Below are 72,089 nucleotides of genomic sequence, written 5' to 3'. Positions count from 1 at the left end.
TTAATTTCTGCTATACAGCTAAGGAACCATTTATACATATATCTATTTTTTTCAGATTTTATTCCCATATAAATCATTACAGAGTATTGAGTAGAGTTCTCTGTTCTAGTGATGGTTTTTCTAGTAGTTGTGTATGAATGTACGAGTTGGACCACAAAGAAAGCTGAGCACTGAAAAATTGATGCCTTAGAACTGTGGTGCTGGAGAAGACTCTTGAGAATCCCTTGAACAGCAAGGAGATCAAACCAGTCAATCCTAAAGGAAATTAATCCTGACTATTCATTGGATGGACTGATGCTAAAGCTGAAGCTCTAATACTTTGGCCATCTGATACAAAGAGCTGACTCTTGGAAAAGATCCTGATGCTGGGAAAGATTGAGGGCAAGAGGAGAAGGGGGTGACAGAGGATGAGTTGGTTGGGTGGCATCACGGACTCAATGGACATGAGTCTGAGCCAACTCCGGGAGATAGTGAAGGACAGGGAAGCCTGGAGTGCTGCAGTTCATGCATGGGGTCACCAAGAATCAGACACAGTTTAGCAACTGAACAATAATGACAACTCTTTTTTAGATTCTTTTCCCATATAGTCCACTATAGAGTATAGAGTTCCATGTGCTATACAATGGGTTCTTATTAGTTTCCTATTTTATATATAGTAGTACAGATATGTTAATTTCAGTCAATCTAAATTTATCCCTTCCCCATTTTCCTCCTTGATAACCACTGTTTTCTACATCTGTGATTCAATTTCTATTTTGCAAACATGTTCATTTGTACCATTGCTTTTTAGATTCTACATATAAGCAATATCATATGATATTTTTATTTTTCTATCGAACTTACTTCACTAAGTATGACAATCTCTAGGTCCATCCATGTCACTGACAATAGCATAATTTTGCTCTTTTTGTGGCTTTGTATATGTGTACCATATCTTCTTTATCCATTCCTTCATCAGTGGACATTTAGGTTGCTTCCATGTCCTTGAATCAACTATACTCCAATAAAGATCAATTTTAAAAAATAAAGGCTATGTCTAAAGTCATATTTTAAAAAATGAAAAAGAAAAAGAGAGAGGAATTGGCTTATGCAATTATAAAGGATGATAAGTCCATGATTTATTCTCTGTAAGCTGGAAACCCAAGAACCCAATGGTGTAGCAGCTTGGGGTAAGTCCAGGGACCTGAGAACCCAGAAAGCCAATAACATAAGTCCCGGTCTGAGTCCAGAGGCTTGAGAACCAAGAGAGCTGATGATGCAATTCCCAGTCCAGGACAAAAGAAGACCATTGTTCCAATTTACATAGTCAGAGTTAGGGCAAATTCTCCCTTCTTCCAGTTTTTTTTTTATTCTACTCAGGCCCTCAGCAAATTGGATGATGCCCATCCATGTTGAAGAATGCAATCTGTTTTATTCAGTTTACCAACTTAAATGCCAATCTCATCCAGAAACATCCTCACAGATACAACTGGAAATGTTTACTCAAATACTTGGAACCTTCTGACTTATAAAATTAACCATCACACTAGCTACGTAGCTTTGACAAGTTGCTCAGCCTCTCTGAGTTCCAGCTTTCTCATTTGTAAAATCAGGAGATTAAATGAAATTGCATCTTCATGATACTTAGCATATCCTTTTATCAACTTGAATACCCACCTCGAACTAAATTTCTATCTGAATGCTAGCTTGTTCATTGAGATGTATTGTCCATGGTGGTTTTCCTTTCCCTCATGAATAAAAAATACTCATTCAATGTCAAGCATTATTTTTATTATTATAACTCCACATTTAACTTTTAGAATTAACTTCTAGGTTCTTTGACACTTGCAGTAACTCGTCATGACTTATATAGCTTTCTTACAAAACGTTTTTTGTGTCTCGTCATAGTTTTCCATTTCCCATCCCTACCATTTCCACTGGAATTTTATAATTTTATATCAAATTTGTATCCAATTCCCAGCAATGTATTCTTCTTCTAGTCCTTCTCTCCATTTACCAACTTTGCCAGACTAATTTCCCTAAAAGTCCACTAGATTATTGATCCTAAGAGCTGGGGCTTGGGGAAATGGAGAGTGACTGTAATAGGTACAAAGTTTCTATTGAGGATGATGAAAATGGATAGTGGAATTTTAATTTGGATGTTCTGGATTAGATAGTGGTGATAGTTCCAGAATCTCATAAATGTACTAAAAAAGTCACTAAACTGTATACTTTTAAACAGTGAATCTTATTGTATGAATTGTATCTCAAAAATAAAAATAAAAGAGAGGATTAAAATATGTCAGAGAGTACCTAACTTATAGACATTGAGGAATTTGCTAAGCTTCCCTTTGCCCCCATTAAAAATGGTAAAGCTAGCATTAAAATCAAGTCGTTCTGATACAAAGACTATGCTCTTCACCACTTCACCAATATTGCCTCTCACATGACAGCAGGGTTCTGCTAGAAAAGAGAAATAGTGAAACAAGCCCTTCTGATGGTTCTGCCATTTTGACTAAAATGCTGCTTACTTGAGCGTATGATCTGTTAATGGTGACTACAGAACAAAGTTATTCATATCTTTTGCTCAATGAAATAATCTGTTGAGACTGTATTAATAAATCAAGCCAAAGACATGAAAGATTATATAAGATAACTTAGAGGAAGGAGTAAAAAGAATTAGAAAAGTGTGGGGAATACTGATACTGCTTTTGCCTAAACAAACATGGTAAACAGTGTTTTTGCCAAAGAGATTATGGAAGGAGTTTAAAAAATCAAATTAAACTTGAGGGACAATTGGTTTGACAAATAAGTCTTCAGCTAGAGACTGTGTATTAAAGCAAGGATTAAAGAGAAAGAGGAAATACTTCTGGAGTTCCAGCCATGATGTAATGAATCAGATACACATGGCTTCACAACCCTCCTCTGCAGCTTTCTCAGCCAAATAACCTTGGCCAAGTTACTTAATTTCTCCTATCATCTACTTTCTCTTGTGTAAAATATAGACAACAAAAATTCATCATAAGGTTATTATTGTTATATAAAGGGCAGAAAATAGGTACACTAAATGGTAGCTTTGATTAGTTATTATTATATAGGCCAGAAAATGTCCTCAACGTTTGGGTGGGGGTTAATTGACAGTGCTGGAGGGACAGCAAAATTTCCCCATGTCCAACTCAACTCCCTAAATACAGATAGCTCACCCCCTAGATCCTTCATCCATCAGGAATTTTTTACTTATAATTCTAAAGGTTCACAAGGAAGCATCTTTATTTTCCCCTGATGGAAAAAAAAATATAATAATATAAAGATGGGATTTTCTTTCAAAATGGCAGACTAAGCTGACATAACAAATCCCCTCTTCCCACCTCAAATAGTGAGAAATTTTTAAAATTTCTCTTTCATGATGATTTCAGTCACAGACACCTTTAGTAAGGGATTTAACAAAAGTTCAAAGAACATTCAAGCTATAATTTATGCAAAATGTTTCAAAGATTAATAAAAGAAGACAACTATCCAACTGACTTTATGAAACTAAGATTTTTTTTACTAAGGTAAGAAAAGGACAGTATTAGAAAACTGAATTAATGACTGACTTAATTACATACATGAATATAAAGAAAATACTCATTGATTGAATCCAGCAGTATTTTAAATGTTAATAAATCACGACCAAGTATGTATTTTCTCATGAATGAAAGATTATTCCAATATGAGAATATCTAAATAAAAATAAAAATAACCATACTCACAGACTAATGGGGAAAAACAAATGGTCACTTCAACCCATGCAGAAAAACAGTAGACAATATTTTATGTATTTTTCTAATAAGAGTTTTTACCAAAGAATAAAAAAAAACTATAATTCTTATTTTAATAAAAGGTTCAAAAAGCTTTTGGAAACCTGCAGCAAATATAATACTTAATGATCAAACTTTAGAAGCATTCCCATTAAACTCAGGCACAAGACAAAGATTCTCATTATAACATCTATGATTATTTTCCTGAAGGTCTTAGCCAATGGAGTAAGATAGGGGAAAGGAACTGATGCTAGGATTAGAAACTTTTGTTACTTGCTAGTGATTTGTCTACATACAAAATTAAAGAAAAAATTCAAACTGCCAGAACTTAATAGTTCAGCAGGGTTGCTAGATATAAAAATCAAGTATAAAAATTAATAACTATTTCTATATTGTCAATAGTCAATCAATAAATATAAGAGAAAACTGTCACCACTCAAAATAGTGATAAAAATTAAGAACTGGCTCTAATAAAAGAAGTTTAGCACCTTATGGAGAAAATATTTAAATGTTACTAAAGTTCACAAAAATCTCAATAAATGGAGAAATAATCAGTTTTGTGGATGAAAAGACTAAACACCTTAGATATGAGGATATTCTCTGAATTAATCTGTAAAATTAAAGACCATTATAACTAAAACCAAAAAGAATTCCTATAAAAATACAATGACGGGTATAGCATTAATGTATGTATAGGTGAATGGATCAATAAACAGTATAGGAAACCTAGAACACAGACTAAAGCATTGGCAAGTTAGAATTTAAGAAACATAGCATCACAGATATGAAGGAAAAGCAAGATTATGTAAGGAATACTATACCCATCTGGAAAATAAAACCTATCTTTCAGACTGTACACAAAGATTCCAATAGATTTAAGATTTACATGTTAAGAACAAATTTTAGATTTATTTGATGAAGTATAGAAGGAGGTCTTTTTAACACTAAAATTGGAAAGGGTTTGTTTAAACAAGATCAAAAAAGCAAAGTTAAAAAAGAAAACAACTGTTAAGTTTGATCATATTGAAATTTATCAGGGGTGATAAAAGTACCACAAACTATAAAAAGATAAGTAACTGACTAGAAGGAGTTACAACACAGAATAAGGATTAGTGAGAAAAATGCATATGGGTGCCTAATGCCTACAAATGAATAAGGAAAAGAAAATAAAATGGGAAAAGTAACAAAAGATACAAAATGAAAATCAAGACAACAAATAACCATAAGAAAAATGTGCAACCTCACTCACATCACGGAAATTAAGGTTATATGGCACTTTTCCACACATATAAGATTAATAAAAATAAAGAAAAGTATAGTAATACCAAATATTGGTAAGAATGTGGGCAAACAAACAGGATGATGCAGTATTATAATTACTTGAGAAAACAACTTGGTGAAATTCAGTGAAATTTAAAATGGGTATAATCCATATCCAATACAATTAAGCAAGAAGCAAAAGTAACTAGAAAGCTTCATGTTTATCAAATATACTCAGCAATTCTGTCTCTAGATGTGTACCACAGAGAAACGTTTGCCCATATGTACCATACATTACATGCAAGGTCATATTTTGAAGCAAAGTTTGTAATGTTCATAATAGAAAAACTGATAAATTGACTAATAAATTATGGTACCTTCATAGATGGAATACCAAATAAAGTAACCATATCTATACAGATGAATAGATTCCAAAATCATAATGTTAAATGAAAATTTAGCAACTTGCACAACGATATAAACAGTAAGTTAGAGATTGTATAATTTAAAACAGACAATAAATACCACAAAACATTTCTTGGCAATATAAATATATATAGTCAAAAAAGGGATTGGGAGGAATTCCAAGTAGTATTGCCTCTGGAGATAAAAAAGAAATACAGAGAGAATATAACTGAAGAAAGACCCAGAAAAAGAAGAGAGAAACAATAAAGCAGAAGAAATGTTTGGACATATGATGGCTGAGGATTTTCCAAAAATGAAAAAAGACATCAATGCACAGATTTAAGAGACCCGATAAACTTTTTGCTTGGGGGTATAGGGAGCTACAGAAAGCATTTCTTCCTTATTATAACAACACAAAAATCAGAAAAACTGCAAGTTCATGATTTTTCTTACACCTATCAGAAAGCTAGAGACATAGGGTAACAACAAGTCTGAAAACTAAGGAGAGTCAGGTGCTTGCAGGAGAGGATGCAAGCACTTGCTTACCTGGAACAGGCAAAGCTTGACACTGGTAAGAGAAATTCAGCTGGAGCTGTCCATGAATTGGTAAGGCCAAATATGGGCTGGCAATATGTAGAGGCCCTTGGAGCTGCAAATACAGGAGGGGTTTTTATGACCAAGTTGCACTGACAGTTTCTTCTCCACAGACCTTATTATGATGTGAAAGTCACTCAGTCGTGTCTAACACTTTGTGACCCCATGGACTATATAGTCTGTGGAATTCTCCAGGCCAGAATACTGGAGAGGGTAGCTGTTCTGTTCTCCAGGAGATCTTCCCAACCCATGGATGGAACCCAGGTCTCCCACAGTCCAGGCGGATTCTTCACCAACTGAGCCACCAGTGAAGCCCCATAGACCTTATTCCTGCTAAGTCATGTCAGTCGTGTCCGACTCTGTGCGACCCCATAGAGGGCAGCCCAACAGGCTCCTCTGTCCCTGGGATTCTCCAGGCAAGACCATATTATGCACATGCAAAAAAGACCGGTGGGAATCCTGAGAGGGTGTTCATTCTGATACCGATGTGGGGATGGGGAAGAGCAACCACAGCTGGAGGGCACAAAACCTACCCAAATCCTTCTTCCTTTCCGCCCTACAAAACTGGGCAGGGTGACAAACAATGACGTCCCCCCAGTACTCAAGTGAAACCCCACTGAAACTGAGGGAAAGAATAGGAAAACATTTTTCTATGCTGTAGAGAGAGGCAGGAACACAGATGAGCCCAGAACCAGAGCTGCGAAAGGGGCAGGAGCTTTGAGATGATTGCAGCCATGAGACCCACAAACTCAATACACCTGCAAAAGACAGATCTATTCAGGACAAAGGATGCTCATCACCCAACCTTCAACCAACAAGCATCCAGTAACCAGCAATAACGGAAAATTCTGGGAAAGGGAGGCAGAGGATTAAAAGGGGCAAAAGAGTAGAGAGAAACCTACCCTGAGGTAAAATGCAAAAGAAGACCTAAAGTTGATGGCAGAGCCCACCTTAAGGAAAACCATCCAGAAAACTACTTCCCATCCTAAACACAAGGTATGGCTTCAGGAGTATAAAAGCTGGTACACAGAGAGCAACTATAACAACCGCAAGCCCCAGACTCACTCACCTCCCTACTAGATTAGCTCAAAATCCTACAGTAAAGGTAAAGATTGAATTCACAAAGATGATTGAATGAAATCCAAAATTCATGATTAAAAAAACAAACTCAACTTAGGAATAAAATTTGAATTGATTTTGAATTGAATTGCTTTTGAATCAATCCTTTTGAACTGTGGTGTTAGAGAAGACTCTTGAGAGTCCCTTGTACTGCAAGAAGATCCAACCAGCCCATCCTAAAGGAAATCAGTCCTGAATATTCATTGGAAGGACTGATGCTGAAGCTGAAGCTCCAATACTTTGGCCACCTGATGCAAAGAACTGACTCATAGAAAAGACCCTGATGCTGGGAACGGTTGAAGGCAGGAGGAGAAGGTGATGACAGAGGACGAGATGGTTGGATGGCATCAATGACTCACTGGACATGAGTTTGCGCAAGCTCTGGGGGTAGGTGATGGACAGGGAAGCCTGGCGTGAGGCAGTCTCAAAGACTCGGACACAACTGACTGACTGAACTGAACAGAGGAATAAAAAAGTAACCTCCTTTATCTAATAAAGATGTTTTTTTATGAAGTATAATAACAACTGAAAAATGAAATATTGAAATTCTCTCTTTGAGATTAGGAGAAAGGCAAGGGTGTAAGATGTCACCCGTCTTTTCATTATAGTACAGGTTGTCCTAGCAAACACAGTTAGGCAAAAAAGGGATATTAATCATGCAGAGGTTAAAAAGCAGGAAACAGGACTGTCATTATTCATGAGTGCTAGGATTACATATGCAAAATATCTAAATTATCTATGATAAATTAATATACCAGTAGGTTTTGCAATATTCAGTTCAGTTCAGTCACTCAGTTTTGTCCAACTCTTTGCGACCCCCATGAATCGTAGCACACCAGGCCTCCCTGTCCATCACCAACTCCCAGAGTTTACTCAAACTCATTTCCATTGAGTCGGTGATGCCATCCAGCCATCTCACCCTCTGTCATCCCTTTCTCCTGCTGCCACCAATCCCTCCCAGCATCAGGGTCTTTTCCAATGAGTCAACTTTTCGCATGAGGTGGCCAAAGTACTGGAGTTTCAGCTTTAGCATCATTCCTTCCAAAGAACACCCAGGGCTGATCTCCTTCAGAATGGACTGGTTCGATCTCCTTGCAGTCCAAGGGACTCTCAAGAGTCTTCTCCAACACCACAGTTTAAAAGCATCAATTCTTCAGTGCTCAGCTTTCTTCACAGTCCAACTCTCACATCCATACATGACTACTGGAAAAAACCATAGCCTTGACTAGACGGACCTTTGCTATCAAGGTTGGTCATAACTTTCCTTCCAAGGAGTAAGCGTCTTTTAATTTCATGGCTGCAGTCACCATCTGCAGTGATTTTGGAGCCCAGAAAAATAAAGTCTGACACTGTTTCCACTGTTTCCCCATCTACTGCCATGAAGAGATGGGAGCAGATGCCATGATCTTAGTTTTCTGAATGTTGAGCTTTAAGCCAACTTTTTCACTCTCCACTTTCACTTTCATCAAGAGGCTTTTGAGTTCCTCTTCACTTTCTGCCATAAGGGTGGTGTCATCTGCATATCTGAGGTTATTGATATTTCTCCCAGCAATCTTGATTCCAGCTTGTGCTTCTTCTAGCCCCGTGTTTCCATTATGTACTCTGCATATAAGTTAAATAAGCAGGGTGACAGTATATAGCCTTGATGTACTCCTTTTCCTATTTGGAACCAATCTGTTGTTCCATGTCCAGTTCTAACTGTTGCTTCCTGACCTGCATACAGATTTCTCAAGAGGCAGGTCAGGTGGTCTGGTATTCCCATCTCTTGAAGAATTTTCCACATTTATTGTGATCCACACAGTCAAAGGCTTTGGCATAGTCAATAAAGCAGAAATAGATGCTTTTCTGGAACTCTCTTGCTTTTTCCATGATCCTGCAGATGTTGGCAACTTGATCTCTGGTTCCTCTGCTTTTTCTAAAACCAGCTTGAACATCTGAAAGTTCATGGTTCTCGTATTGCTGAAGCCTGGCTTGGAGAATTTTGAGCTTTACTAGCGTGTGAGATGAGTGCAATTGTGTGTTACTTTGAACATTCTTTGGCATTGCCTTTCTTTGGGATTGGAATGAAAACTGCCCTTTTCCAGTCCTGTGGCCACTGCTGCATTTTCCAAATTTGCTGGCATATTGAGTGCAGCACTTTCACAGCATCATCTTCCAGGATTTGAAATAGCTCAACTGGAATTCCATCACCTCCACTAGCTTTGTTCGTAGTGATGCTTTCTAAGGCCCACTTGACTTCACATTCCAAGATGTCTGGTTCTAGGTGAGTGATCACACCATCATGATTGTCTTGGTCCTGAAGATCTTCTTTATACAGTTCTTTTGTGTATTCTTGCCACCTCTTCTTAATATCTTCTGCTTCTGTTAGGTCCATACCATTTCTGTCCTTTATCGAGCCCATCTTTGCTTGAAATGTTCCCTTGGTATCTCTAATTTTCTTGAAGAGATCTCTAGTCTTTCCCATTCTGTTGTTTTCCTCTATTTCTTTGCATTGATTGCTGAGGAAGGCTTTCTTATCTCTCCTTGCTATTCTTTGGAACTCTGCATTCAGATGCTTGTATCTTTCCTTTTCTCCTTTGCCTTCAGCTTCTCTTCTTTTCACAGCTATTTGTAAGGCCTCCTCAGACAGCCATTTTGCTTTTTGCATTTCTTTTTCTTGGGGATGGTCTTGATCCCTGGCTCTTGTACAATGTCATGAACCTCTGTCCTTAATTCATCAGGCACTCTATCAGATCTAGTCCCTTAAATCTATTTCTCACTTCCTCTGTATAATCATAAGGGATTTGATTTAGGTCATACCTGAATGGTCTAGTGGTTTTCCCCACTTTCTTCAATTTAAGTCTGAATTTGGCAATAAGCAGTTTATGATCTGAGCCACAGTCAGCTCCTGGTCTTGTTTTTGCTGACTGTATAGACCTTCTCCATCTTTGGCTGCAAAGAATATAATCAATCTGATTTCGGTGTTGACCATCTTGTGATGTCCATGTGTAGAGTCTTCTCTTGTATTGGTGGAAGAGAGTGTTTGCTATGACCAGTGCATTCTCTTGGCAGAACTCTATTAGCCTTTGCCCTGTTTCATTCTGTACTCCAAGGCCAAATTTGCCTGTTATTCCAGGTGTTTCTTGACTTCCTACTTTTGCATTCCAGTCCCCTATAATGAAAGGAAATTTTTTGGGGGTGTTAGTTCTAAAAGGTCTTGTACGTCTTCATAGAACTGTTCAACTTCAGCTTTTTCAGCGTTACTGTTTGGGGCATAGACTTGGATTACCATGATAGAATGGTTTGCCTTGGAAACAGAGATCATTCTGTCATTTTTGAGATTGCATCCAAGTACTGCATTTTGGACTCTTTTGTTGACCATGATGGCTACTGCAATTCTTCCTAGGTATTCCTGTCCACAGAAGTAGATATAATGGTCATCTGAGTTAAATTCACCCATTCCAGTCCATTTTTGTTCGCTCATTCCTAGAATGTCAATGTTCAGTCTTGCCGTCTCCTATTTGCAATATTCAGTCAGTTCAGTTCAGTCGCTCAGTCGTGTCCAACTCTTTGCAACCCCATGAATCACAGCATGCCAGGCCTCCCTGTCTATCACCAACTCCCAGAATCTACTCAAAATCATGTCCATCAAGTCAGTGATGCCATCCAGCCATCTCATCCTCTGTCGTCCCCTTCTCCTCCTGCCCTCAATCCTTCCCAGCATCAGGGTCTTTTCCAATGAATCAACTCTTCAAATGAGGTGGCCAAAGTATTAGAGTTTCAGCTTTAGCATCAGTCCTTCCAATGAATACCCAGGACTGATCTCCCATTAAAAATCCAAGAATAATAATATGGCCCCCAAATATACTGGGCAAAGATCAATATCATTATGAGGAAAAATAGACCAACTGACAATCTGAGTAGACCTAAATACACCTCTCCTAGTAATCTGACAGAACAAATAAAACATCTGTGAAGATACTGAAAATGTGCACAACACTAGTAATGATTCTTGGCCTAAAGAATATATGCAGAACATCATATTCAATGACTGTAAGATGCATAGTCTTTTCAAGCTGTGGAACATTTATGATCCTGTCCTGACCCTGAAGGTGCTACAAATGTCAATGGACTAAAAAGACAGAGTTTCTGACTCCAGTACAATTAAGTAAAAAATGAAAGTAACTAGAAAACTTCATGCTTTTACATTAAGAAATATACTTTAAAGGACCCACCAATTAAAGACAGTGAAAAAGAAATTAGAAAATATCTTAATGAAATACTAATTAAAATGCTATTTATCAAAATGTGAGATTCAGGCAAATTGTATTTAGAGAGAAAATTATAGCTTACATACATATATTACAAAAAGGAGACTACAAATTAATGTGTTAAGCATCCATTTCAAGAGGTTACATCCAGAAAGAAAAAATAAACCCAAAGGAAATAGAAGAAATTCAGTAAAGTGGATCAACAATGCCAATATTATTCTTTTGAAAAGAGTAATAAAATTGATAAGACTCTAGTGAGATGATTAAGGCAAAACAGGAGAAAGAACAGATATATATAACAGTAGGAATATCACTATGGGTCTGAGAGCAATTTAAAAAGACAGGAGAACTGCTTTAAGACAACAAATTTGAAAATTGTGAAGCAATGGATAAATTCTTAGAAAAATACAAGTTAAGAAAACTGAATCTAAAAGAAATAGGAAATCTGGCTCATTCTACAACTGTCAAACAAATTGAATCCATAATTTAAAACCTACCCACAATGACTTCTACCAAACATTTAAGGAAATACAATACTAATCTTTCACCAACTTCTCCAAAGAACAGAAAAAGAAGGAAAATTTCCAAATTCATTTAACAGTATCTTGATTTAAAAACCCCTGTCTGTGACATAATGAGAAAAAAATTAAGCAAATCTTACTCAAAAATATAAAAATATTTTTAATTGACACATTTAATAATTTATAAAAAGGGTAAAAAATATAACCAATTTGATGTTTATTCCAGTAATACAAGATTGGTTTAATTTTTTAAATATCCCATTTTAATAAATATGCTATAGTTTTATACAATGATACACATTACAAGAAGCTGGTGAAGGTATACAGAATCATTTTGTACCATCTTTTCAACTTTTCTGTAAATCTAAATTATTCTAAAATACAAAGTTAAAAAATCAGTATGTCACCACATTAGCATGAAGGAGAAAAATATGTGAGTGCTTCAAAAACTTAAGGAAAAACTATTGAATGAAATCCAAAATTCATTCATGATTTTAAAAAACTCATCTAGGAATAGAAAAGGAGAAGGCAATGGCACCCCACTCCAGTACTCTTGCCTGGAAAATCCCATGGATGGAGGAGCCTGGTTGGCTGCAGTCCATGGGGTCGTGAACAGTCGGACACGACTGAGCAACTTCACTTTCATGCATTGGAGAAGGAAATGGCACCCCACTCCAGTGTTCTTGCCTGGAGAATCCCAGGGACTGGGGAGCCTGGTGGGCTGTCATCTATGGGGTCGCACAGAGTCGGACACGACTGAAGTAACTTAGCAGCAATAGCAGCAGCAGGAATAGAAATGTAACTTCCTTTATCTAATGAACATTATCTTTATAAAGTCTAATATCTAATAGCAACTGAAAATGAAATATTGAAAAATTCTCTCTGAAACTGGGAGAAAGGCAAGGGTGCCCGATGTCACCTGTCTGTTACATATTGTACAGGTTGTCCTAGCAAATACAGTTAGGCAAGAAAAGGCTATTCATGCAGAGATTGAAAAGGAGGAAACAGAACTGTCATTATTCATGAGTGCTAGAGCTGCATATGTAAAAAATCTAAATTATCTACAATAAATTAATACAATGTACCAGTGGGTTTTTCAATATTATTAAGCATTAAAAATCCATTAATTTTCTATATACTAGGAACAAATTAGAAAATGAAAAAGTAAATACCAAGAAATATATCTAACAAAAGATGTTCAAGACTTCTCTGCAGAGAAGTTAAAGAACATTAAGAGAAATAACAGAAGGATAAACTATGTTTGTGGACATCTGAATGCTGTAACAATGGCATGCCTGCTAAACTGATCTATGGATTTAAGGTAATCTCAATCAAAATGCCAAAAAATTTGTTGGTAGGATTGAAAAAGTGACTCTTAAAATGTATATAGAAATGAAAAGGACTGATATTATTCTTGAAGAACTTGCATCACTTAGTATAAAGATTTAGTATAAAGCTATATAACTTTCAAAAAAGTATGGTATTGGTCCACATAGAGAGATAGACCAATGGATTAGAATAAAGAGCCTCCTGAGAACCACATCAAGATTCTTTCAGTGCCACTTTAAGAAAACTTTAATGTATGACTGCACTGGGTCTTTGTTGCTGTGCACAGGCTTTCTCTAGTTGCGGCAATTAGGGGCTACTCTAGTTGCAGTGTGCACGCTTCTCGTTTCAGTGGCATCTGCTGTTGCAGAGCACGGGCTCCAGGGTGTATGGGCTTGAGTAGTTGCAGCCTGTGAGCTCAGTAGTTGCAGCTTATGGACTCTAGACTGTGGGCTCAGTAGTTGTGGCACATGGGCTTAGTTGCTCTATGGCACATGGGTCTTCCTAGACCAGGTATTGAACCCAAGTCTCCTGCATTGGTAGGCAGATTCTTAACCAATGGACCACCAGGGAAATCTCAGTGCCACATGTAACTCCAGTTTGCTATTGTAATAGCAAATTGATTTTAACTGACATCTCATGTGTTCAGCCTCACTGCATCTTGCTTTGGACTCACACTGCATACCTGTTTCTTCCTGCCCTAGAACTTGCGTAATGCCAAGGCACACAGCACTCACACTCACACAACCTGCAGGCACAGGGGAGTGAACACTCACGAAACCAGTCTTGGTCAATGGAGAACTCAATGGAGAAATCTTTCTTCCTTTTGTTCCCAGGCAGGTGAGTTGCACTTTGTAAGGTTTCTTAAAAGTATTGAGCGGAAATGATCTATAGCAGTGGCCAGTTTGATTACACATCCTTGAAATGGCTTTCTTTGTTTTCTTATTTCGGTTCCCCAGGCTTGTACTTCTGCTACCTGCAGTTCCCAAATAAACCACCTTGAAGCGAACTGCCTCAGGGCTCTGTTTTCCGGAAAACCCAGATGAAGACAGTGTCCCTACTGAATAACAGGGTAAGTCTGGCTTTTACAATATATGGTGCTGGCACCATTGGATATCCATATAGAAGTAATAAAATTTGACCCCTACTTATACCTCATTTGAAAAAATCAATTTTTTGGTGGATTATAGATCTAAGTGTGAAAGGCAAAACAATAAAACCTTGAAAAGTTAGCATGAGATAATATTTTCATAACCTCAGGGTAAGGAGAAGACTTTTAAAGAGAATACATCACTACTATAAAATAAAATTTGATAAATCTGACTACATAAAAATTAAAAAAGAACATCTGTTCATCAAACAATATCATTAAAACAAGGAAAATACAAGGCACAGAGTAAGAAAATATATTTGCAATGCATATAACTAACAGAAGTTTTGTATTCGGAATATAAAATTAAATCCTATAAATGAGTAAGAAAAAGTCTGGTAGAAAAGTCAGAGACTTGAACAGTCACTTTACCAAAGAAGACATCCAAATGACGACCAGACATATGAAAATGAGTTCATTAGTCATCATGGGAATGCAAACTAAAACCACAAGCCACTGTACACATCCACCAGCCTGGCAAAAAAAATTTTTAACCAACAGTTCCAACTGTCACCACGGATATGGAATAAGGGAAACTCTCAAATTCTGCAGATGGGAGTATAAATTGATGCCACCATAGGAAAATTAAGCACTATCTACTTAAACTGAATATATATATTACCTATGACTTAGTAATTCTACGTCTAGAAAAGTATGTCCATCCAGAAATGCATAGTCATGTGCACCAAAATACTTGGACAAGAATGTTCACAACAGAACAACCCCAAAACATAAGAGCAATAAACTGACCAAATCAATGACTATATTCGCACAACGGAGGGCAGCAATGAAAAGGAAAAAACTGTAGCTACACACAACAGGGATGATTGTCACAAACATGATATAAAAATTCAGTCTTCGGTGTCTGTTCAAATCTGGTTATTTAAAATTCCAAAACAGCCAAAACCATTGTGTTTACAGATACATATTCTGGTGTTAAAACGTAAAGAAAAGAAAATGACTTTCAAAAATCAGAATAATAGTTACCTTTAAGGGAAAGGAGGGAGTTGTTGTTGAGACCAGTCATTTGAGGGACTCATTGGTGCTATCAATGCTATTTCTTGAACTGAATTCTAGTTATACAGATAAGTACATTATAGTAATTCTTTAGTGTCTTCCCTGGTGGCTCAGCAGTAAAGAATCTACCTGCTAATGCAGGAGACACAGGTTTGATCTCCAGGGTCAGGAAGATCCCTGGAGAGGGAAATGGTAACCCACTCCATTATTATTGCCTGAGAAATCCCATGGACAGAGGAGTCTGGAAGACTATAGTCCACGGGGTCACAAAAAGTTGGACGTGACTTAGTAACTAAACAACAACAATAATCCATTAAGCTGTATGTTTTCTCTTCAGTAAATGTGAAGTATTTCACAGAAGAAAACTTTAAAACAAAGAGAGTGAGGCAGCTCAGTCCTATCACATACTGGGTTTTCACCAAATTCTAACACATTATTATTACGAAGAGAAAGTCTAATAAGCAACTGAAAGCTGCGGTATAAGACGTGGAGAGGTTTTAGTCATAAAAATTCCTATCACCATTGCCCACATAACAGAATTTTCCCAATTCCTTTACACACTTGATGGCATTTTTGAGGCCTAGTGGCTCAGAATAGTCAAGTGATTTCCCAGGTCAGAAAGCTACTAAATACCTTTTGCAGGACTTGAACCTAAATGTTGAGTCCACTGTTCTTTCTCCTAACTCCAGCAAGAGGACAGTGAGGAGGGAAAAGAAACTACAGGAAGGGTGATTGGGCAAGTAGAAAGTGCTGGTGTTGGGATTTGTGTACCCAGTCCTAAGAATTGGTGATTGTTTAGGTTTTTATTAGTGTACATTTGTGGATTTGCTTTGTTTTTGCAGAGGACAATCTTGCTAAGACCATTAAACACATTATTAACCAGAGACATACTAATATAGAGGCATTACTGCTGCCGCTGCTAAGTCGCTTCAGTCGTGTCCGACTCTGTGCGACCCCATGGACTGCAGCCTACCAGGCTTCTCCGTCCATGGGATTCTCCAGGCAAGAACACTGGAGTGGGTTGCTGTTTCCTTCTCCAATGCAGGAAAGTGAAAAGTGAGAGTAAAGTCGCTCAGTTGTGTCTGACTTTTAGCGACCCCATGGACTGCAGCCAACCAGGCTCCTCCATCCATGGGATTTTCCAGGCAAGAGCACTGGAGTGAGGTGCCATTGCCTTCTCCAGTAGAGTCATTAGTTTCATGTAAAAATCTCCTGGTCAATATGGGAAGAAAGCAAAATGGGAAGAAAGGCTATGGTCACTTGCCACAAGAGAAGTTTTCCCTCTGGGTTCTGGGTGCTTGAACCTGGGTTATTACTAGGGTGAGGTCAGGTTGAAGTCTCAGCTTCTGTTTAACTCTTTTAATGACACCTACTGCTGCAATAATAATCACCCTCTAAAGTTTTGTGTGCTGAAACTCACTCTCTTTGAGACTTCTTAAGAAACTGTTATATCTTACCTATGAATAAATTACCCACCAAGAATGCACTTCAGTCTTGGAATAATGTGATATGCCTCGACCCCATTAAACTACATCAATGTAACTACACAAATGCTAATTGTAATACTCTGTTATTTGCACACAGAATCAAGGGGCAATGTCCTGCCTTAAGAGTTTAATGGCTCTAAAGCAGCAAGAAGCAGACTTTGTTATCCCTCTCTGGCTCTTCAGCAGCTGGTGGCCTCTGTAGGAAAATGCAAATGCAGAGGCATAGTAGTTGAACCTTGGGTATGTTTGCATTTACACCTGCTGATTAAATCAAAGGAAAAAGCTCTGCTTCCCAACTGAAAATCTTCTAACCTGGAAGCCCAGTTCAAGCAGAAGCCAAGAACATATTGTACAGGTCACCTGATGCATTGCTATCCAACAAACATATAAAATGAGCCAAAAATGAAAGCAACATATATAATTTTAAATTTTCTAGTATTTTAAAAAGCTAAATAAGTGAAATTAATTTTAATGATTTATTTAGCCTATTGTAACTAAAAGATTATTATTTCAATATATAATCGATATTTTCAAAGTTGAATATTTTAATTGCTATTTTCATATGAAATCTTCAAATCTGATGTGTTATTTTAGACTTATAACTGTAGGGGAGGAAAAATCCTTTTCCTCTTCCCTCTTAGGTCAAGTTAACTGGGAACTACAAATTAAACTGACAAACTATATGCTAACGGGAGAAAGGCATACAAGTTTTGTTTGGTGCTAACATTTAAATTTTTACACGTGCAGAGGCTTTTGCAGAAAAGACATGAAGACCAAAAGAGGTGGTGAGACTTAGGGTCTTATGACCATTTTAACAAAAGATTGTAAATGTGGTGAAGTGATTAGACTTAAGGAGTATAGGCTTCTAGAGGAAGTAAAGTTGTGGAGAGATAAATACATGGTGGAAACTAACTGAAGATAGGGGTTATTTTAGTAAGGTTTGTTTGCACAGACTCATCTCCATGCCAACTTTCTGTCTTCAGTGATAATGTTTGGTTTCTTCCTCCCAGGTATAGAAGAGAGGAGGAGGAACACCTTCACAAAGGGAAATTTATGCCTTGGCAGGTTACATAAACCCTCTAACCATTAGTCGTCTTATCTGTAAAATGAGGATAGCAACAGTATCTACTGCTCAGGGATTCTAAGCATTAGATGAGATAAGGCATAAAAAATGATCAGCACAGTGGTTTTTTTGAATGCCTTGATCGAGAATGGTTAGCTCTATCTTCATTATAAGTGAATCTGTAACAGTGTACAAAGCATTTCTTTTGCATGATTTTCATGAGATTACACTAAGGAAACCGAGGGTCATTATTTCTACTGTACAGATAAGGAAACCACGCCCAGGAACTGGTCCAGAGTTAACAGGGCAATATGCCGCAAAGCGTGGCTCAGAGTCAAGTCTTTGAAGGCGTGTTCATTGCTACTTTCACTAAAGTGCATTTGCTGTGGCAGGAAATGCGTTTGCCTGGTTTTAATCTTGTCACTTACTGGGAAAGGAATCTTCCCAGTGGCAAAATATTGAGCAGAAGAAGCTGGAGAATCTTACTTTTCATGACAAACAATCAGCATTTACAGAGCACCTGGAAGGTGCAAGGCCTTTTACACCAGGAAGATATGCTTTTCTTTGCTCTCTTAGCGAAACTCAGAACAGGTCTTTGTGAAATTTGTCCTCAGATTAGACACTCAAATGTACAAGCCCTTACAGTGAAGCCATCGGTTCACCCTGGGTGAACTATCATGAGGTGAATTAGAGAGTCTGAACAGTTCTTCAGGCGATGTGGCTCTGGTGCCTAAAGTAGTATAGCGTATGCCAGGTTGGAGGAGACGGTGGAACGCTCTTCTGGAATTTCATTTTCAAGTTGAAGTCTAAATTCTTTGTTTCACTCTCTGAACTTGTCAAAGCACACAGCCTTAGTGTCTTTTGCAGAGTAAGGTCATATTCTGCCTTTCAATAGAGCCAAGAAACATTTCAGGGCAAGTTTAAGTCAGAAAAATCATGCCAGGAAATATTCCCCCAAATATGAGGAAACTATAAAAAACTGTAGGTCCTGTTCAAAAGGACTTAAGAACTGCCATTATCAATGCCACCTTTTCTTATTTTCCTTTCTTAGGAATATTCTGTAATTAAATGGATAATATGGATTATTATCAATCACAATCAGTTCCCAGAAGACACATAACTATAATAATCTAAAAATATGGAATTTATAGCATGTAATTCAAATTTTAATATAGTACTCTTTTAAAACTTGTGTACATATAATACATATACATATATATTACATGTAATATGTAATGACCTAGCAAAAATACAGATTCTGTTGGGGCACATATTTTAAGTAGGTGTACTACTGAGTGGAAAAAAGTTGATTTCAAAATGGCTTTTTCCATGTTACCTAATTTCTGTAAAACAACAACTACATACAAACATCAATTTTATCTCTGTCTATCTATCTGGAAAAGATGACACCAAAATGCTAACAGTATCCCTCTGGGAGGGGATACTGGAGGGGGGGCAGATTTTTTTTCATACAACTTTATATTCTAACTTGAACAATAAACATGTATTATTTGTAGTATATTTTGCAAACTATTGAAAAAGAACAACTCAGAAGCATTTTGGACACTTGGTGACTTATAGGTAGCCAGCTCCCTCAGGGAAAGTAAAGACTCCATGAAAACCCTTGATGAAGCACATCTCTGGGAGAAAAAAAATCTATGCACGTGTGCAGATGTCCATCTTCAGCAAGCCTCTCAGAAGAAACAAATAGGCTAACTGGGGACTGCTGGCAAGCTATTCACTAACCAGGAATTCATTCAGGTAAGCCTCTCTGACGTTGTCCCCATGACCCACATCGAAATTGTGTTTCAGCCTAGTTAAGTCACATGGGAACATTTCCTCACCAGTATAACGATAATAAGATGTAACTGTTCACAGGCTATGTGAAGATGAGATAAGATACCATGAGTGAGATGTCTAGCCCAATACCTGGAAGAGAGCGGAGGTGCTTAATGAATAGGAGCTGTCTGCAGCCGGGCCCAAAGTTGCCGTCTTATCCCCAGGGGAGAGGGCAGGAAAAGCCAATACCCCCAAATTCCCTCTCCCTGTAAACAGACAAAATGACTTTGAAACCTCTACTAGCTTGAAAGTCTCAAATGCAGCCTGTGAGCCTGGAGATTCTGTTAGAATCCCAAAGACTATAAACAAGCAAAAGAAAAATCATTTAGAAAAACTAACTTATTCTTAGCTGTAAAGTTCAAGAGCTAGAAAGCTGAATTTATTCTGTTCACAGGGAGAAAATTAACATTTTGATAACACGTTTAGAAACAAGCACTAAAAACAGATAATACAAATCCACTCAGGAGAAAGTAAGTGTCATAGAAGAAAATTCTACATAATAATAACAATAACTTGGCTTGGAAAAACTAATGTAACCAAATTCACATAAGTAGAAAGTGGCAACACTGGGATTTGAAGTGAGTTTGATTCCATCATCTTCCTTTTCTTATTATAGCCATAAAATCCTGAGATTTGAAATAAATGTTAGAAGCCGAGTCAGTTTCTTCATTCTTAAAATGGTATTAATAATAGCAGACCAAGGAATTGTGTTTCAGTTTGTAACTTATCTGCTAAAATATAATTAAGGTCACTAGATTTAGGAAATAAAAATACCACGTGTCCCATAAATTTGAATTTTGATGAACAAAGAATTTTTTAATATTAGAGTATGGATATACTTGGGCTTCCAAGGTGATGCTAGTGGTAAAGAACCCATCTGCCAATGCAGGAAACTTAAGAGACATGAGACATGCGTTTGACCCCTGGGTCAGGAAGATCTTCTGGAGGAGAACGTGGCAATCCACTCCAGTATTCTTGCCTAGAGAATCCCATGGACAGAGGAGCCTGGTGGGCCACAGTCCATAGGCTCATGAAGAGTTGGACACAACTGAAGCAACTTAGCACACGCACACACACACACACACACACAGATATACTTACACTAAAAATAATTCGCCAGTTTCCTGAAATTTAAATTTAATGTGGTGTCTTGTATTTTATCTGACAACCCTAAATATGATGTCAGCCTAGCATCTACCTATGATCTAACCAAGAGAACAGATTTCCTTGAAATGTTGAAAGGTGTAATTCAAGGCAAAGGAATGACATTTTATAGTTTTAAAATCATAAAGAATCTGTGAAACACTTTACACTTGACTAATAACCTCCTTTGATTCTAGTCCTCCCAAACTGACACTCAAAGAAATTATGCCACTTGCTCAATGTCATACAGCTAGTAAGTTAAAAAAAAAAAAAACCTGACATTTAAATTTGGATAATCTAAAGCTGCTGCTACTTTTGCTAATAATGGTAAGTGCAACTGTAATTTATTAAGTGCTTCCAATATTGCCTATTGGGTGTTGTGGTTAGACTTCATAGATCATGTCTCCCTTTATGTGAGGATAAATTTCTGCACCGAAAAGGTTCTCACTGAAGGCTGTTTAGAATCTTCCTTCCCCCCAAATTCACCCCTAATTCCAAAATGATAATGAGTAACTAAATTGAATAGTAGCACATTCTATATAATCTAATACAAACGACAAATTCTAGGGAAATTACTTGCAAAACCATCATCTATTAATATTTACATATTTGCCTCTTCTCTTAAAAGGCTCTGGGACACTTAGAAACAGGTGGTATGCCTTGGTTTCCACTGGGAAAATGAATTCAGTAAGAGTCAAGAGTGTGAGGTCAGGTCCCAACTCTGCACCCTGCTAGGGACAGAATTCAGTGAAGTCATTTCCTCCCTGAACTCAGTTTCTGCATCTGTAAAATGACTAGAACAACATTTCCCAGGAGAATGGATTCTCAGAATCCATAGGATATTTCCAGGTGGTATGAAGAAGAAAAAAAGTCCATTTATATAGTTAACTAAATTTGGGAAATGCTGGATTAAGAGAAAGCAAAATAGATTTTTTTATTCTTTTATTACAGAATTTTCATTCTTTGAAGTTCAAATACGCTTTCTTTTCTCATCTTTAAAAGGTTTTAATAGTGCCTTCCCCAGATTCAGTTCAGTTCTGTTGCTCATGTGGTTCTGACTCTTTGTGACCCCATGGACCGCAACACACCAGGCCTCCCTGTCCATCACCAACTCCTGGATTCCACCCAAACTCATTTCCACTGAGTCGGTGATGCCATCCAACCATCTCATCCCCTGCCGTCCCCTTCTCCTCTTGCCCTCAATCTTTCCCAGCATCAGGGTCTTGTCAAATGAGTCAGCTCTTCACATCAGGTGGCCAAAGTTTTGGAGTTTCAGCTTCAACATCAGTCCTTCCAATGAACACCCAGGACTGGTCTCCTTTAAGATGGACTTGTTGGATCTCCTTGCTGTCCAAGGGACTCTAAGAGTCTTATCCAACACCACAGTGCAAAAGCATCAATTCTTCGGTGCTCAACTTTCTTTATAGTCCAACTCTCACATCCATACATGACTACTGGAAAAACCATAGTCTTGACTAGACGGACCTTTGTTGACAAAGTAATGTCTCTGCTTTTGAATATGCTGTCTAGGTTGGTCATAACTTTCCTTCCAAGGAGTAAGAGTCTTAATTTCATGGCCACAGTCACCATCTGGAGTGATTTTGGACCCCCCCAAAAAATAAAGTCAGCCACTGTTTCTATTGTTTCTCATCTATTTGCCATGAAGTGATGGGACTGGATGCCATGATCTTTAAATAGATGTTACCTTCCATTATTATGGCTGTCATTGCCATTATTATTACTAATCTGAAGACTAGATTGATAAAGAATATAGCATCCTCCAAACTTGGACTCTAGACTTGATTGACTGACGGAGTATCTCACCGAGGGCTAACATTTCTCATTATACCATCTGAGAAATCCTGATCAGAAGGACCCTAAAGCCCCTTTCGTCTCTGACATCCTGACTCCACAGTGAAGTAAACTCCTAAACACAGCCTGCTCTACCCAGAGCAAGAGCACTAAGACTCATAATAAGTACAAAATGAAACGTATTGAATGAACAAACAAACAAATGAAATTTTTTAAGTTGAGAGCCCACATATTTTATCCAGTTCTGAGGCCCAGATTGCAGCCCAAACTCCCAGCTAAAAGCACTTTTGAGTCTGTGGTTCTTATGTTCGAAAAGGGACATATGAACTTCAATATATCCACAAATGCTCAATGCCATACCCTCCCAGGCTAATTTGCTCATAATCATCCAAGCCATTAGCTGTTTCATTCATTCACTCATTATTCATTCATTCAGCAAATATCTATAAAAGTTCCCCTATGTTCCATGCATTGTTCTAGCAATGAGGATATTACGAAGATGAATCATTCATAGAGCAGACCTTCACAGTAATTAGAGTCTCCTTGAGGAGAAAAAAAAATACGCACAGTAATGGTCATTTAAGGTGAGTCATGCTGAGCGGCAGGAGTTTGAAGCAGTAGTGGATTATAGTCAGCTTTGAGAAGCAGGACAGTCTTCCGGAGAAAAGCATATGGCATTAAAATGAACTTAAAGACACAGAAGTAGACTCACAGACATAGAAAACAAATGTTTGGTCACCAAAGGGGAAGTAAGGGATAGTGATAAATTAGGAGTATGGGATTAACAGACAAATACTACCATATATAAAATTAAAAACAAAGACTTATAGTATAGCACTGTATAGCACAGAGAACTATACCCAATTTTTTGTAATAATCTATAATGGAAGAGAATCTAAAAACGAATATAGATATATTTACGTAAATAATATATATGTAACTAAATAACTTTGCATACAGCTGAAACTAACATAACATTGTAAATCAACTATAATTCAATTTAAAAAAAAAGAAAAGAAAACCACATTACTTGCATGAGGACATTCAAGACTTAAAAATAAAATTTGACCTTGAAGGATATGGGCGTGTGAACCTTTTAGGCAGAAGGAGCTCCTGGGCCAAGAATTCTACATCATACCAACAGTGTAAATCATATCATGTGACCAATCACATGTCAGGGCCAAACAGCGTGCGAAGCCTAGAACGACAGCCCAGGTCTGCTACATGCTGGTCATTTGGATAAAGCAGCTAGCCTTTCTATTGTCCTTATCATTTCTAAACTGTGAATATTACTGTGAGACGAGCAAGCAATAGTAATAAAATGTATTTAGCACTTGCAAAATGCCAAGCACTATTTTAAGCCCTTTGTACGTATTGGCTCCTTTAATCTCCACAACAAGCACATTTCTCAGGTGAAGCAATTTGACCAAGGTCAAAAAGAAATGAGTATTGAGCCTAGGTTTTTCCTAATTCTTGCTGGCTACAGACCCAAGGCAAACCCTAATCATTAATATTATTATCTCCATTTCACCAGTGAAGAAACTTAGCAAAGTTGAGAAACTGGCTGGCTTGAAGTCACACAGCTGATAAAGGACAGAGCTGAGGTCCAAACTCAAGCCTGTCTGTGCTCTTGGAGTCCATGCATGCTCTTAAAACACCAAACCAGTAGCAAAGGTGTATAAGATAACTTATGATATTCCAGGCACGGTTCTAATCATTTACATAGATTAACTAATTTATTCCTTACAATGATCCCGGGAGGCATGTATCAGTGAGAAAAGTGAACTAGAAAGGCATCAGGTAATTTATGGAGGTCCACATAGCTTCAGATTGGTGCATCTGAAAACTGGACTCAAGCTGTCAAGCTTCTGAGTCTGGGTACATGCTCTATAAAAAAGGGAGGGGTATGGAATTTTCTGGTGGTTCAGTGGCTAAGACTCCATGCTCCCAAAGCAGGAGACCCAGGTTCAATCTCTGGTCAAGGAACTAGATCCCAGATGCCACAACTAAGATCAAAGATCCTGTGTGCCGCACCTAATATCTGGTACTGCCAAATAAATAATTTTTTTTTCTAAGTGGAGGAGGAAATGAAGGCATTTTGGAAGTTCAGAAACCCTTTCCCCTCACTCAGAAGACACTTTAAATGATCTAACTTTCAAGGTTAGCATGTCTAAAATACAAAGCGCACTCTTGGGAGTCACTTCTTTTCTGATTTGGATCATTCATATTTTCATTGCGTGAACTGAATAGGAGTTGGGGAAGGATTTCATCAAATGAATGATGTGGAATTTTCCATACATTCAAATTGATTTTGTCTATATATACCCTTATAGAACACAGTTTAAATGTTTAAAATAGGAACATGCACCCAAGCATATAGTTGTGTTTCTGCACACACACTATATGGGAAGAAGTGGAGGTAGGTGTTAAAAATACGATAACTGAGTTAAAAGATACAACTTAAAATTAGAAAAGATTAAAATTTCCAAAGCTTAAATGAAAGGACTCCTATGGAGCCTTTTTATTTCTACCGTTTTGTGTTCTGTAACCTTCTTTTTAATGGTAGCTATCATCTCAACTGTGATGGGCATTTTCTTAAGCTAGAAATGATCATTAGCTCTTAGAATTACAAAATGCCAATAATTGTCTGATAATCTGTCTCAGTTAAGCTATTTCCTGCTGCTCTCTTTCCCTTGTGTTTATTCAGAGTGTGAAAAATACTTAGCAGGTGGACTTTCTGTTGAAAACTGAAGGAAAGATGTATTTCTGCTAATCGCTTTGTGCAAGGGTTGGTTAAGAAATAAGAGCTAGTGTTAAACAACAAGATAAATGTGCAGTTAAGGACAACTGTGTAGGAATTAAATAGCAGGAAAATATTACAGTGAGTCTAAGCTAATAGCATGAAAATAAAAACTTTCTATTCTAGAGGCAATCTCCTGCTTCCTTATTTTATGTCTTGTGTCTTTTTCAATTAGTTTTACGTCATGGAGAAGGACATGGCAACCCACTCCAGTACTCTTGCCTGGAAAATCCCATGGGTGGAGGGGCCTGGTAGGCTACAGTCCATGGGGTCAAGAAGAGTTGGACATGATTGAGTGACTTCACTTTCACTTTTCACTTTCACTTTTCACTTTCATGCATTGGAGAAGGAAATGGCAACCCACTCCAGTATTCTTGCCTAGAGAATCCCAGGGACAGAGCAGACTGGTGGGCTGCCGTCTATGGGGTGGCACAGAGTCGGACATGACTGAAGCAACTTAGCAGCAGCATGGGGAAACAAAAAAAAATCTATCTTTCACTTTCATTTGAAACTACAAACGGGGAAGTTATTGGTAGAAATAAATAGGTCATTTTAAAAGTAATTATGTATATTGTACATTGCATGTTACATATTGTAAAGTATTAATTTATGCCAATTTAATAATATTAAGATGGACGTGAGTTTGAGTGAACTCCAGGAGTTGGTGATGGACAGGGAGGCCTGGCGTGCTGTGATTCATGGGGTCGCAAAGAGTCGGACACGACTGAGCGACTGAATTGAACTGAACTGAACCGTTCCTGAGAATGACTATGTACCAGGCAGTGGGTTGACTTCATGTGCATTAGCTCATTCAAGCCTCACAAAGTATAAAAAGGAGCGGCATTAGTCAATGAGGAAACCATGGCTTCGAGAGGCAATGTCACTTATCAAAGGTCATACAGAGAATGAGTGGTGACACAGGATTCCAGCCCATGACATCTGATGCAAAACTTGTTCTTTTAATGGCCATACTGCATGCCAGTTTCACCTGTTCTACTTTCTCCGGGCTTGAACAATTTACTTGAAACAGCAGAGAAACCTGATAATGGCTAAGTTATATCTGATAGTTGCATAAAGTGGTGCTTCTCAAACTTGAAGTGCCGGAACAGAGAGAAGTGCCTGGAGCTATGAAGCTACAGGGTTTAAAATGATGTCACTTCCTGGAATGTTAAAGTTAGTCAGTGGGTAATTAAAAACAGTATTTTTACATTGAAACACATATTATGGTATAGAATTCACACAATATCTAAAGGTAAAATATGATAAGAATTTAAAGAAATCTTGGGGTCAGCCGTACCTCCCAGAAGGGCTAAGCCCACACCCAAACCTGATTGCTCCTTCTCATGTCACCATCACATCTCAGCCAGCCCAGCATCCCTCTTTCTTCAGATGACAGCATCAAGATTGTCCTCTTATGGAACCGCTCATACATGCTCATTCTTGGTGACTCGGTGCTTGACCCCATGCCCAGCTCTAACAAAAGCCTGTGATCTAGGTTTGACCTGCGGGACCCAACTATAAGTAACTGGGAAAGAGAAATCCTGGTGGTTCAGCTAGTAAAGAATCCACCTACAATGCGGGAGACATGGGTTTGATCCTGGGTTGGGAAGATCCCCTGGAGAAGGGAAAAGCTACCCACTCCAGTATTCTAGCCTGGAGAACTCCACAGACTATATAGTCCACGGGGTCGCAAAGACGACGACTGGAGAACTTTCACACACACACACTCGGGCTGGGAGGGTGCTAGCCTGGAGCTCCTCTGAACCATCTGCCCAGGACCTGAGCACAGCTTGCTGAGAATGATGCCAGCATGGAGCAAATCAGAGGCAAGAGACAGAGCAAGACCACATCCTGCTGAAATCGTCTGAACCCTGGCCATGCTTGAGGCAAAATCCTGAACTCATTAGCTATGAAAACAGATAAACTCTTTAGAGGCAAGTGCTCTGCCACTTGCCAACCAAAATTATCCTAAGACAAGGTCTGTCAATCCCTTTGATCTTTATGGAAACTCACATATCAAAACTGTTGACCGTAAGGTGGAGGAAAAATTTCATAGCTGGTGGTGGTGTTTCTACAACTAGTTCATCTGTGCATCATGGGAGAGGAAGGATCAGAACCTCAGAAAAAGGAGAGGCTCATGGAAATGAATCACCAGGACCTCCTCTTACACAAGTACATAAATCAAGTAATGAAATAAAAATTATACATCAAGAAAATGGGCAGGATTCCCAGAATAAATAACTCTTTCTGTTCCCATCATAAGGCAATGGTGGCCATGCCTGGATAGGAGTGACCTACACAATGAGACAAAGATAATAAATGTGACTAAGAAAATCATTCTCCATTTTAGCAAAAAGAGAGAATTTAAGAATGATGCATACACACACACATATATATGTATTTATATCCAACTGTTCTATTCTTCAAAGGACCTGAGTTTAAAATTAACTACAATTTTAATTGTTGGGTCTTTTAACTTTGAAACTCATTACATTTTAGCTCTGTAATAGAAGAGTTGTTTCAAAGGAAGACCAATGTCAAAGAAAGCTGAAATTTCTGAGGTCTAGTCTCAGCCCTGTTCATTACTGCTCTGTGGTATTCGGAAAGTTCATTGGCCTCTTTGACCTTGAAGGAATCCCCAAGTTTGGCCCAAACATAATGATGCTTCCTTCCCAAAAGTCGACACACACTCATCACCTTTGGAGACTAGTCTCCCTTTTGCCGGAAAAGGCAATGGCACCCCACTCCAGTACTCTTGCCTGGCAAATCCCATTGACGGAGGAGCCTGGTAGGCTGCAGTCCATGGGGTCACTAGGAGTCAGACATGGCTGAGCAACTTCACTTTCACTTTTCACTTTTATGCATTGGAGAAGGAAATGGCAACCCACTCCAGTGTTCTTGTCTGGAGAATCCCAGCAATGGGGGAGCCTGATGGGCTGCCGTCTATGGGGTCGCACAGAGTCGGACACGACTGAAACGGCTTAGCAGCAGCAGCAGCTGCCTTTTGCCCTGCCTGAGTCCAACCAGTTACCTCCATGCTGACTGTCCCACCTGCACCTGTCCCAATCTTGGCTATTGGGACATCTATTTCAGCATCTATTTTAAGATTTACCTACCCTGGAAAGTCCTCTTTACTGTTACAGTGTACATATCTCTTCCTTCTGAGTTTTCATATCATAGAGGATCACAGAGGATGTCTACAATTTCATCTCATTGAATCCCATCTTCTTCCCATCAAACTTTCATTTCTGTACACTCAAATGCCTGCAGGAGTGGGGCTGGCTGATATTCATATTCATATAAATGCCTGAGTAGTATGGGGTGTAAGAAAATGGGGTGAAGTATATAACTGAAAGTAACACTTGCCTAGCTAGCATGATTTCTAAAATATTACACATACATAATAGCCAAACCAAATGCACATGCAACCATGTCAGACCAATGGACCACCACTGTACACACTGCCTCATATCATCTCAGCCATGACATCATCAAGAATCCTAACTGAAAATTGACATGTGATGCACACTATTCCCTATTCCATGTTATTTCAGCTGTATTAGAAATCCTTTGGGCTTCCCTGGTAGCTCAGACGGTAAAGAATCTGCCTGCAATGCAGGAGACCTGGGTTCAATCCCTGGGTCTGGAAGATGCCCTGGAGAAGGAAATGGTACCAACTCCAGTATTCTTGCCTAGGAAATCCATGAACAGAGAAGACTGGTGGGCTACAGTCCATGGGATTACAGAGTTGGACACGACTGAGTGACTAACACTTTCACTTCACTTTCAGAAATCATTTAAGAATCAACTAATACCAGAGTCTTTGCTGATTTGGAAGCACTCAACTATCTCCAATCTCTTGTATTGTTTCATAATTATTTTAAATGCATGCTTGGTCTTATTCCTCAAATATAAGCTCCTTGAGATCAGGATGCAAGCCATTGTATGGCATACAAGGTTAAATGATAGACTGCTTTTCTTCACTTGACTCATGTACTCTGTACCCTGACCATGAGAATATCTCATTTGAAGAGACTTTCTTTGGAGGCCTATTTTTAAAAATGAAAAATGAAGTAGTGAAGCAATTAAATCCAAATTGCTCACCCACAAGATGTGGGAGAGGCTCTCTCATTTCACCCAGAAATGTTGATTGTGGTATGATTTTTTTGTTTTGGTATCTCCGCAAAGTGAAAATTCCTCAAGCATTCATCACCCAGCAATTACATATAAATGTCGCAATTAAGTTTCTCTTTTTCCAAGCTGGTGTCAGAAAAAAAAATAAAATAAAATAAACCACATTAAATCCACTTAGGCATGGCAGGTTAAAAAAAAAAAAAAAAAAACACACACTTTAATGGGCCAAAATTATGTCAGTAATCCTCAGCTTCTGTTGGAGAGGAGAGGAATCATGATCATGGTTATTAGACTAGTGGCCTTAACATTTCATGATCAAGGTGCTTTCCTCTACAATGTCAGTCAGCTTAGGCCTGCTGTCTCTTGTTGCTGTTGTATAGTTGCTCAGTTGTGTCTGACTCTTTTGTAACCCCATGGACTATAGCCCGCCAGGCTCCACTGTCCAGGCAAGAATACTGGAGTGGGTTGCCATTTCCTTCTCCAGGAGATCTTCCTGAGCCAAGGATCGAACCTTCTGTCTATCTCTCTTTTTAATTGAAGAATAGTTGCTTTACGATATTGTGTTGGTTTCTGCCATACATCAACATGAATCAGCCATATGTCCCCTCCCTTGAACCTGCCTCCCCTCCCACCTTATCCCACGTCTCTATGTTGTCACAGAGTCCCAGTTTGAGTTCCCTGAGTCATACAGCAAATTCCCACTTGCTAGACACGACTGAAGCGACTTAGCAGCAGCAGCAGCAGCAGTGTATATGTTCTCATGCTACCTTTCCATTCATCCCACTCTCTCCTGCCCCACCCCCCATATCCACAAGAGTGAGGCTCATTTAAGTCAAAGCAGCCACCCCATGCCAAGGATGCAGCATCCTCAGCAAGTGACCAATGAAGAGATCATGCTTACTCTCTGTTGCTAAAATGGAATGAAGGAACTTTTTAGGGCTTTGCAAACTGCTTTAAAGAAAAAAAGCCTGTATTCATGCCCAGAATAGAGCTGATACTTCAGTATTGATCTGCAAATACATGTTGCATAAGTGAATTATCTCCTTACTTTGTTAGGATTTATATTTGGTAGTTCAGAAGGAAAACAGACATAGGGTATGTAGAAATTGATAATCAAATGACATTATTTTACTGTGGAATGGAAAGGAGACTTGCCATTGCTTTTTTAAAAAGTTATGTATACACGTATTTTTTTCAATGAGTTTTCTCAATAAGAATGAAAATTTCCCTAGAATATCTTATCTCTTGTGCGCATGACCTCATTAACATCAAGAAATTATGCTCAGGGAAAAAATATTGACATATTTAGGCTACTTATGATAATAACAATAACAGTATTTACAGAGTACTTATGTTCAAAGAACTTTGCTTTCATTTTTATGATTAATCCCTCTAACAATCATTTGAAATAACTAATATTATCCTCTGTTTTACACTAAGAAAAATGAGATGCAGATTAATTATATTAACCACAGGATATAATTACTAGATAGTAGCATTGGGATATGAAACCCAAGGCAATGTAAGATCAAAGATAGCAAATATAAACATTCTATTATTTATTTTAAAATCCCACCTTTACTGCATCAGCTGGTGTTCCAGTGACTTGCTTTCTCCAGATACTTGTGTTCTTAAAGAGGCAACTACGTTAAATTCGCAAATTGGCATCTCCAGGTCTCTCTTCCAAGGGACAAAATTCTTCTGTCAGATATCACTTATTAGCAGAGCAATTTGGTCACCTATGTTTTGGAAACTTGGACATAAGCCCAGTCAAACCGGTTGCTCTCCTGCAGAACCACTCAGAGCCTTCAATATGCCACAGCACAAGGAACTCTACTCAGTGCTCTGTCATGCCTAAACTGGGAAGGAAATCTAAGAGCAGATACATGTATATGTATGACTGACTCACTTTGCTGTACAGTAAAACTGGCACAAATTGTAAAGCAACTATACTCCAATAAAAATTAATTTGTAAAACTACAAACTCCTCAGCATTGCCTACCAAACTAGACCTGTCGAGATCTGACTTCTTAGGACCTTGAGAAACCCCAGCCACTGTGCTCAGCTCCCACTCCCACACCCTAATCACACTCCCCCATCTTCGGTACTTCTCACCAGCCCATCGCTTCACTCCCTTGGAGTCTTAGCCCCCCCCACCCTCTCCCAGCTCTGCGCACTACCGACTCCTCCCTGGAACCTTTCAGGACGCAGCTGAAATGTCAGCTCCTTTGGAAAGTCTTTCCTTGTCTGAAGCCCATATGGCCCACTCTGCTTGTCCTGCTCCTGTTATGTCTTTTATTTCATTCACACATATTGTTCATTTATTTACATGCTTGATTATGGACTACTGACAGTTTTCTGAATACAATTCCCATGAGGAGCTAAGGTCCAGAAGGACAAGGACTCCATCTTATGCGGTGCTGGATCTTTACAACTTAGGACAATCCCTGACACTTACAGATGCCCAGTAAAAGTTTATCAGGAGAATGAATAAATCTCTAGGAGGCCCATCTATTCCTTTCCTAAACAAATCTGACCATGATCATCCCCCTATTTTGTGCATTAATTGAATTATAGTTGATTTACAATATTGTGATAGTTTCACCTGTATGCTGCTGCTGCTAAGTCACGTCAGTCGTGTCCAACTCTGCGACCCCATAGACGGCAGCCCACCAGGCTCCCCTGTCCCTGGGATTCTCCAGGCAAGAACACTGGAGTGGGTTGCCATTTCCTTCTCCAATGCATGAAAGTGAAAAGTGAAAGTGAAGTCGCTCTGTCGTGCCCAACTCTTAGTGACCCCATGGACTGCAGCTACCAGGCTTCTCCGTCCATGAGATTTTCCAGGCAAGAGTACTGGAGTGGGGTGCCATTGCCTTCTCCGTTCACCGTATAGCAAAGTGATTTATATATGAGTGTGTGTATATACACATATATACACACATATGTATATACATTCTTTTTCAAATTCTTTTCCATTATGGATTATTACAAGATACTGAATATATTTCCCTGTAATATATAGTAAAAACTTGCTGTTTATCTATTTTATATACAGTAGTATGTATCTGTTAATCCCAAGATCCTAATTTAATCCTCCCCCCTTTCACCTTTGGTAACCGTAAGTTTGTTTTCTATGTCTGAGAGACTATTTCTATTTTGTAAATAATTTCATTTATATCATTTTTTAGAGTCCACTTGTAAGTTGTATCACCTTATATTGTCTTTCTCTGTCATCTTACTTCATTTAGTATGACAATCTCTGGGTCCTATGTTGTTGCATATGGAATTATTTCATTCTTTTTCATTGACTATATGTACCATATCTTCTTTATTCATTCATCTGTCAGTGGACACTTAGGTTGCTTCCATGTTTTGGCTATTGTAAATAGTGCTGCAATGAACATTGGGGTCCGTATATCCTTTCAAATTAGAGTTTTCTCTACATATACACCTAGGGTTGGGGTTGTTGGATTGTATGGCAACTCTATTTTTAGTTTTCTAAGGAACTTCCATACAGGTCTCCATAGTGGCAGTACCACTTTACATTCCTACCAAAAGTGTAGGAAGGTTCCCTTTGCTCCACATTCTCTCCAGCATTTATTATTTGTAGACTTTTTGATGGTGGCGATTCTCACTGGTGTGAGGTGCTACCTCTTTGTAGTTTTGATTTGCATTTTTCTAATAATTAACAATGTTGAGCATCTTTTCATGTGCCAGTTGGTCATCTGTATGTCTTCTTTGGAAAAATGTCTATTTAGGTCTTCTGCCCATTTTCCTACTTTTTTTTTTTTTTAATTGAGCTGTATGAGCTGTTTGTATATTTTGGAAATTAATCCATTATTGGTAGCATCATTTGCAAACATATTCTCCCATTCTGTAAGCTGTCTTTTCATTTTGTTTATGGTTTCCTTTGTTGTGCAAAAACTTGTAAGTGTGATTAGGTCCCACTTGTTTATCTTTGCTTTTATTTCTTTTGCCCTGGGAGACTCACCTAAGAAAACAATGATAAGATTTATGTCAGAAAATGTTTTGCCTGTATTCTCTTCTAGGAGATTTATTGTTTCATGCCTTGTATTTGAGTCTTTAAGCCATTTTTAATTTATTTTTGTGTATGGTGTGAAGGTGTGTGCTAACATCACTGATTAACATGTAGCTGTCCAGCTTTCTCAGGACCACTTGCTAAAGAGACTGTTTTTTCCCTATTGTATGTTCTGGCCTCCTTGGACTCTCTATTCTATTACATTATTCCATATATCTGTTTTTGTCCCAATAGCATGCTCTTTTGATTACTGTAGCTGTGTATTATTGTCTGAAGTCTGAGAGCATTATGCCTCTAGCTTTGTTCTTTTTCTTCAGGATTGTTTAGCAATTTGAGGTCTTTTGTTGTTCCATGTAAATTTTAGGATTATTTGTTCTAGTTCCGTGAAAAATGTCACGGATAATTTGAGAGTGAGTGAGTGAGTGAAGTCGCTCAGTCGTGTCCGACTCTTTGCGACCCCATGGACTGTAGCCCACCAGGCTCCTCCCTCCATGGGATTCTCTAAGCAAGAGTACTGGAGATCTCCAGGGGATCTTCCCAACCCAGGGATCGAACCCGGGTTTCCTGCGTTCCAGGCAGACGCTTTAACCTCTGAGCCACCAGGGAATTTGAAAGGGATCACATTAAATCTTTAGCTTGCTTTGGATAGTATGGTCATTTTAACAATGTTATATCTCTGATGGTCAGCTTTGGTTTAAGGACTCCATATTAGTTTTGCCAAACTTTCTTGGAATCAAAATGCCACCTAAGAATCTTCCACTCAGCCAACCTTCCTCGCTTTCTTGCTTCATTCCTTCTCTCACTCTAGTTCATAAGGGACAGTCCTACATTGCACTGTGATAGCTCTTGAGCTTTCTTAGCCTTCTTTTACTCCATTCTCATTTTCCTCCATAGGTATTTTTCCAAATTAATCTCTTACAAATCTAATCTATTATATTCATTTCCTGCTGCTGCTGCTGCTGCTAAGTCACTTCAGTCGTGTCCAACTCTGTGCAACCCCATAGACGGCAGCCCACCAGGCTCCCCCGTCCCTGGGATTCTCCAGGTAAGAACACTGGAGTGGGTTGCCATTTCCTTCTCCAATGCATGAAAGTGAAAAGTGAAAGTGAAGTCGCTCTGTCGTGCCCGACTCTTAGCGACCCCATGGACTGCAGCCCACCAGTCTCCTCCGTCCATGGGACTTTCCAGGCAAGAGTACTGGAGTGGGGTGCCATTGCCTTCTCCGAATTCATTTCCTAGGACTGCCTTAACAAGGGTGAAAACTGAGTGGCTTAAGCAATGTAACTTAGTTTCCCACACTTTCAGAAGCTCCGAATCCCAGATCAAAGTTGCAGCAGGGTGTTTTATTTCTGAAAGCTGTGAGGGAAAACCTGTTCCAAGCTTCTCTCCTAGCATGTTGTAGCCTTAGGTGTTCCCTGAATTGTCTTCTTCCTATGTCTTTACATCATCTTTCTTTTGTACATGTCTGTCTTTGTGTTCAAATTTGCTTTTTATTATGACACACTCATATTGGGTTAGAGTTCATCCTAATGCCCTTATCTTAACTAGAGTATCTGCAATATTCCTACTTCCAAAAAAGATCCCATTCACATGTACTGAGGGGAGTAGGACTTTAACATCTTTTTCATTAATTTTTATTGGAATATAGTTGCTTTATAATGTTGTGTTAGTTTCTACTATACAGCAAAGTGAATCAGCTATGCTTATACCTATATCCTCCCTTTTTTGACTTTCTTCCCATTTAGGTGACCACAGAGCATTGAGTAGACTTCCCTGTGCTATATTGTAGGATGTCATTAGTTATCTATTTTATGCAGGGTATCAATAGCACATATATCTTTTGTGGGGACACAGTTCAGTCCACAAAACCCATTTTAGTGTGTTCTTATGGGAGAACCTGAGCTAATTCAACAAGAGAATTCAGGAATTTCAGTAAGTCTATTTATACTTAAAACATGCATCAATGCGAGAATTATCATTTGTCCTAGCTGTATTTTTGAAAATGGAAAATCCTGTATTCTTTAAGTTATAAAAAGTGCTAGACATATTTAATCTTTAAATTAATCTAATGGAACATAATTATACTAATTATATGCATTTAAAACTTTTATCAGAAATACCTCACAATATTAATTTTAAAGTACAGCTATTTTAAGATAGGCCAGAGAGAGGATAATTTAGTTTTTCCTTTATTTTGAATAATAGTGAGATTTTACTTGGTCTAGCTCTGCTTTTCACAAACTCTGTTCCATGGAACACAATCTTTCTGTGAGATATAATAGCTATTGAAAAGTAGGGAGGTAGGTGGAGATCAAGATGGAAGAATAAAAGGACGTGAAACTCCTTTCTCTCAAAAATACATCTACACGTGGAACTATTCTCATAGAATATCTACTGAACGCTGGCAAAAAATTTCATACAATCAAAGGTGCAAGAAAGATCGCCATATAACCGGGTAGAACAAAAAGGGAAAATAATGGAATTGGGATGGGACCTGCACCTCTGGGAGAGAGCTGTGAAAGAGGAAAGGTTCCTTCACCCTAGAAGCCCCTTCACTAGCTGGGAGATCAGCCAGGACAGAAAGGAAGTATCAGAGGCTCAGAAGAGAGTGCACCAGCCAGCTTGCAGCAGAGAAGACACAGAGAGACCTGAAGAGAGGGTTCTGGCCACCTCGATGACTCCCCAGCTGGAGATGCTTGCCTGCAGGTGTGCAGAGCTGCTTGGTGCTAAACTCAAGCTTCAGTGGACAGACCTGGGGAGAGGCCTCAGCCTGGCTGTGCAAAGACAGTCCCAAGGTCTTGAAATGCAGTCCCAAGGCTGCAACTGGAGATGTGTTTGTCTGTCCCATGCTGCCTAGCCTTTAAAAAATTACTAATAATGAAACTAGTTTTTCCCCTGGAGAACACTGGCATTGAACAGTCCCTCCCAATTTCCCACCCCTGGGCTAACTATAAATCCTAAGAATAGACAATTGAAAGATTTCACTCCTTTGCCACCATCAGGCGTGGTGATGTTTCCTTGCTGCTGCTAAGTCGCTTCAGTCGTGTCTGACTATGTGTGACCCCATAGACGAAAGCCCACCAGGCTCCCCTGTCCCTGGGATTCTCCAGGCAAGAACACTGGAGTGGGTTGCCATTTCCTTCTCCGATGCATGAAAGTGAAAAGTGAAAGGGAAGTTGCTTAGTCATGTCCGACTCTTAACGACCCCATGGACTATAGCCTACCAGGCTCCTCCATCCATGGGATTTTCCAGGCAAGAGTACTGGAGTGGGGTGCCATTGCTTTCTCTGGATGTTTCCTTAGTTGGTCTAATTGTCATTCTGTCTACCTAAGTTTCCAGGGAAGAGGCTCTCCTCCTGCAAGGGTTATGAACTGTGGTCTACAAAGTCCTAAATGTTTCTGTATCAGTTGGGTTCTTTTAGTTCAGTTCAGTCGCTCAGTTGTGTCCAACTCTTCGCAACCCCATGAACTGTAGCATGCCAGGCCTCCCTGTCCATCACCAAATCCCGGAGGCCACCCAAACCCATGTCCATTGAGTCGGTGATGCCATCCAACCATCTCATCCTCTATAGTCCCTTCCTCCTCCTGCCCTCAATCTTTCCCAGCATCAGGGTCTTTTCAAATGAGTCAGCCCTTTGCATCAGGTGCCCAAAGTATTGGAGTTTCAGCTTCAACATCAGTCCTTCCAATGAACACCCAGAACTGATCTCCTTTAGGGTGGACGGGTTGGATCTCCTTACAGTCCAAGGGACTCTCAAGAGTCTTCTCCAACACCACAGTTCAAAAGCATCAATTCTTCTGCGCTCAGCTTTCTTTATAGTCCAACTCTCACATCCATACATGACCACTGGAAAAACCATAGCTTTGACTAGACGGAACTTTGTTGACAAATAATGTCTCTGCTTTTTAATATGCTATCTAGGTTGGTCATAACTTTCCTTCTAAGGAGTAAGTGTCTTTTAATTTCATGGCTGCAATCACCATCTGCAGTGATTTTGGAGCCCAGAAAAATAAAGTCAGCCACTGTTTCCACTGATTCCCCATCTATTTGCCATGAAGTGATGGGACCGGATTCTTTTGGCCCCTGCTTAATCAGCTTGTGCCATTCTCTCCCTTATCCATGAACCTCCAAACAAACAGGTTTTCTTTCAGCTTCTCAGATGCTTTGAGTCCTATTCTGATTGAGGACTTTACCTAGAACACCTTCTCCTCTTCCCCTGGCCACTCCTGCACTTGGCCAGCTCATCCTTCAAACCCTGGCTTAAACAAGCTCCTTAGAGATGCCTTGTACTATCCCTGAGGTCTCTAAAGCATTACTAAGTCAATATATCCAAAGCTCTAAGAGCAGTCCCACCATCCATAGTTACACAAACTGGAATCACCAGCCTTAGTCTGCTGGTGACAATTGTACCTACCCTGTAGGTAGAGCCATCTGAGAGCTAAAAATGCAGAACTCTGGCTCCAGCTGTGACTGGACTTGCTGGATAAGCAAGCCAGACATCTGCTTTCCTTCTTAAGCTATTGGGTTGGCCAAAAAGTTCGTTTGAGTTTTTCCATAAGTTTGAATTTTTTTCCTGCTAGTTTGAGCAAGACTTCTATTATTATATCCAAAACAGTCCAAGCTAATAAATTTACTATCATTATCATCATCATCAATATATTTATTGTTATTATTGTTATCTATTTGGAAAAAGAAACAAACCCATCTCTGTAGGAGATGTGCATGTGAACTCATTAGCAAACAACAGAGTAGGCTTGATGACAGGTCAAAGTTTCATCTAGATAAATGGGTTTAGGAACTAGAACATCAGAAGTGAGCTTTCTCGCTCAGGTTTCACTGCCCTTAACCTTCAGCGGTGCTCATTTTTCACATTCACCAAAACTATTTCACTAAACTTTGAGTACTCCATTCATCCATCCACCTGGGTGTCACTGGGAGTGATTTAGAAAGATTACAAATCTCTGTACCTTTACATTGTCCTTAGAACACAGACAAAATCTAGCCTGAGATCTCAGGGCAGCATGAACCACAAATGCCATGAAAGAAAGTAGAAAGAGAGTGAAGTTGCTCAGTCATGTCCGACTCTTTGTGGCCCCCATGGACTATAGCCTACCAGGCTCCTCCATCCATAGGATTCTCCAGGCAAAAATACAGGAGTGGGTTGCCATTTCCTTCTCCAGGGGATCTTCCCAACCCAGGGATCAAACCCAGGTCTCCCACATTGCAGGCAGACGCTTTTCCCTCTGAGCCACCAGGGAAGCCCATGACATTAAGTCTGACTTTGGGGGGTGGGGAGTGGGGGCGGGGTATGTAGTGTGAATGTGACATGGGAAAGGCTGGGTGGAAATCATGACCTAGGGTAAGTCCATCAGCACATGCAGTCATTCTGCCATCTTGACTAATTCAGCAATGGGCATGTAACCTCAGTTTGATCATCAACTTGAAAAACAAAGGGTATATATGCTTTATTTAGGGAATGCTTAGACAAAGACTCTCTTTGCTGAATAAGTGTAAAACCCCAGGAACTTAACATGACCATTCTGGGGACCCAAGGTGAATCAGATTTAGGATGCCACTGAACCTAAGAAAGTAAAAGCAAAAATGGAGAAGAAATACCAACGCCTCTGTTATATTGTTGAGTTACTAGATCAAGCCTCACTTGGAGCCAGGTGGTAACTCCTGGACTTTTCAATTGCTTGAATCAATCTATCTCCTTTATAGTTTAAGCCTGCATCATAGCATTTTCTATAACTTGCAACTAAAGCATCTTGAGATTTGGTTTTATACACATGCTTTTTTTGCAAGAAGAGTCAAATTTTCTATCATTCTCAGGATATCTGTGACCCCTAAGAATCTTTTAAAACCCTGAACTAAAGAATTTCTAAGATTTTTTGCAACATTAGCATTCTGTGATCTTCAAGTTGATTTTGTTTTTAAATTCCAGTTTAGCTGATAATGCATAAAACTAGGCAATATAAAAACATGTTTTCAAATAAAAGTGGACTTCTCTATTAAAAAAAGAAAAACGCTTATTAGAAAAATGTTTGAAAATGTGAAAAAATCACAGAGAAAGGCACTATTAATATTTGGAGGGTTATTTTTATATGAAATGTTATGGAAGTTTTAATGTGGGAAAGCTCATACTATATGTACGTATTTTTTCATCTAACTTTTTTCACTTGATATTATAGCATAAGCACTTCTCCAGATTATTTGAAACTTTTTGTAAACATTTTTAATGGCTTCACAACTTCCTACTGAGCACTATAATTTCCTTAATGTGAGACAAACTGAGTTGTTGCTTTTGTGATCATATTTCCCGTTTTTGAAAATGGATTCTTGCCTGAAAGTAAACAAAGGAACTACCAGTGGTGGAAGTGTTCATTGCTATGGCAGATTAAGTCACGGGGGAGCGTGGAGGAGGAGGTAGGGACATACCAGATGCTCCAGAGCCCTTCTGTCCTCTCTGGGTGTCATCCTTACCTTTCTCTTGTTTTACAGTACGATCCTCTTGTTCTGAGGCCAAGCTGAAGCTTAAGGTCACTGGTGACCTTCAAGGTACATGTTCAATCACCTCGAGAGACTGACTGTCAATGAATCCTGGCTTCAACTAGCTTGAGTCAAGTTCTCACCCTAAGCCCATGCAACTCTGCCAGGGTAGAGTGGAGGGTACCTTGTCACACAGTATAAAATGCTGGACAGGCATTCACCACCTTGAATTTGAATCTCATCCATAGTGATCAGAAGAATAGGCAGTGCCTAAGATGGAAAAAAAAAAAAAACAAAAACAAAAACAGAAGACTGGGCTTATTTACTCATGCTCTTTGAAAATACCCTCAAATTGTTCACTGTAACAAAACAGGTTACAAATATAACACCATCCTCCCTATACTCCCAATCCTCAACTTCTCCACTATTTTTTGCACTAAATACCAACCTCTAGAGATGATTTCCCCAACAACTATGAGTTTTCCTGTTGAGCTCCATGGAGTGCTTGGATTACAACTTATATTTTTCATTACATGGCTTTTCTTGCTCATTTTCTGCTCAATTTCTTCAAGACCAGAGCTAGCTGAGGCTAGTTTATGCTAATTTTCAAGGCTCTATGGGCTTTCTTATTGTTTATAATACAAAACACTTCTCTCCAGAATCTGTCCTGACAAACAGCTAAAAAGTTAGCTTATTCTGCATACTGGATTCCTTAGGCTTTTGATGTCTCTTGCCTGCCCCTGGCTACCCTATGGATTGGGGAGGCAGGGCTGCAGAAGGCAGTACAGGGAGGAAAGGTGAGAGAAAAGGAACAGAGGATTAAGGAACTCCTCTGGGCTCCACTGTATACCTTATAAGCATTCAGTGAGAACACTCTGAAGCTTACACTCTTTTGAAGGGCACAGTTAATAAAGGTGTATCTCTAAGGAAACAGAAAGAAAGCTGGTGTAGCCTGTTGCTTCCTGATCTGATCAGTAGCTACACACATCTCACATTTCTTAGCTGTTCACAGTCTGAATGGCATTGACTGAAGAGCTTTCCTTCCTGCAACAGTCTTCCTCCTCACCAAAAAAATCAGCTAGAAACTCTACTAGATGCTGTTTAAGTGACGCAAACAGAAATAAGGCAGTGCAAATCCTAAAGAAGTCTTCCAATCTAATGATTGAGCAAAAGGTTACAAGGAGGTAAAAAGTAGAATCTGAACTTGGACAAAGGATGCATTCATTCTGAGTATGAGATTAGAAAGGTTTATGGAGAACATAAATTCACTCTAAGTCCTTAACATTGATATGATCTGGATGATGGTAAAAGGGATGGGATAAGTGTAGAGATGATAGTCACATAAGAGGGTAACACAAATAAACATGAAAGCGATGGCTATAAAAGAAATGGGACTGTTCGGAGAACACTGCACTGAGGCATTTGAGCTTTATCTTGCAGGTGACTAGAGAGTCATAGAAGGTTTTCCAGATAGGAGAAAAATGGGGTCTTACTTTCACTGAAAACAAAATCACTCTGGAGGTAGTTGAAATGATTGACTGAGAGAAGGAAGAAGGATTATACACAGAGAAAGCAGACAGGTTGTGTTTATGTCTAGGCAAGAATGCCTAAGATAAGAATTTTGGCAGTAACAAAAGAAACAATAGAAGAAAACTACAATCTAAGATTTACACTTACAACACACACTTGAAATTGCTTTCTTCTTTGAGCTCAAAGAAAGGAGGGATTCATGTGGGCTAGATTGTCAGGGGAAAAAAGGAGATTGTTAAGGAAAAATAAAGGTACAATTTATTAAAACTGTATGATGAGGCAGCACTTTATGAAGTATTTCTATGCTTCTCTAATTTGGTTTAATGTGAATGATGTACAAAATCTGAATATTTAATGAGAAGAGAGGAAGGAAGGAACATTTCAAACACTGTAAACAGTGGCCCTGAGGCCTGCTAAATAGTACTTGCTGGGAAAACTTAGCGGGTCAGCTAATTGCCTTTAGTGAGATCTAAAATCAGATGGATATAATAGAACTGCAAGACGAGCCTCTTGAACATCACATAGGGAAAGTTAGATGTGGACTAAATATAGTGATGATCCATTTCTTTTAGGATTTCAGACTTTCTCAGAACTTAAAGTCATGTAACTGATCTGGCAGAGACCCTGCTTATCAGCTACAGATAAGATCCAGAATGAGAGAGCTAAGATGGGAATAGAGCTTCGTTCTGAACAAAGATTTGTCCAACAAGAGTTGGACACAACTGGGCAACTGAACAACAATAATACTCCTTGGAATAATCATTGAATAAAGGGGATGGGAAACAATAGCTAAATGTGTCCCTTCTTTATTTCCTCAAAGTTCATACTTGTAAGACAACTTCATATAGCTTCTCAAAAGCAATGCTCTCTTAGGTGTGGAGAAAAGGCTACACTTCTATCTTCTATACCACTGATGGGAATATAAATTGGTGCAGCCACTATGGAAAACAATATAATCATTCCTTAAAAGCTAAAAGAGGAATGGATAAAGATGTGGTACATCTATCCAGTGGAATACTACCCAACCATAAAAAAGAATGAAATAATGCCATTTGCAGCAACATGAATGGACAGACAAATATTATTATATCACTTATAGGTGGAATTTAAAATATGATACAAATGAGCTTATTTATAAAACAGAAATAGATGCACAGAGAAAACAGACTTATGGTTACTAAAGGGGAAAGAGTCGGGAGGGATACATTAGGAGTTTGGGATTAGAAGATAAAAACTGCTATATATAAAATAGGTAAGTAACAAGCTTCTACTGTATAGCACAGGTAACTATATTCAATATCTTACAATAAACCATGAGGGAAAAGAATGTGAAAAAGATTCTATATCTGCTGCTGCTAAGTCACTTCAGTCGTGTCCAACTCTGTGCGACCCCATAGACGGCAGCCCACCAGCTTCCCCCGTCCCTGGGATTCTCCAGGCAAGAATACGAGTGGGTTGCCATTTTCCTCTCCAGATTATATATCTGTATCTACCTATATTGATAGATAACTGAAATACTTTTCTGTACAACTAACAGAGCACTGTTACATTGACTATACTTCAATTTTTTAAAAAGCCACACTTTCCTGTAACGGTTGCCAATCCAATAACATATTTCTCTTCTTCCTCCTCTAGTGTCTTATTTCAGGCTGCTTTAACAAAAATGGCAGAGACTGGGTGACTTAACCAACAAACATTTATTTCTCAGAGTTATGGAGGCTGGGAAGTTCAAGATCAAGGTACCAGCAGAAACACTGTCTACTGAGAACCCACTTCCTGCCTTTAAACAGCTGCTTCTTCACTGCGACTTTAAAAGAGAGGGGTCTTTTGTGTCTCTTCTTACAGGAGCACTAATCCCATTCATGTGGGATCCATGAATTACCTTTCAAAGGTCTCACCTTCAAATATCATCACACTGGGAATTAGCCTTCAACACATGAATTTTGGAATAACACAGAATTCAGTCCATAGCACCCATTCACCCTAATCATCATTCTAGCAACAGGGAACACATCCCCCAGTAAACTACTCTCCCCGAAACCTTTGTCTTAGGGAACTTGAGCTAAAACACAAAGTTCAGTGTTAGTTGTGTTCAGTTACTCAGTTGTGTCCGACTGTTTGTGACCCCATGGACTGCAGCACAACAGGCTTCCTTGTCCTTCACTATCTCCCAGAGTCTGCTCAAACTGATGTTCATTGAGTCAGTGATGCCATCCAACCATCTCATCCTCTGTGGCCTCCTTCTCCTCCTGCCCTCAATCTTTCCCAGCATCAGGGTCTTTACCAATGAGTCAGCACTTCTCATCAGGTAGCCAAACTTCAGTGTTAGTAACAGATAGATAACATTTCAAATGGGAAGGAAGGCAGATGGTACTCAGGACAGGACTGTATGTCTACAATGTACCTTTTTTGGCAAAAGAATACCTGGGAATAACTGGTTCCCTTGGTATTTTATCATACAAACTCTTGTGAATTTTAATTAAAGGATGTTAGAAATGTCCTAAGAACAACCTGTTCAGTGACTCATTGCCAAAAGCATTTGAAACAGAGCTGTAAACTTAAAATATCACAGGAGTTAGCACTAAAGTTTATTTTCTATTTGTTTTAATAGTCAAGTCAAAATATTCAAGAAACTTTCAACTGAATACAACTGTCAAAATTTTCAGAACTTTCTCAAGATATGTCCAAAAATTCAAATTATCTCATTATTTAAGACAGTGTTTTATATTTTAAGTGGGCTTAAATTGTATCGTCTGGTTCGACCTTCCTTGATAATTTTGATAAGTGAAACCTATGTTTTTTCCATTTCAGGATCCCAAAGGTAAGATTCAGGATGATTTCTACAGGTTCTTAGGAAAACATGTGTCTGTGCTATCCGACAGTGCACGCTAAGTCACTTCAATTGTGTCCGACTCTGTGAGACCCTATGGACTGTAACCCACCAAGCTTCTCTGTCCATGACATTCTCCAGGAAAGGATACTGGAGTGAGTTACTCTGCTCTTCTCCAGTGGATCTTCCCAACCGAGGGATCAAACTCCTGACTCTTACACGTCTCCTACATTGGCAGGCAGATTCTTTACCACTAGCGCCACCTGGGAAGCCATATCAGACAGTAGGTGAAGATAGTTCTGGTCAAGCACTGTTCCCTGGATGACCTTGGCCAAGTTCCTTTCCCTTTATGTTCCTTATATAGCTTCCACATCTATAAAATAAAGGACTTTAACCACATTCTTAGGAGGAAACTTACACATTTTGTAATTCATCCCTAGGGTGTGAATCCCTTAATTAGACATTCCAGAAAAGTTTCCCCTTCAGCATGAATATTCCCCAGAGATCCCCATCACATACTTTCCAAAATAGCCCATTCAGTGTTTTGGAGAGTGCTAATCTGTTCCTCGGAGAAGGCAATGGCACCGCACTCCAGTACTCTTGCCTGGAAAATCCCATGGACAGAGGAGCCTGGAAGGCTGCAGTCCATGGGGTCGCTAAGAGTCGGACACAACTGAGCGACTTTCACTTTTTACTTTCATGCATTGGAGAAGGAAATGGCAACCCACTCCAGTGTTCTTGCCTGGAGAATCCCAGGGACGGGGGAGCCTGGTGGGCTGCAGTCTATGGGGTCACACAGAGTCGGACACGACTGAAGTGACTTAGCAGCCGCAGCAGCAATCTGTTCCTGCTGGCCCAAGTGCCAATTTAAAATTCTCATGAAAGGAGAAAAGACAGTTGTTTGTTTTGTGCTTGCTTACTTACTTGGTTATATATCTGGCTTATAGCAGTACTACTAGTACTATGGCCATGCTCAGTCATGTCTGACTATTTATGAGCCCATGGACTGTAGCCCTCCAGGCTCCCCTGTCCATGGGACTTTTCAGGCCAGAATACTAGAGTGGGTTGCCGTTTCCTCCTCCAGGGGATCTTCCCTACCCAGGGATCGAACCCATGTCTCCAGTGTCTCCTGCATTGGCAGATGGATTCTCTTACCACTGAGCTACCTGGGAAGCCCTTGCTCCAAATATAGTTCAATGTGGCAAAGAGGCTTCACAAGTCTAAGAGTTCCAAATTCACCAACAATACCAATGACTTTCTTGCTATCATGTTCATTTTAGTTAGCTCTGAAATTTCCTTCCCCAAAACCCTTGGATTTTGTGGCTTTAATTAAATCCCAATCTGAAACACCGAGAAACTTTTTTTCCCCCTCCCCAAATGCTACATGATTCCTCAGAGCACTAGAAGTGGCATGACCTGACTGGTAGCAGACACACACCACAGAAACCTACCTCTGCCCCTGTGTAAGCCTGATTGTACTCCTATCCAAGTACTAACCAGGCCCAACCATGCTTAGCTTCTGAGATCAGATGAGAGCGGGCACATTCAGGGTGGTATGGCCATAGACAACCTGATTCTACTTACTTCTCTGGCATTTACTCTGTTTCGTGTCCAGCATCAATATAGCTGGGACTGAGTATCAGTTATTTCCATCCCACAGTCTTAGCCTCAGGGTAATGCTTCAAAAACTCTTCTTAGAAGCAAGTGCATGGCCGAGAGTTCTGACCTGGCTCTCTCCTTGACTCCAGCCTGTAAAGATCTGGAGCCAGGCACTGGCTGGGTCCTCCGGTGTGGGTGCCATCTGATTAAGCATCTGTAGGTGTCAGAGCCTGGCTGACATCCCGATCTTTCCTTCTGGCTGGGTTTCATTGACCAAATGCGGCCTTTTAGCTCACATCTGTCCTCCAGGCTGGACACATCCTGGGTACTAGTATTTTGGCAGACTGTAAAAGCACCCCTATTACAGCTGTCTCTGTGTGGTCCTGCACATCCAACCCTCTTAATTAGCAGACTTGCCTTAAGCTCATTATTCAGAACCTTGCCCCTAAACCCAACAGTACAGTCATCCCCATAGAGATTTTGCACATTTCTCATTAGATTTACTCCTAGAGACTTGGTTTTATGCCTGCTCCTATAATGAAATCTAGTTTTTAGAGTCCTTTTTCTGTTTGTTTCTGGTTTATGAAACTATAACTAGATTTCTACAGGAAAACCCTGCAATAAAAGGCTCAATAATAATGCAAATTTGGATATAAAGAAATTGGTATTGCATTCTTTGACTGGCCTCCATTCTCATAGGTATGTGGCCTGAAGTTTGTGTTTTTCGTGGGGCAGGAGGGACATAATTAGGAAGTGACTGCTTCAGCTTCCTGGTCGTGTGGGATTTCCTTGGGTCAGTATATAGTCAATTGAGTAGAGAGTAAGTTTCATCATTTTCATTTTGTGTGTCAGCACAGACGAGCTAAAATATTTTGCTCTATATTAACCTCACCAAAAATGAACTCATGTTTTACTGAGTGAATTTTTCGATCACACATAACATTATGATGGGATATTGAAGCATACTGATTTTATTACCAACAATCTTGCTAAATTTATTGCCTCTAATAGTTTTCTATAGATTCTTTAAAATTTTTCTATGCTACCTATAAGTAATAAAATTTTGTTTTCTCCTTTCCTTATACTTTTTTCACTCTTATATTACTTATATTTTTCTTTAAAGTCATACATTTACAATATATTACCAGTAGGCCAAAGACCATTTTTATTAAAAACAAAAAAGAGAAAAAACATGTTCTATTTTTGAATAAACCAATGATGATAGGTACCATAAACAAATTATATAATTAGTGTGCATTAAATGATGGCTTAGGAAAAGAAGACTTCAGGAAATACACTTTTTTTCCCTTAAATGTATACATTTAGCTTAATGTGTTTTGAGTATCAGTTCTCAGTACTATGGTGACAAGGAGACATCAATACACAAAACTGGCTTTTGAGGTAAATAATGAAATGTGATCTATCTTTTCTTTCAGCTCTATTTAGATAAAATTACTTGACAAACAAAATGTTCGAAGTGTACATCATGATGATTTTGATATTTATACATTGTGAATGAGTTCCTCAATTTAGTTAATTATCCTATCACCCCACATATTTTTCTTTTCTTTCTTTTTTTTTTTTTTTTAGTGAGGACATTTAAATTCTACACTATTAGCAGATTTCAATTATAATGTTATCAACTACAGTCACCATGTTACACATTAGATCCTCAAACCTTTTCCATCCTACAGCTCAGAGCCTGTACCCTTTTAAAATCTCTATGTCCCCTCTTCTCAGTCCCCACCAATCACTTTTCCACTCTCCTTTTTCCTTAAGTTCTTCTTTGTTTTCAAGATTCCATACTTCAGGGAGATCATACAGTATTTGTTTTTGTCTGGCTTATTGTACTTAGCATAATGCTCTCAATCTATTGTGAATCACAGGGTTTTCTTCTTTCTCAGAGCTGAATAAATTCCATTGTGTGTACACACACACACCACACACAGATTTAACAGTTGAACTACATTGGTTTGAACTACACAGTTGCATTTATCTGCAAATATTTTTCAAGAGTAAATACTATAGTGCTACATGGTTCATAGGTGGTTAAATCTGTGGCTATAGAAGAGCAGCAGATATGGAGGGCCCGCTACAAGTTACATGTGGATTAACACCCTCCATTGGTATCTACATATATTTCTGTCTGTTTCTGTTGGTAGATATAAGTACAGATATAGATACAGAACATCTTTTTATCCAATCATCTGTTAGTGGACATTTAAGTTGTTTCCATACCTCAGCTTTACCATATTGTGAATAATGCTGCAATGAACATGGGGTGCAGATATTGCTTCAATACCCCGTTTTCATTTCTTTGAATATATATCCAGAAGTATGATAGCTGGACTATATCACAGTTCTATTAAGTGTTTATAGTAGACACTCTCATAAGAGAATCCAATATCAAAGGGAAAGTTTCAATATTTCACCATTATATATAATGTTTTCTTTAAGTCTTTTATAGAAATACTTTATTAAATTAAAAATATCCTTAATTTTTATTTGGTAAAAGTTTAATTATATATGGATGCTGAACTTCTACCAAACGCATTTTCCTGCATCTACTAAAATTAATGGAGGATTAATCACTAATCTTTAACACAACTTGACATTCTTCAAATAAATACAACTTGGTTTTTACATAATATATAAATATATAATTTTAACCTTTTTATATAATGCTTCATTCAATTTGCTAATATGTTGCCTGGAATTTTTGCATTTATTGTCATAATCAAGATTGCTCTGTTTCTTACACTGTCATATATTACCCTCACAAAATAAATTGGAGAATATATTTTCTTTTTCTGTTCTCTGGAAGAGTTGACATATAGCTACATTTCTTATGGGACATAGATACCATTCACTAATGAAGCCATCAGGGTTTGCAGCTTTCTTTGAAGGAAAGATATGAATAAACGGATTTAATTTTTTACTTGTTACAGGATTTTCAGGTTTTTTATATCTTCATGTATTCATTTCACTAATTTGTAATTTCCTAGGAATTGGTCCATTTATTATAAAATTTCAAGTTGTGGCATTAAATGTTTTGTAATATCTTCTTGTATTTTAAAAGTATCTGAAGACTGTAACGATGTCTTTCTAAGAAATTTTTTATATTGGCTATTTATGTCCTCTCTCTTATCTCTTGGTCTGTTTTACCAGTAGTCATTTCTTATATAATTTTTTTCAAAGAAGCAAATTTCAGCTTACCTATTTTCACTATTGTTTGTGTGTTTCCAACTTAATTAATAGCTATTTTTGTCCTCTATTTACTTCGGATTTTGCTATTTATTGCACTCTTCAATATATTCTATTTTCCCAACATTTTAATCTGTTTGTCTCATTAGTTATAAAGAAATCAGTTAAAATTTTTACACTATAGATTTGTTCATTTCTTCTTATAGTCTGTTCTTCATGGGGTTATTTGAGCTTCTTTGTTTCTTTAGATATTTTGAGGCCATATTCTTTAGAAAGATGCAGATATGTCTTTCAGTTGACCAACTTCTTTCACATTATAAAGTAACTTTTTTATATCTAATAATATTTTATGCCTTAAATTCTAGTCTTTCTGATATTAATTTGGCTATAATAGCTTTCATTTGATTAATATTGACATAGTTTAACCATTTCTGCCCATTTACTTTCATTTTTTTCCTGTATTCTTATGTTTCAGCTCATATATATATATATATATATATAAATTGAAGGTTTGTGGCAACCCTACAGGAAGCAAGTCTATTTGTGCCGTTTTCCCAACAGCATTTTTTCACTGAATGTCTCTGTCTCACTTTGGTAATTCTCACAAAATTTCAAACTTTTTCATTACTGTTATATTTTTTATCATATTCTGTGGTCAATGATCCTTGGTGTTACTACTACAACTCATTCAAGGTTTAAATGATGGTTAGCACTTTTAAACAAAGTATTTTTAGGAAATAAAAAGCTATTGTACACTTAATAGACTAGAGCATAGTGTAAACATAACCTTTTGTTATAACCTTTTTGGGAAACCAAAAAAATAGTGTGACTCTCTTTATCATAACGTTTACTTTACTGTAGCAGTCTAGAACTGAACCCACACCATCTCTGAGGTATGTCTGTATACTATAAAACTATAGTAATCAAAACAGTATGGCACTGCCACATAGACAGACTTAAGGCCAATGGAACAGAATGGAAAGCCCAGAGATAAACCCACACCAATTAATCATTGACAAAGCGGGCAAGAATATACAAAGGGGAAAAGACATCCTCTTCAGTAAATGATGTTGGGGAAAAATAGACAGCTGCATGTAAAAGAATCCAACCAGACTGCCTTCTCATACCATAAAGTGTTAGTCGCTCTGTCATATCTGACTCTTTATGATCCATGGACTGTAGCCCACCAGGCTCTTTTATCCATGGAATTCTCCAGGCAAGAATACTGGAGTGGTTAGCCATTTCCTTCTCCAGGGGATCTTCCTGACTCAGGGATTGAACCCAGGTCTCCTGCATTTCAGGCAGATTCTTTACCATCTGAGCCACCAGGGAAGCCCCTCATACCATATACAAAAATAAACTCAAAATGGATTGATGATTAACTGTGAAACCTGAAACCATAAAATTCCTTGAAGAAAACAGGAGTATTACACTCTCTGACACCAGTCTAAGCAATATTTTTGGCTCTGTTTCCGCAAACAAGAGGGGAAAAGCAAAAATAAACAAATAGGACCTAATCAAACTAAAAGCTTTTGCACAATGAAGAAAACTATCAACAAAACAAAAAGGCTACTTACTGAAAGTGAGAAGATATTGTAAATGACATATCCAATAATGGGTTAATATACAAAATATACAAAGAATTCATAAAACTCAACATCAAAAACCCAAACCCTCATTAAAAAGTGGTCAGAGGACCTGAATATTTTCCCAAAGAAAATGTACAGATGGACAACAGACACTTGAGAAGATGCTCAAAAAACTAATCATTCAGTTCAGTTCAGTCACTCAGTCGTGTCCAACTCTTTGCAACCCCATGAATTGCAGCATGCCAGGCCTCCCTGTCCATCACCAACTCCCAGAGTTTACCCAAACTCATGTCCATCAAGTTGGTGATGCCATCCAACCATCTCACCCTCTGTCATCCCCTTTTCCTCCTGCCCCCAATCCCTCCCAGCATCAGGGTCTTTTCCAACAAGTCAACTCTTCGCATGAGGTGGCCAAAGTATTGGAGTTTCAGCTTCAGCATCAGTCCTTCCAATGAACACCCAGGACTGATCTCCTTTAGGATGGACTGGTTGGATCTCCTTGCACTCCAAGGGACTCTCAAGAGTCTTCTCCAACACCACAGTCAAAAGCATCAATTCTTTGGCGCTCAGCTTTCTTCACAGTCCAACTCTCACATCCATACATGACCACTGGAAAAACCATAGCCTTGACTAGACGGACTTTTGTTGGCAAAGTAATGTCTCTGCTTTTGAATATGCTATCTAGGTTGGTCATAACTTTCTTTCCAAGGAGTAAGTGGCTTTTAATTTCATGGCTGCAATCACCATCTGCAATGATTTTAGAGCCCCCAAAAATAAAGTCTGACACTGTTTCCACTGTTTCCCCATCTATTTCCCATGCTGCTGCTGTGTCGCTTCAGTCATGTCTGACTCTGTGCAACCCCACAGACGGCAGCCCACCAGGCTCCCCCATCCCTGGGATTCTCCAGGCAAGAACACTGGAGTGGGTTGCCATTTCCTTCTCCAATGCATGAAAAGTGAAAGGGAAGTCGCTCAGTCATGTCTGACTCTTAGCGACCCCATGGACTGCAGCCCACCAGGCTCCTCCGTCCATGGGATTTTCCAGGCAAGAGTACTGGAGTGGAGTGCCATTGCCTTCTCCATCTATTTCCCATTGGGAAACACAAATCAAAACAACTAGATGTCACCTCACACGTGTCAGTACTGCTATCTTCAAAAAGACAACAAATAAGTGTTGGCAAGGAAGTAGAGAAATAGGAGCCTTCATCCACTATTGGTGGGATTGTGTATCGGTGGGATTGTAAATTGGTGCAGCCATGGAAGGTTCTTCAAAAAAATAAAAACAGTACTGCCTTATTGTCTAGTAACTTCACTTCAGGGTATTGACTCCAAAAAAAAAAAAAAAAACACTAATTTGAAAAGATATATTCATATCAATGTTCACTGTAACATGATTTACAATAGTCAAAATATAAAATCAAGCTTAGTGTCTATCAGGAGATGAATGGATAAAGAAGATGTGGTATAGGACTTCCTTGGTGGTACAGTGGATAAGAATCTGACTGCCGATGCCAGGGACACAAGTTCAGTCCCTGATCAGGGAAGATACCACATGTCACAGAACAACTAAGCCTGAGCACAACTACTGATGACTGTGCGCCTAGAGCCTGTGCTCCACGGCAGCGAGAAGCCCACGCACTGCGGAGAAGAGTAGCCCCCGCTCACTGCAGCGAGCAAAAGCCTGTTTGCAGCAATGAAGACCCAGTGCAATCAACAACAAACAAGTAAATACATTAGTTTTTAAAAAGAAAAAATAGCTCAGGCCTTTAAAAAAAGACATATTGTGTGTGTATATATATATATATATATATATATATACATATGTATATATACATACATATATATACATATGTATATATGTATATATTGTTTGTGTGTATATATATATATATATGAAATATTACTAAGATATGAAAAAAATTCTTGCCATTTGCAATAACCCAGATGAGTCTAGAGGGCATTACACTATGTTAAGTAAGTCAGACAGAGAAAGACAAATATTGTATGACCTCACTCATATATATAATCTAAAAAAAAAAAAAACAACCAACAAACAAAAACAGATTCACCAATACAGAGAACAAGTGGCTGCCAGAGGGGTGGGATGTGGGGGCGAAAGAGGTGAAGGGGAGTAAGATGTATAAGCCTCCAATTATAAAGTAAGTAACCCATAGGGATATAATATACATCATAAGGAATATGGTCAATAATCTTGTAATAAGTTTATGTGGGTACACACGGTTACTAGACTTATCATGCTGTTCATTTCACAATGTATGCAAGTATCAAATCACTATGCAGTATACCTGAAATTAACCTAAAACTATATGTCAACAATATTTCAAAAACTAAAGCAGAAAACAAAATTACATGATAAATTGTTTCCAGATGTTCTGTTTGACTTATTTTCAGATTTACTAAATTATCTTCAACAATCACTTAGTCCTAGCAAATCGCTTCAATTTTTACTGTATTTCTTTAAACATAATCAGCAATGTTGTTTTCAGATCTGTCTCTGTTAGCACCAATATCTGAAGTCTTTGTGGGCTTACTTCTTGCTCTCTCTGCTGATTTCTATTTATTGAGCCTAATAAATGACTCCATGACTAAACAACATCAATAACAAATCCTTTCATCATGCCTGGATCTTTGAGTATACTGAACATTGTATTTTAAAAAATTATTTTGCTCTACCATGTACCTGGGAACCACTGTGAGTCAGGAACATCTTTCAGTTCAGTTCAGTCATTCAGTCGCGTCCAACTCTTTGTGACCTCATGGACTGCAGCACGCCAGGCCACCCTCCCCATCACCAACACCTGGAGTTGACTCAAACTCATGTCCATTGAGTTGGTGATGCCATCCAACCATCTCATCCTCTGTCATTCCCTTCTCCTCCCACCTTCAATATTTCCCAGCATCAGAGTCTTTTCCAATGAGTCAGCTCTTCACATCAGGTGGCCAAAATATTGGAGTTTCAGCTTCAGCATCAGTCTTTCCAATGAACATTCAGGACTGATCTTTAGGATGGACTGGTTGGATCTCCTTGCAGTCCAAGGGACTCTCAAGAGTGCTCTTTGTTTTCTGAATGTTGAGCTTTAAGCCAACTTTTTCACTCTCCTCTTTCACTTTCATCAAGAGGCTCTTTAGTTCTTCTTCACTTTCTGCCATAAGGGTGGTATCATCTACATATCTGAAGTTATTGATATTTCTCCCAGCAATCTTGATTCCAACTTGTGCTTTATCCAGCCCAGCATTTCTCATGATGTACTCTGCATATAAGTTAAATAAGCAGTGTGACAATATACAGCCTTGACATACTCCTTTCCCTATTTGAAACCAGTCTGTTGTTCCATGTCCAGTTCTAACTGTTGCTTCCTGACCTGCATACAGATTTCTCAAGAGGCCGGTCAGGTGGCCTGGTATTCCCATCTCTTGAAGAATTTTCCACAGTTTACTGTAATCCACACAGTCAAAGGCTTTGGCATAGTAAATAAAGCAGAAATAGATGTTTCTCTGGAACTCTCTTGCTTTTTCGATGATCCAGCGGATGTTGGCAATTTGATTTCTGGTTCCTCTGCCTTTTCTAAAACCAGCTTGCACATCTGGAAGTTCACAGTTCATGTACTGTTGAAGCCTGGCTTGGAGAATTTTGAGCATTACATTGCTAGTGTGTGAGATGAGTGCAATTGTGCAGTAGTTTGAGAATTCTTTGGCATTGCCTTTCTTAGGAATTGGAATGAAAACTGACCTTTTCCAGTCCTGTGGCCACTGCTGCATTTTCCAAATTTGCTGGCATATTGAGTGCAGCACTTTCACAGCATCATCTTTGAAAAGTTAAAAAGATAAGAACATCTTTAAACTAATTCAAAGTTTGAGACTGCCTAGAAGACTCAATCCCTGACTGTAACTCCTCAAAAGAGCTTTCCCAGTTCTTGTTCTTTTTCCCATTATAAGTAGTCATTCAAATCTGTAGCTGAATATGGTCAGAGGATTGGTTAGACTCCCACCTTATAAGTGTCCTGGACTTTTATGTCCACTATCCCACAGAGTGACCAAATAACCTCCCTGAAGGAGCACAGCAACTAAATGTTAGAGCCAAGACTTGAATCAAGGCATTTGCTTCTCCCTTATGCCATATCTAATCTCCACAATTAATAACTGTGATGATGATGGTATTATTCTTTCTTTCTCTTTTCCCACAACACAACCTCCAGAGAAACATTTTACTTAGCAATATTAAATTGATATTAGAGCTTAGATATTCTAAAAGAACAACCCACAGTTGCTGAAGGCAGAAACACTGCCTTTTACTATCTGACCTGTCAATGGTCAGAAGCAAAACCTTCAACTTGAGTAACTTAAGAAGTGGTAAATGACCAGAGGGAGAACAACAGTGTACCTCTTGGGTTAGTGCCGCCACTGTTGCAGAAATTTAATGGCACCATCTATAAAATAACAGGGCATTTTTTCATGGCACATGTCAGTGGGCATCTGAGTGATACACTGCATTGTTTTCAATCACAGTTTTACGAGGCCCACATTAAATATTGAAAACTGAGCTATATGTTTAGAACAGTAATTAGTCTGAAGTAGCCTCTGTGCCTTATCCCCTGTTAAAGTTTTCAGGTAAACCAAGGATGATGAATATTTAATATACTGTACCTCATTGTCATCTGATAATAAGATTTGTTATAGGGTTATAAAATGTTATGTTAGGTTCTAACAGCACATCATTAATATTATAAAATGTAGCTGGGCTCCCTTGCAGAGCTGTCTGATTAAAAAAAAATAACAACAATAGAATGATAAGTGATATCAACCATTTCCTCCAAGGGCTTAGAAGACAACCAGCCAAGAGATGAGATGTATTTGAGAGTGAGATGCATAAATGAAGCACTAAAGAGGAAAAAAAGAAGAATACAATGAAAGAAGCAAAAGCAAGTAAGGAAAGGATGGAGGGTGGGTAGAAAATAGGGCAAATAGAAGAGTTAGAGAGTGGTTATGTATGGGGATTATCTAAGGGTAAAATGGAAGTTTGGATGGAAAGAATGCTAAAGACCCACATGTAGATCCTAGGATCTTAGGGTCCCTCTAAAGGGGATCAGAGTATGCAACCTTTAAAATATGCCACTTTAGCAAAGGATTCAGTTCAGTTCAGTTGCTCAGTCGTGTCCGACTCTTTGCGACCCCATGAATCGCAGCATGCCAGGCCTCCCTGTCCATCACCAACTCCGGAGTCCACCCAAACCCATGTCCATTGAGTTGGTGATGCCATCCAACCATCTTATTCTTTGTCATCCCCTTCTCCTCCTACCCTCAATCTTTCTCAGCATCAGGGTCTTTTCAAATGAGTCAGTTCTTCATATCAGGTGGCCAAAGTATTGGAGTTTCAGCTTCATCATCAGTCCTTCCAGTGAACACCCAGGACTGATCTCCTTTAGGATGGATGGGTTGGATCTCCTTGCAGTCCAAGGGACTATCAAGAGTCTTCTCTAACACCACATCAATTCTTCGGTGCTCAGCTTTCTTTATAGTCCAACTCTCACATCCATACATGACCACTGGAAAAACTGAAGCTTTGACTAGACGGACCTTTGCCGGCAAAGTAATGTCTCTGCCTTTTAATATGCTGTTTAGGTTGGTCATGGCTTTTCTCCAAGGAGCAAGCATCTTTTAATTTCCTGGCTGCAGCCACCATCTGCAGTGATTTCAGGGCCCCCCAAAATAAAGTCTGCCACTCTTTCCATTTTTTCCCCATCTATTTGCCATGTATTAATGGGACCAGATGCCACGATCTTCGTTTTCTGAATGTTGAGTTTTAAGCCAACTTTTTCACTCTCCTCTTTCACTTTCGTCAAGAGGCTCTTTAGTTCTTCTTTGTTTTCTGCCATAAGGGTGGTGTCATCTGCGTATCTGAGGTTATTGATATTTCTCCCGGCAATCTTGATTCCAGCTTGTGCTTCTTCCAGCCCAGCATTTCTCATGATGTACTCTGCATATAAGTTAAATAAGCAGTGTGACAATATACAGCCTTGATGTACTCCTTTCCCGATTTGGAACCACTCTGTTGTTCCATGTCCAGTTCCAACTGTTACTTCTTGACCTGCGTACAGATTTCTCAGTAGGCAGGTCAAGTGGTCTGGTATTCCCATCTCTTTAAGAATTTTCCACAGTTGGTTGAGATTCACACAGTCAAAGGCTTTGGCATCGTCAATAAAGCAAAAGTAGATGTTTTTCTGGAACTCTTTTGCTTTTTCAATGAGCCAATGAATATTGGCAATTTGATCTCAGAAGCTCTATACCTTACCTAATTAAATTTCATCTTCTGTTAAACTGTCTCATGTCAATTTAATTCTTAGACTAATCAGAAGAACCTCAAAGGGTAGAAAAATATTTTTCCTTTCCCAGTAGTATGTAACTCTTATTATGCATCCATTTAAGCATTAGGTGCCTTGGGATCAATACAAAAAGAAATACAAAATATCATCTTTAACAATAAAATTTGTCTACTGAACACTGAGAGATTAATATAAAATTTATGCCATGAATTACATTTATGTGATGAAAAATATTACAGAAATTAAATATGTCTCCAAAAAGTTTATGAGACTGAGAGCAAAATCTTGTAAAATGGCAAAGTAGAAAATAAAATTATATGTAGATATATAAAGAGAAAAAGGAACAAGATCAGAATGAAATACATCAAAATAATAACATATTATCAGACAAAATAGACTTTAAAGTAAAGACTTACATGAGACATGGAAGGACACTACATAATGATCAAGGTATCAATCCAAGAGTATATAACATTCGTAAATATATATGCACACAACATAAAGGCACCTCAGTATACGTAGCAATAAACCTACTTAAGGAGGCAAAAGACTTGTACTCAGAAACTATAAGATACTGATGAAATAAAGCAAGTATCACACTGACAAAAAGATATACCATGTTCTTGGACTAAAGGAGTCCATATTGTCAAAATGACTATACTACCCAAAGAAATCTACAGAGTTAATGCAATCCCTATCAAATTACAAAGAGCATTTTTCACAGAATTAGAACAAAAAATTTAATAGTTTTTATGGAGACAAAAAAGACCCAGGATAGCCAAACAATCTTGAGAGGGAAAAATGGAGATAGAGGAATCAGGCTCTCTGACTTCAGACTACACTACAAGGCTATAGTCATTAAAACAGTATAGTCATTGGCACAAAAACAAAAATATAGATCAATGGAACAGGGCAGAAAGCCCAGAGATAAGCCCATGCACATATGCTCAATTAATCTACAACAAAGTAGGCAATACTATACAATGGAGAAAAGACAGTCTCTTCAATAAATGGTGCTGGGAAAACTGGACAGTTACATATAAAAGAATGAAATTAGAACAGTCTGTAATACCTGTAATACCATATACAAAAATAAACTCAAAATGGATTAAAGACCAACATGTAAGACCAGGTATTATAAAACTCTTAGAGGCAGAACAGTTTTTGACATAAATTCCAAGATCTCTTTTGATCCAACTCCTAGATTAATGAAAATAAAAACAAAAATAAACAAATGGGACTTACTTAAACTTAAAAGCCTTTACACAGTAAAGGAAACCATAAACAAAATGAAAGACACACACAAAATGGGAAAAAATATTTTCCAATGAAGCAACTGACATGGGATTAACCTCCAAGATATACACGCAGCTCATGCAGCTCAGTTAAACAAACAAACAACAACAAAAAAAAATTCAAAAACTAATGGAAGATCTAAATAGGCATTTCTCCAAAGAAGACATACAGATGGCCAAAAAGCAGAGAAAAAGATGTTCAGCATCACTACTTATTCAATTTAGTTCAGTCGCTCAGTCATGTCCGACTCTTTGCGACCCCATGAATCGCAGCATGCCGGGCCTCCCTGTCCATCACCAACTCCCAGAGTTCACTCAGACTCACGTCCATCGAGTCAGTGATGCCATCCAGCCATCTCATCCTCTGTCGTCCCCTTCTCCTCCTGCCCCCAACCCCTCCCAGAATCAGAGTCTTTTCCAATGAGTCAACTCTTCGTATGAGGTGGCCAAAGTACTGGAGTTTCAGCTTTAGCATCATTCCTTCCAAAGAAATCCCAGGGTTGATCTCCTTCAGAATGGACTGTTTGGATCTCCTTGCAGTCCAAGGGACTCACTACTTATTAGAGAAATGCAAACCAAAACTACAACATTTTGATGATGGCCATCATCAAAATATCTACAATGTTAGAGAGGGTGTGATGAAAAGGGAACCATCCTACACTGTTAGTGATAATGTGAATTGGTACAGCCACAACTGAGAACAGTATGGAGGTTCTTTAAAAAACTGAAAATAGAACTAACATTTGATTCAACAATCCCACTCCTGGGCATATACCCAGAGAAAATTCTAATGCAAGAAGATATGTGCACTCCAGTGTTCATAGCAGCACTATTTACAATAGCCAAGACATGGAAGCAACCTAAGTGTCCATCAATGGAGGAATGGATAAGGATGTGGTATGTGTATATACATACATATACATATATAATGGACTATTATTACTCATAAAAAATAATGAACCTGTACCATTTGTGGTGACATGGATGGATCTAGAGATGATCATACTCAGTGAAGTAAGTCAGACAGTGAAAGACAAATATCATATGATATTGTCTACTTGTGGAATCTAAAAGAATGGTTCAAACGAACTTGTTTGCAGAACAGAAATGGAGTCACAGATGTGGAGAACAAACTTGTAGTTACTGAAGGAAAGGAAAGGACGGATGTATTGGGAGATTGGGGTTGATAAAATATATACACACTACTATACATAAAATAGATAACTAATCAGAATCTACTGATTAGGACAGGGGGCTCTCCTCAGAACTCTCTAATGACCTAAAAGGGAAACAAATTTTAAAAAAGAAAGGATATAAGCATATGGGTAGCTGATTCACTTTGTAGTACAGCAGAAGGTGATATAGCATTCTAAATCAACTATATCCCAATACAAAGTAATTAAAAAATGATGACAGAGATTTTTCTCTAAAAAGGTTTAAAAACAGGTTTCTTCTTCTTAATGCTTTTTCTATACTTTCCAAATTTTCTGTAAAGGTACCTATTTTTTTTTTTAGAATTATAAGAAAGATAAACTTTCTCTTGCCACTGAAACACTACATATAGTGGGCAAAGCCTTTATTTATAGTAAGAACTACCCCATATGTAAAAATTTCTAAAACAAAAATTTAAAGGAGGTTACAAGCCCTATATTAGGAAAACTAGTTGACTCCTAGTATATTATTATATTGTATTAATCCCAACAGAATTTCTCTATAACTTGGTAAAACTCTATGAAATTTTATCTAAAAGAATACAAAAACTATAATAACCAGAAAAATATTTTCAGATTTTAAAAAGAGAGATAACTTCAGTCTTCTGATTGACCAGGTTGACACAGATTGGTGATACCCAGCATTGGCATTTATGGTGAACATGTAAATTAATTCTACCTTCATGGAACAAAGTTTGGCAATATGTATGAAAATTTCAAAGGGATATGCTCTATGACCATGCAATTCTTGATGCCAGAAATTTAAGGGGCTAACCAGAAAAGAGCACAAACATGCTCAGAGAAGTGTTATTTTGTTCTTAGAGAGTGAATTGAAAAACCGAGAAACAACCAAAAATATTCACCATATGATATTTGCTAAACAAATTATAGTTCATCTATACAAAGAAATAGTATATAACCACTATAAGTGTTATAGATATAAATTCACGGCATCTTGTTAAGTAAAAGGAGAGATTATAAAACGACATGTATCATATAACCACACATAAAATTATAAGCATATAGAGAAAGATTTAGAGAATGAGTCATTTAAGGATATTGAGATTTGAATTTTTCTTTTTGGTTTTTTATTTATATTTTATTCTATTCACTTGTGACCCCATATGCTTGAATCATTTTCATAATCAGAAAAAGCTGTGAAACTCATTTAATGTTAGAAAAAATAAGCAGAGAGAAAGGAAGACAACAGAGTGTGTTAATGTAATCCAGGAATAAAACATAAATCTAAAACACTCACTTTAGTGAACTGCTTCCCTCTCCTCCTTTATCACACTTTATCTGAGAGTCCAAGAAGTTACAAAGCTGAGAAGTTTACAGTTTTGTTTTTTTTCCCCCCTCCTTAAACCTATAGCATCAATAACAAGCAGGAAAGTGCCCAGAGGAGACCAAACATGTTTTACAACTCTGGGTAAGATGTGAGTAACTTCTTCAGAATCCCAAAGGAAAAGAAAAGGATTGAGAACATGCAACAGAGATAGATTTGGGTTTGGTTTGAGAAAGTATATTCTAATGGTAACAGCAAGCTCTGAATTCCTACAAAATTTTAAAGAGATTGGGACCACTCCTTGTCAAACATGGTTTATAGGAAATGGACTCAGAAGAGTGGTCATTGGACTAGATGACCTTTAGGTTACATTCCAATAGAAAACTGACTCAATTTCCCTAGAGTCATTTAAAGAGACAGTACTCTAGGTACTGACCAGAATGATGCCCACAGGGGATTCTGGAAAGACAGTGACTTGAAAGCAATTCCTTTACTCTTCATCCCAATTCAAATCTGTCTCTTTTAAATCAAAGCCTAGAGCTTCTGATGACTGAGTGAACATTTGTGGGAATCCTATGGAAGAGAACCAGTGAGGGGTTTTCCTTCTCATGAACTGGAAAGACATATGGAGACCACTGTTAGAAAACCTGGAGCAAGGATCTCTCCCCCAAAATGTGGATCTTGGGAAGGTTTGGCCTGAAGAGACCACCGGATCCAGGAAACAGAGGTCCAAGTATATACCAGAACTCCCAGGTCCCTGTGATAGAGAGGGAAATACCCCACTTGCCCTTCGTGAGTTCTTTTGGCTGGTCTAATAAATAAATGGACATAACACAGATGAACAGGAGGGGAAAAAAATTAAATCATGTGCACAGGGGTCTCATTAACAAGGACCTAAGAATAGGCTAAAGCAGGCAGCGTTTATACTTTGACACAAAGAAACAATAAACTTTTCAGGAATTGACAGGACAAAGAAGCCTGGACTTTGGGTGCTTAATTAGTGAAGAATCTCAACAGCATTTGGACTTGAGGTAATAAAGAAATAACAAGATTTGTTTATGTATTTCTCACCCATCTCTGGTGATAACCTCCCTCATATGGCAGGTTTATTATCTGTGTCTAGGTAGACAGAAAGAATGGTCAAAGTGTCCCTCTTACATTGGCCATTTCTCATGTAAATTTAATTCAAAATGATCATTTTGATACAGCATATTTGGGAGGTGGCCTACCCTGAGCTCCCAAACTCCAAATATCTAGAAAAAATTTTTAGAGGTGAGTAAAGTAATCCTATTCTACAGAGTGGTAAAGTATAAGAGACAGGGGAATAGGGAGATTTACTTCAAATAAATAACACCTCAAGGGTCAGAGTGGGGTTCCCTGGTAGCTCAGATGGTAAAGAGTCTGCCTGCAGTGAGGGAGACCCAGATTTGATCCCTGGGTGGGGAAGATTCCCCAGAGAAAGAAATGACAACCCACTCCAGTACTCTTGTCTGGAAAATCCCATGGACAGAGGAGACTGGCAGGTTACAGTCCATGAGGTCTCAAAGAGTTGGACACGACTGAGTGACTTCACTTTCACTTTTTCACTTTCAAGGGGCAGAGCGGCCCAAAAGAGGAAGAACAATTTAAAAACAAGAGAACATAGAACTAGTCTTTGGGAGATTCTAGAACAGATAAGTAATGATCTGGAAAGAAAAAGAAAATTTAGAAATATCTGCACATACTCTCCCTTACTTTCCACTCACCTTGGCCCAAAAATCTTTACAGAGATAAAAGATGAGGCTTCCAAACAAACTGTTTAGTAGATGAACTTAGAGAATGTTCAAGGTCACCATTTAAACTTGATTTAGTGGCTTGGGGAAAAAAAACTCAGAGTATTAAAAAATACATAAAAAGATAAAAATCATGAGGGAAAAAAGCCGATAATAAACTAGAGAAGGTATGTGAGAGATTTAGCAGACAAATAAAAGGAGCTCTAGGAAAAAAGAACAGAGAAGAGAGACAAAAATAAAAGAGAAGATCCAAAAAATTCAAATTATTCTCAATTGAAATTCCAACATGCTTTTAGTAGAAATTGGAAAGCTGATTCTAAAATGTATATAGAAATGCAAACATTTTAGAATAATCAATGCAAACTTTAATATAAGATCAAATTTGGAAGACTTCTACTCTGATTTCAAGACTTACATGGAAATAAGTAGAGAACACCTAAATGAGAATGGAAAACCTATTTATTCAGATTTTGCAAAGGAGTCAAGCACCGCCACTTGCATCTAGCAGAAACTCAAAGCAGGCAAAAGAGTTGAAAAGCGTTATCATAGAAAAAAGGGAAAGCTTTATGTATGCCCTAATTGGAGATTGTTGGCATGAGGGATCTGGAAATAGGTATTTTTTGACAAAAATGCTTCAGGCAATTCAATGGGGAAATGATAAACTTTTCAACAATTGATATTGGAATATCTGGTATTTAGATATCTTTCATCATTTTGTTGCCCTGCCTATAAGTTTTCACTAGAAGATATTACTGCTTGCTCTGTACTTTTCTATTATATCTATATAGAAAAAAATAAAATTGGCCATTATCTGACACTATACAAAATGGTTTACTTGAAATATATTTTAGAACTAAAGGAAAGACTAAAACTGTTTTTAAAATGTACACTGAAGAAAACCTATCTCTTTCAGTTAACGCTTTCTTAAATAAAACATAAACTACACAATATATAAAAAGAAAAATTGATATTTGGGTTTTGGGGCCCAGGACAGGCTGCCCCAAAATGTGCCTCAATGGCATAGTAATAATTATGAATTAAAGTTACTTAAAAAACAGCTGATGCAAGAGGGACACTTTTATCCTCCTCTTTGTCTCCCTGAAAGCAGGAAATAAATCTCCCATGTGGAAGGTGCCCTTCCTGTAAGGTAAGAAGACATCCTTATCATCAGAGATAGGGAATTCACAGCTGAGTAGCCTATAGAAACCAAACTTACAACTTCGTTACTCATTTACCACCCAAGACCAAACTGCTCAAAGTCCTAAGTTTCTCTGTCCTGTCGGTTCCTCACAAATTTAATGTTTCTTTGTGCAAAAAGATACAAAACCTGCTTGTACTTGGTCATACTCTGAGCATCATTTTATGATCTTCCATGTATATGAAATTTAATTTATTTTTCTCTTGATAATCTCTTGTCATTTTTATTATTAGTCCTGCCACAAGAACTCAAGAAATGTAATGGGGGAAATTTTCTCCTCCCCAGAATGGGTCTTATTAAAATTAAAACCTTTTGTTTTTTGAAGTTCACCATTAAGGAAAAGCAGAGACATTACTTTGCCAACAAAGTTTCGTCTAGTCAAGGCTATGGTTTTTCCTGTGGTCATGTATGGATGTGAGAGTTGGACTGTGAAGAAGGCTGAGCACCGAAGAATTGATGCTTTTGAACTGTGGTGTTGGAGAAGACTCTTGAAAGTCCCTTGGACTGCAAGGAGATCCAACCAGTCCATTCTGAAGAAGATCAACTCCGGGATTTCTTTGGAAGGAATGATGCTAAAGCTGAAACTCCAGTACTTTGGCTACCTCATGTGAAGAGTTGACTCATTGGAAAAGACTCTGATGCTGGGAGGGATTGGGGGCAGGAGGAGAGGGGGACGACAGAGGATGAGATGGCTGGATGGCATCACTGACTCAATGGACATGAGTCTCAGTGAATTCCGGGAGTTGGTGATGGACAGGGAGGCCTGGCGTGCTGCGATTCATGGGGTTGCAAAGAGTCGGACACGACTGAGTGACTGATCTGACCTGATATGATTAAGGAAACAGACTAGAAGAATATATTCTCTATACAGATATCAAGCATAGGACTTATAACAAGAATACAGAAAGAATTCTCGCATTTTGGTAATACAACAAACAACCCAAAAGTTTATGGACCAAGATTTGAATCGATCCTTCCAAAAGAATATACACTAAAGGGCGAAACACATGAAAAAAAAAAAAACCCTCAATATTATTGATCATGAAGGAAATGCAAATTAAAATCAATGAGCTAACACCATATGACCACTATAATAGCTAAAATGAAAGAACCTGACAATACCAAGTGTTGCTGAGAATGTGGAACACATAATACTCTCGTAACAGTTATCAAGGATGGAAAAATGTGCAACTACTTCCATTATCAGTTTGTGCGTGTGTGTGTGTATGCACGCGCTCTGTCAAGTCTGACTCTGTGACTCCATGGACTGGAGCCCTCCAGGCTCCTCTGTCCATGGAATTTTCCAAATAAGAATACTGGAATGGGTTACTATTTTCTCCTCCAGGGATTTTCCTGACCCAGGGATTGAACCTGAGTCTCTTGCATCTCCTGCACTGGCAGGTAGATTCCTTACCAACTGCACTATCTGGGAAACTGGCTAACAATTTGACAGTTTCTTAAAAAGCTAAACATAAACTACTACACAACCCAGCCAATCTACTCCTAGATATTTACCTAAGAGAAGTGAAAGTGTATTCATGTAAAACATCGTACATAAATGTTCACCGCCAATTTATTTGTAAGGAGACAACCACGATGTCTTTCAACAGATGAGAAGATACAGATTTTTCCATCCAATGGAAGATCCTTCAAAATAGAATGTTCTTCAATGGAACATTCTTCAAAAAAAACAGGGGATATAAGTAACAACTTGAATGAATCTCAAATTTATTATTCTGCCTGAAAGAATCCAAATTAAAAAAGAGTACATACTCTATCAGTTCATTTATATAACATTCCATTTATATACAATTTTGCTGACAGAAAGCAGATCAGCAGCTGTCTGTGGATGAGAATGGAAAGAAATAAGATTCCAAAGGAAGAAAGTTTTTGAGAGTGATGCAATTTACCAGTGTTTTGATTATGGTGGTCACAGTTGTCGTGATGACGTATCTTTCAAAACTCATGAAATTGTACATCTTAAATATGCGCAGTTTATTTTGTATAACATGCCTAAATAGCTTTAAAACATGAATAAAAATGGTTTAAGAGATATACAGAAAACCTTATACCCTTTTAATGGGGAATTAGTATATATTTTAAATGCTATACAATGTTTCTGAAAACCAAGTTTGTGCTTTCCACAAAGAAAACATTTTAAATTCCAAGCTAATCTATATAATTAAATAAAACTCACATATTACATAGGCTATATATTTTGATAATATTAAATGCTTAAAATATTTGATAAAAATTTCTGGTCAACCCTTAGACTAGAAGGAAATTATAAACTAGAAAAAAAATTATACTAAAGTCTAGAGCACAAATCAAAAACTCTACTGACAAAACAAAATCTATGTTTAATATCTTTATCATTAAACAAGAAAGATAAAATAGAAGAACTTAGAATTCATCTCTGAAAAACTAAAAAATAAATCAGGAAGCTGAAATTCATATGATGACAGGATTTGATGGAAATGAAAACAAAGAATTTGTAGGAAAAATAAATAAGCTCATTTCAAGGAAAAGCAAGCACATGCACACATACATAAGTGATCAGGAATTAAAAGGAAAACTTAACCAGAGGCAAAGGAGAGATAAAGAGAATTATAATAGAAAAAAACATTACAGGCAAATATATGGCATTACTTTTGAAAACTTAGAGGGAATGAATAATTTTCTCAGCAATATCAAACATCATGGTTAACTTAAGAAATAATGTACATGAGAATGCAATGTATGACAAATTGATATTTCATTTCAGAGTAGAAAGGATGGAATTTTTAAAAATCACACTGATATAAGTGCCATCCATCAGGAGGAAAACAAAATGGAAACCTAACTTACATAATATCAAGTAAAGACAGAATAGGGTGGGTGGGAGAAAGAAAGAAAACAGAAATCCTACAAAAAAAAAATTAGGTAACTTCATGTATAATTTCATACTAAAGCAGACTCTCTTATTATATTTATAACTAGAAAATAAGGGTTTTAAAAACCACAGTTCCCTATAAAAGTTTAAATATTTATAGCAAAATATGAAAGTCCAATGCTGAGATTGGAAATTTAGTACATATAATATAAAAATACTCTTATGAATTGACAAGGAGACTCCTCAAGAGAAAAATAACCAAGGTTATGAATAGAAATTCACAGAAGAACAATTCCAAATAGCAAACAGAATATGGAAAAAGCTTAAAATCACTACTGGTAAGGAAAACATGAACAAATCCAACAGTCAGTTATGATCTTATAAACATCACTAGCAAAAGCTGAATACCAACTATTGCCTGTGTAGGTGTGGGAAGAATAGGGTCATTCCAGTATGTTGCTGGGCTTTACTGGTGGCTCAGATGGTAAAGGAACTGCCTGCAATGCAGGAGGCCTGGGTTCAATCCCTGGGTTAGGAAGAGGCCCTGAAGGAGGGCATGGCAATCCACCCTAGTATTCTTGCCTGGAGAATCCCCATAGACAGACGAGCTTGGTGGGCTACAGTCCATGGGGTTGCAGAGTCAGACATCCCTGAGCAACTAAGCACAGCACAGCATGTTGTCCACTTTGGGAAATTTATTCCATTAAAGTCTCAATATATAAAGATAGGTAGTTTACAGATGTTTGATGCAACATGGCTTGAACACAACAAAACAAATAAGTACCACTGGATACAAATAATAATTATTAATTGAAGTAAGTGTGAAAGTCACTCAGTTGTGGCTCTTTGTGATCCCATGGACTTTACAGACCATGGAATTCTCCAGCCCAGAATACTGAAGTAGATAGCCATTCCCTCTTCAGGGGGTTTCCCCAACATAGGGATCAAACCGAGGTCTCCCACATTGTAGGCAGATTCTTTACCAGCTGAGCCACTAGGAAAGCCCAAGAATACTGGAGTGGGTAGCCTATCCCTTCTCCAGTGGATCTTCCCAACCCAGGAATCCAACCAGGGTCTCCTGCATTGCAGGTGGATTCTTTACCAGCTGAGCTAATGGGGAATCTCATCAACTGAAAGGGGGCTGAATCAGTTACAATAGTTCACATCATGAAATATTGTGCTGCCATGATAAATAATCAACTTTAAATGATATTTAAACGATATTTAAATGATATTTCTTTGAGTGGCAAAAACATAATGTAAAGAAGTGTGTATCAGTTTAGCATGTGTTTAGAAGAGAAAAACTAATGACCATGGATTAAACAAAAGTGAAAGTGTTAGTTGCTCAGTCATGTCTGACTTTTTGTGAACCCCCTGGCCTATAGCTCATCAGGCTCTTCTGCCATGGAATTTCCTAGGCAAGAATATACTGGAGTGGGTTGCCATTCCCTTCTCCAGGGGATCTTCCCGACTCAGGGATCAAACCTGGGTCTCCCGCATTGCGGGCAGATTCTTTACCATCTGAGCCACCAGGGAAGCAGACAGTGGTTTCTTTTAGAAATCCGGGGGTCAGTAGTTGCTGGTACTAATTCAGCCACACAAAACGCTATCAGGCACCCAGATTCTTAAGATGTCACTACTCAGGTTCTGGTTCTTCTTTCCATCCAATGGAAGATCCTTCAAAATAGAATGTTCTTCAATGGAACATTCTTCAAAAATAAAAAGTAACAAACAGGTGATATAAGTAACAACTTGAATGAATCTCAAATTTATTATTCTGCATGAAAGAATCCAAATTAAAAAAGAGTACATACTCTATCAGTTCATTTATATAAAATTCCATTTATATACAATTCTGCTGACAGAAAGGTTCTGGTTCTTCTTTTCATACTTGTTCTATCATGACCCAAAAATGATATTGTCATTTCAGAATTTCCATTTCCCAAGAAGGATGAGAAAAGAAACTGAAACTAGTGAAACCAAAGCCATCCTATTTATCAGAACTAAAACTCTCCCAGAAATACTGCAACAACTCCTCCTTGGGTATAGCTGAGGAGTACTGGGACCTTTGCCTAACCCAACCCCTGCAGCAAGGACACCTGCTGTAAATTGAAATTTTAAGCTTTTCAGCCTCTATTATTAGAGAAAGGCTCAGGAAAAGATGTTTTATAATCTGTAACTCTTATGAAAATACATTTGCACAGTATAATCTTATTTTTGTAAAGCAATGACAAAAACTCTATATGAATATGCATATATGCTTTTCTCTATGATTATATGAGAATGAAGAAAAACATACACATGCACAGTTAAGCTTTTATGTGGATTTCCTCAAGACAAATTGTGTGCATGGAGTGGCATAAAAAGAAAGAGGCAAATCAAAGAAAATATCATTCACTGTAATGTGATCATATGTGTGCATTTAAATAAAATAACATATAGCAATAATTATTATGATTCTAACATATTATTATGTTAAAATAGTAATTTATATCATACATACTGATATGTATTATGTTTCTATCATACATAATGAGATGTCATTTTTGTTTTTTAGAAAATATATGTGTTTGTATGTGCCTACAAAAATAATATCCAGTATTCACTGAGCTCTTATTTTGTGCCATACACATATACCCAATGACATATATCTTTTAATCCTCTCAATAAGACTATGAGATGAGTACCTTGTGTTATTCCCTTGTGTTTACAGATGTGGGAACTAAGGCCTGGATTTCAGTGGCCTTCCCAAGATCACCCAACAGGTAGTGAAAGAACACAGGTCGAATTAATGGTGATCATCCTGGAAGTCCGATAACAGTAGGTGGCCAGAGAGAAAGGAACAGAGCCCCCTTTGTTTACCGCAAAAAAAAAGGCAATGCCAAAGAATGCTCAAACTACCGCACAATTGCACTCATCTCACACGCTAGTAAAGTAATGCTCAAAATTCTCCAAGCCAGGCTTCAGCAATACGTGAACTGTGAACTTCCTGATGTTCAAGCTGGTTTTAGAAAAGGCAGAGCAACCAGAGATCAAATTGCCAACATCCGCTGGATCATGGAAAAAGCAAGAGAGTTCCAGAAAAGCTTCTATTTCTGCTTTATTGACTATGCCAAAGCCTCTGACTGTGTGGATCACAATAAACTGTGGAAAATTCTGAAAGAGATGGGAATACCAGACCACCTGATCTGCCTCTTGAGAAATTTGTATGCAGGTCAGGAAGCAACAGTTAGAACATGGAACAACAGACTGTTTCCAAATAGGAAAAGGAGTACGTCAAGGCTGTATATTGTCACCCTGTTTATTTAACTTCTCTGCAGAGTACATCATGAAAAACGCTGGACTGGAAGAAACACAAGCTGGAACCAAGATTGCTGGGAGAAATATCAATAACCTCAGATATGCAAATGAGGTCACCCTTATGGCAAAAAGTGAAGAGGAACTCAAAAGCCTCTTGATGAAAGTGAAAGTGGAGAGTGAAAAAGTTGGCTTAAAGCTCAACATTCAGAAAACGAAGATCATGGCATCTGGTCCCAACACTTCATGGGAGATAGATGGGGAAACAGCGGAAACAGTGTCAGACTTTATTTTTCTGGGCTCCAGAATCACTACAGATAATGACTGCAGCCATGAAATTAAGATAATTACTCCTTGGAAGGAAAGTTATGACTAACCTAGATAGCATATTCAAAAGCAGAGACATTTTTTTGCCAACAAAGTTTCGTCTAGTCAAGGCTACGGTTTTTCCTGTGGTCATGTATGTGAGAGTTGGAATGTGAAGAAGGCTGAGCACCGAAGAATTGATGCTTTTGAACTGTGGTGTTGGAGAAGACGCTTGAGAGTCCCTTGGACGGCAAGGAGATCCAGCCAGTCCATTCTGAAGGAGATCAGCCCTGGGATTTCTTTGGAAGGAATGATGCTAAAGCTGAAACTCCAGTACTTTGGCTACATCATGCGAAGAGCTGACTCATTGGAAAAGACTCTGATGCTGGGAGGGATTGGGGGCAGGAGGAGAAGGGGACGACAGAGGATGAGATGGCTGGATGGCATCACTGACTCGATGGACGTGAGTGTCAGTGATCTCCGGGAGTTGGTGATAGACAGGGAGGCCTGGCATGGTGCGATTCATGGGGTTGCAAAGAGTCAGACATGACTGAGCGACTGATCTGATCTGATCTGAAGATAAGACTGTGTTTTAAAAACAAGTTGAGTTTTTTTTTTTAATTTGACCTACATTTTGCCATAAAAGTGAAGCAATTTTGTTTCCTTTTCTCTCCCTGTCCCATTACTTAAATTTATTTCCTCCACTTATTTCTCTATGTTTCCTTAGTTTAATTTCTGCCTCCTAACACTGTTCAGTCTCTTTACTTTTTCTCTCCCATCCTCAAAATAAGGTAAATTCTATCCCCTACTCCCTCATACACATACACACAAATCCTAAGGAGAACAGAAACCAAGCTCTCTAGTCAAGCTTATACAGAATTACACATGTCAGAGAAATGCATTTTGATGTGAAACAGATCTGAATGCAAACTTCTAGAGAACTGGACCATCAAGAATTATTTGAGGAGGGTGAGCAGACAATTTGCCTGGGGTACCATCAGGCAAAATTTATTGTCATACACAGTAAAAAAGAAACAGAACCAAGACAGAGACTGAGAATGCCTTCAAAGTCCTGGTATTAAACAGGGATTGGAATGCTACACTCCAATGTCAAATCCCACAGCAATATGAGAAAAATTTTGACACAGAGAAAATCTCTTCAGCCTCTTAAATCACTAGATCCTTGCCTCCGCTTAGCTCCTGGCTTTGAGCATGTTCCAAGCTCCAGTTGGAAATGGTGATAGGAGTGGATTAAACACAGTTGGGCTTTTACACTTAAACCTTGAGCATTAATGGTTTAGCAAAACAAGGTTTTCCCATACTTTCAAGCTCAGCTATTGATAAGCTCCCAAGTTTAACTCAACTGTAGGAAATATACATGTGTGTTGGTCATAAACTAGAGTGCACATCTCAAAGTAGAATCAGGAGTCTAGGAAAATAGCCAAGTCAAGATTGCCTTGGCTAGAAAAATAGTATTTTCCACATTTTTGCTGGGCTTAAAAGAATAAAAGTTTTCTTAACATCAACTTAAC

At 38.3% G+C, this 72,089-nt stretch overlaps 1 non-coding gene across 1 annotated transcript; it reads right to left on the bottom strand.

Moving 5' to 3' along the window:
* Positions 1-34,272: 34,272 nt before the first annotated feature.
* On the bottom strand, positions 34,273-34,344 carry TRNAS-GGA (transfer RNA serine (anticodon GGA)). Its single transcript has one exon. It is a non-coding gene; the product is annotated as a tRNA-Ser (tRNA).
* Between the last annotated feature and the right edge of the window lie 37,745 nt (positions 34,345-72,089).

The sequence above is a fragment of the Bos indicus genome, chromosome 7 (genome assembly GCF_029378745.1).
Source record: "Bos indicus isolate NIAB-ARS_2022 breed Sahiwal x Tharparkar chromosome 7, NIAB-ARS_B.indTharparkar_mat_pri_1.0, whole genome shotgun sequence".
Taxonomy (NCBI): Eukaryota; Metazoa; Chordata; class Mammalia; order Artiodactyla; family Bovidae; genus Bos; species Bos indicus.
This window is presented reverse-complemented; position numbering and strand designations above follow the sequence as displayed.